This window comes from Elaeis guineensis, chromosome 1, assembly GCF_000442705.2.
Source record: "Elaeis guineensis isolate ETL-2024a chromosome 1, EG11, whole genome shotgun sequence".
Lineage (NCBI taxonomy): Eukaryota > Viridiplantae > Streptophyta > Magnoliopsida > Arecales > Arecaceae > Elaeis > Elaeis guineensis.
In genome coordinates this window covers 168,564,270-168,636,358 of record NC_025993.2, presented here as the reverse complement: position 1 = coordinate 168,636,358, position 72,089 = coordinate 168,564,270, and the positions used below count along the sequence as shown (strand labels likewise).

General features: G+C 38.6%; 1 protein-coding gene across 1 annotated transcript; it reads left to right on the top strand.

The window, feature by feature from the left end:
- The first annotated feature begins 18,102 nt into the window (after positions 1-18,102).
- LOC105060208 (CHD3-type chromatin-remodeling factor PICKLE) lies at positions 18,103-53,032 on the top strand. Its single transcript, XM_010943817.4, has 31 exons — positions 18,103-18,647; positions 19,671-19,808; positions 19,902-20,056; positions 20,328-20,489; positions 22,839-23,086; positions 23,195-23,290; positions 23,393-23,529; positions 23,629-23,844; positions 23,930-24,037; positions 24,951-25,001; positions 25,518-25,617; positions 26,735-26,877; positions 26,955-27,064; positions 30,043-30,181; positions 30,269-30,438; positions 30,550-30,616; positions 30,745-30,867; positions 32,474-32,583; positions 32,669-32,747; positions 35,387-35,590; positions 37,975-38,131; positions 38,230-38,332; positions 38,793-38,867; positions 40,709-40,770; positions 40,868-40,944; positions 42,917-43,044; positions 45,205-45,355; positions 45,442-45,588; positions 47,937-48,066; positions 52,392-52,456; positions 52,537-53,032. Exons 1-31 carry the CDS (start codon positions 18,495-18,497, stop codon positions 52,918-52,920), a joined length of 4,188 nt encoding a protein of 1,395 aa, XP_010942119.1. The 5' UTR covers positions 18,103-18,494; the 3' UTR covers positions 52,921-53,032.
- The last annotated feature ends 19,057 nt before the right edge of the window (positions 53,033-72,089 follow it).

Below are 72,089 nucleotides of genomic sequence, written 5' to 3'. Positions count from 1 at the left end.
CGCCATCAATAAAGCTTTTTATTTTGAATAATAAACAAGGCTCTGATTTAATATAATTTTTTTATCAAAATATTAAAATATAATATAAGTATTAAATAGAGAACTTTTTATCGGTACTAATAAATTAATGTAGAGATTAATGATATTATTAATAATCATATTTTCTTAATATATGCTGATATTAATAAAATATTTTTCATCAGTATTGTACCGCATCCAAATACTACATAGGATATCAAATCACACTAATATTTCATTAACTTTTATTATATTTTTATGATAATGATTTATCGTAAAAGTGAAAATACAACTACTAATGATCTTGATATATTATATTTAAATATCTTCTAGATATAATACATCTTTATTTTTTATTATATGCAAGTTGGAACATGTTGTTATAATTTTATAATAGCATATTATTTTACTATATCAAGATGCACATATACTATTAAATATGTCTAGCGATAGTGTATCATAATATTAATATCAAAAAGTTATTTTAAAAATAATTAGATAATATGTGTTGTTATCAATTCTATTATATTTATTCTATACTACATTTTAAAAATAATTGAAAAAAAAAGTTGCATCTCGTGTGTATTTACACTAGTATATAATGAAAATAGAGGCTCAGCTTGTATCGAGCTCTTCATTCATCACGCACGCACACACATATATACCTATATTAATTATTTCATCAATACGATTCTCTCCTAAATATAGGTTCAACTTGTATATTATTCCCATTTATTATATGGATATACATATCAATGCCAATATTAATGTTCAAAATTTATTGCTTAATATGTAACAAATATTAATGACGATGATATTAATATATTCGGTAATTATTAAAATTTTTTGCTTAATATGCAATAGAAATTTGACTATTGTAATATTTTATTTATTATAGTTTATTAAATTATTATATTGTATTTCAAAAATAGTTAAAAAAAGAAAGAAAAAAAATATTTCATGTCTATATGCAAAGCATGTTAATGACGTTAGTATTAATGTCAAGAGTCTTTATTTGGCAATCATTAAAATTTATTACTTACTATATAATAAAAATTTGATTATTAAAATTTTTATTTATTAAAATTTATTATATCACTAAATATTATTTTAAAAATAATTTAAAAAATTACTTTCAACTCAATCGATCATGAAACATAACGAGATCCCCTACATTATCCCTTCGAGGACTTGTTGCTCCCAAGGTTTTGAATAACACATTGCAACAGCTCTTAGTACCTCTGGAACTATATTTTAATAAATTTTTAATTAATTTTCTATATTAGATATTAGATTGCTTTACCATGTCTAGGTTATTTACGAGTTTAAAATATGAAAATAATCTCTCCGCATGCGAGAGCAAATCTACATAGATATGATCCTCCTTGTCTCTTATAATAGTAGGAGACTTGGGTACTAGAATACTCGTGGAACAACAGATCTCATCTCGTTGATATTTTATGATAATGGTATATAAAATGAGAATAATAAATATTTCCTGCATGCAAAGATGAGAACAATAATTTTGTTTAACGAGCACATAATGATGTTAGGTTCTGGTTATTATCATTTATGTTTGGTTAATATAGCAAATAATAATAGATTTAATAATATTATTTCATCACAAATTGGATTGCAAAAATATAAACAATAATATTTGATGGGATCTGTTGTGGCCAATCCCCCGTCACTCGATCGCCGATGTCGCACACCTGTAAGAAAAGTCCTCACAGACCGAAGATGCCTCCGGCAGGGACCCTCCGATGGTCAAGTCAGAGAGGAGATTAGGCAACAGTGGAAAATCAGGGGCTCAGCTTGAGAGGGCTTGAGGAGGCTTAGAAAAGCTTACCAGGACTATTGCCTTACCCCTTTTTATAGTAGAATGCGGTATGGTCCCGCCATTAATGGTGCAGACAACTGGAGAGTTGTCAAATCATCGGGAGCTGTCAAATCGCCGCGGGTTGTCAGAATTAACCCATGTCCTTGGGAGGACAATGCCCCAAGGCGGTCACACAGCATGTCCTTGACAGGACAGCAGCCCATATGTGTCGTACGGTGTTCGGACGGGCTGGCCGATTGTACGTCGGTACTCGACTGTCGGGGCGTCGGATGATGACCCGAAGACACCGTCAGCTGGTCTGGCGCCTTGCTGAAGTGGGAGGTCAGCTGCCACCCTCGACAGTGAGTCGGTGATTCGGGCTCGGTCGGAAACGGTACAGGTCGGTTCGACCGACATACCTTCGGCCGTATTTTTGTCAGCGACCGCTGTCGGAGCTGTTGGTCAGTCCGGTCGGTAGAGTCGGACGTCGGGGGGGGTCGGTCAGTATATCCCAACAGTTGCCCCCCCCCACTCCTAAGTTGGATGTCGTGTCGCCCAGCGTTCCCATGTGGGCGACGGCTTCGGGCGAAAGGAGTGGCTATCCATCACATCATGCTCTGACTCTGACGATCGTACCAATGAACGATTTGGTGTCAGACGTCCCATTGGGAACAAGAACCACCATCTCCTTGGGAACACGAACCGTCGTCTCCTTGGGAACACGAACCACCGTCGGTTGATGAATCCCGAGATATGATTTTTTCGACCACGTGGCAGGGGGCTATTGGGCCGGATCCGTTCATGCGGATGGAGGCGACGTGGCTCGATCTGGCGGTAGGTGCGTCGAATCGTCGGACCGAAGAAGGGCCCAGACGCTGCCACGTGTCGGCATCCGAGAAGCCTTCATCCGACGTGCTTTCATCTCGACCGTTGAAGGGCCTTATATATACGCGGCCACTTATATCCAAAATTTCACTTTTGCTACAAATCTGCTCCTGGTGCTGAGGCTTTGTCGAGTTGTCCCCCAGTCCCAGGTAGTTGTCTCCGTCCTCTCCCTTCGAAAGCTCTTCTTGAAGTTTTTCTTGTCTGCTCTTGTCTTCTTGCTCCCTTCCTCCTTTGTCATTTTCTTTTTATTCTCCTTTTTGGGGCTAGCGTCATGGCTAGGATCTCTCCTCGAGGAAGTCAGTTGGGGAATCCGACCGATGATTCTCGATCGATCCCGGAGGTGGAGGTTTCTTCACTTTCGACGGCAAATATCGAACGGCTCAGGGAGCAGTACAGTTTCTCGAAGCAGTTCGAGCTCTTCGCTCCTGGGGCCAAGGGTCGGGTTAACAATCCACCTCCGGGCCAGGTGGCCTTCTATGTCGAGGACCTTCAGGTTGGTCTTCGCTTTTCGATTTTGGAGTTCGTCCAGAACGTTTTAGATTATTACGGACTTTGTCCGGCGCAACTGGCGCCAAACTCAGTCTGGCTGATAATCAGTTTCGCACTGTTGTGTTGGTTTTTGCTGACCTATCCTCGTATTTCTCTCTTCCGGGCATTCTTCATCCTCCGACCCCACCCGAAAGCCCGAGGGTGGTGGTTCTTCAGTCTTTAGAAGGGTCTTTCATTCATCACCGGTCTTCCATCGTCGATCCACAGATGGAAGAACCAATTCTTCTTTGCTTCCACTTCATTTCCTTGGGGGTTTCCTTCCCACTGGGGCGACCCTCGGACTCAACCGAACGAAAACAGTCGGGTGGAGGATGGAGATCGAGAGGACTTTCACCGACTGAAGGATGTGTCGGTGTCGAGGCAAAGGGAGCTCGTCACCGAGCAAGCTCTGTACGACGTCGGTCTGAGTTCGGTTCCTCGCCTAGGTATATCTTGGTCCGTCGGTCGTCCTTTATCTTTTCTATCCGTCTTTAGACTTGTTCTGACCCTTTGTTGAAATTACAGGGATGCCGCCGAGAGTGAGACTGACCGACGCCGACATTCGACAACATGCAGCGAGGAAGAGACCGACGCCCGGGGCCGGACCATCGCAGCCTCTCAAGAGGCCTCAGATAGCATCGCCAACCGACCTTGCGGCGGCGGGAGCGCAGCCCGACCTTGCAGCGGTGGGAGCGCAGCCCGATGCCGAACGTGCATCGGGCTACGAGCCGATCATCGCTCTGTCAGCTCCGACGGTGCCACCTGAGGCACCATCCGAGGAAGGGCCGACCGAGGGGGCAGTCGAAGGAGCGTCGGCTCTCCCACCCTCGGAAGAGGTTCGGGTCGAAGTACGTGAGCCCGAACGACCTGCAATGACGGCCGTCGCAGCCTCGGGAGGGACCCGTCGAGCTCAAGCTTTCCGTCCCTCTCTGATTTTCAGGCCTGGGCGACCGGACGAGGGAAGGCTCCGATGGTGCCGGGCGACGACATAAGGTCGGCCGGCCGAGCCGTATCATCCGGCATCTATCTTCCCGAAAGAGCGTCGGCCCTGGCCAATCATGATTTGGCCAAGAGGTTGTGCCAAGCAACCATTCTCCCGACCGACCGGGAGATCATGAAGAGTCGGCCAGTGTCCGACATGCTTTCCTCTTTTTACCCGACTATGATCCAGGTGAGGTCCTACTCTTCTTTTCTCTTCTTCATTATTGTTCTCTATCAATTCAATTTTCTGATAGCTGGCATTCCGCCTGCAGCTGATCTACAATATATCCGAGCTGGAGGCCGGGTACCGGAGGTTCGACGACGTCCGGACAGCCTGGAAGAAGAAGGTCGAGATCGTCGAGGCTGAGAAGGTGACACTGGTCGACCAGCTGAAGTCGTCGGTCGATCGTGAGGCTAGGCTCGAGGAGGAGATCTCCCGACTCACCGACGGCCTAGCCACCTCGGAGGTCGAACTTCAGTCGGCCCATGAGCAGGTTCGGTGCAAGACCCGCTCCGTTCACCGACTGAGGCACGAGCGGGACGACTGCGTTAGGGAACTCGAGGCCGAGTGCGAACAGCTTCGCGTTAGCCTGGAGAACCTGGCCAAGGTTGAGGAGAACTTGTCCTCCGCCCACGCCGACGCCGACATACTGAAGGCAAAGGCGGAGTCAGCCAGGGAGGCGCTGGGTCGGGCGATGGAGGACTTTCATGGTTCGGAGGAGTACCGGGAGGATCTCCTCGAGAGTGGCTTTGCCTCCTACAGGGTGGGGTACGAGGATGCCCGAGAAGCGATCCAGAATCTGCACCTGGAGCTCGACCTGAGCAGGATCGTCCCTTCAGGGTCGGAGGACCAAGCCGCAGAGGAAGAGGCCGACCCATTGCCGATGGAATGTGTCACTGAGGATGAGGTGGCTCCAACCCCTGCTCCTTCACCGACCTGAGCGGGCATGTCGGTTGCTCCCAAACTCTACCTGATGGAAGAAGCCGACTCCGACGAATAGTCGGAGTATCCGCTCCGTTATCTTTGTACTTTTTTATTTTCCATTTAGTCTTTGATATCTGTAATCGGACTTCGTCCCAATTTTGTAATCGGACTTCATCCCAATTTTATAATCAGACTTCGTCCCAATTTTGACTCGGTAAAATCAAAGACTTCTCACACTTTTTCCCATGTGTTGTTGAATGTGTTTGATTATCCGAACCATCCCTGAATGCATAGGTCGTAGTCCCGACATATCCCATTGGGACGTTCGGTAGGGTCCAGCATAGTCGATCAAAATGATCAGTGGCGTGCACCCTGCTAAGGGTAGGACAAGCCCTGATCACAGGTTGGCATCCCGACTGTCGTGCAAGCTGCTTAGGATCCGATGGTTGAGAGCCATCCAGATCGTAGGTTGAGCGTCTGTCGCCCGGACCTTGGCCGGGTGTGCACACGGGGTCGGGTGTCAGCCAATCTCCGAACGTGGCTTGTTGACACGATCATCCCGTAGAGTCTGATAGTCGAGTAGCGTCCGACGTATTCGGATAGGATAATGATGGCAAGTCGAATATCCATTATTCAGCCCTTAGTCGGGCGTGCACGTTGGGACGTATGATAAACGATGGCAAGCTGAATATCCTTCGACCGATCGTGGCCAAGTCAGTTTGTCGTAAGTCGAATATCCGTGGCCCAGACCTTGGTCGGGTGGGTACATCGCGGTCGTCTTGGCATTTTGCCCTTCTTAGTCAAAGCTAAGTGGGCAAGTTAGCCAGCCGCGTTAGTCGAAGCCCTTTGCCTTTAGAGGCGAAGGCCGTTGGTTCGACGATCGAGCCGTAGACTCGATGATTCGACATCACAGATTCAGCGTGAAGTCGTAGATTCCCAACGAGACGTTAGGACCAAGTCAGCATCATACTTCTGACATGGGCCGACCTTCGGTGAGGGGCCAAACTTTGTAGACACTGGAGTTTTAAAATTGTACTGTATTCCGAGCAAGGAGGGTATACAGAGTTCATTGGTAATACAACTTCAGGTTGTCAGCATTCCAAGTCTGGAGAATGGCTGTCCCTTCTAGGTTTCAAGTCGGTAGGCGCCCGACCTGCAGGTGTTTACAATATTATAGGGTCCTTCCTAATTCGGGGATAGTTTTCTTTGATTCTGAGGCTTTGAGACTTCCGCCTTCCTCAAAACCAGATCTCCGGGCCTGAAAGATTTCGACCTGACTCTAGCATTGTAGTATCGGGCAACTCTCTGTCGGTAGGAAGCCATGCGGAGTTGTGCCTCATGTCGGAGCTCGAGTAGGAGGTCCAAGTCAGCTCTCCGGCACTCAGAGTTGCTTGATTCACAGTATTGCTCAACTCTAGTTGATGGCAGTCCGATCTCTAGTGGGATCATTGCCTCTGTCCCATAGGCCAAATTAAAAGGACATTCTTCGATCGGGGCCTGGGGTGTCGTTCGGTATGCCCACAGGATCGAATGTAACTCTTCGACCCAGAGGCCTCTGGCTTCATTCAGTCGAGTCTTCAACTCGTGCAAAATGGTTCGGTTGGTCACTTCGATTTTTCCGTTGGACTGTGGATGGCCGACCGAGGCCAGTCTGTGCGTGATATGAAATCTCGAACAAAACTCTCTGAACTCATTGTTGTCAAACTGTCATCCGTTGTCGGTGATGATGGTGTACGACAGCCTGAACCTAAAGATGATGGACTTCTGGATGAAGTCTTCCATCTTACGCTCGATAATTTGCACCAGATGTTCGGCCTCCACCCACTTGATGAAGTAGTCGATTGTGACAATTATAAACTTTCTTTGGCCAGACGCTGGAGGGAAAGGGTCGAGTATATCGATCCCCCATTGGGCAAAGGGCCATGGGGCGACAATGGTAGTCAGTTGGCTGGCGGGGCGATGTTGCAAATTGGCGTGCTTTTGACTTGGCTCGCACCTCTGAATCAAGTCAGCCGCATCTTTCTTCATGGTGGGCCAGTAGTATCCTTGCCAAAGAACTTTGTAGGCCAAGGATTTGCCCCCCAGGTGACTCTCGCAGATCCCTTTATGCACCTTTCTGAGTGCATAGTCTGCATCCGCCGGTCCGAGGTACCGTAGTAAGGGAAGTGAGAATGACCTTTTGTAGAGTCGCCCGTCCATCATTACGTACTGGGAGGCCGTCCAGCGGAGTCATTTGGCTTCCACGGGATCTTCGGGGCTGGTTCCGTCAGTCAGGTACAGAACGATCGGGTCCATCCAGCTTGGCTCGGTCATCAGTTGCAGTATCTCCTCAGTCCTGTCGATGCTCGGTTGCTCGAGACTCTCCACAAGTATCCGGTCCAAAGTATCATAGGCTGATATCGCAAGCCTAGAGAGTGCGTCGGCCTGAGCGTTCTCCGATCTGGAGATGTGGGAGATCTCGAGATACTTGAGGTGTGCCACGAGATCTCTCATCTTCTGGAGATATTTCACCATGGTCGGGTCCCGTGCTTCGAATTTGCCTTTGACTTGCCCCACAATCAGCTGAAAGTCGGAGAAGACTCTGAGGCTGTCGATCCCAAGCTCCTTCACCACTCTCAAGCCGATGAGAAGCGCTTCATACTCTGCTTGATTATTGAAAGCTTTGAAGTTGAATCGAAGGGCGTACTCGATAATCACTCCCTCCGAGTTGGTGAGCAGGAACCCGGCCCCGCTCCTCTGGGCATTGAAAGGTCCATCTATGTGTAACACCCAGGTTGACCCAGGGTCACATTCAGAGGTCGTAACTTCTTTGGAGCTTCCATCTTCCGATATTTGGTCGGCTGTCGGGCATTCCACAATAAAGTCGATCAGGACTTGGGCTTTCAAAGCAGGTTACGGTCGGTACTGGATGTCGAACTCGCTCAATCTCACCGTCCATTTAGCCAGTCATCCTGATGTGTCGGGGTGGTGGAGGATCGCCCTCAGGAGCTGGTCGGTAAGGACCACGATGGTGTGTGCTTGGAAATACGGATGGAGTCATTGCACAGATATGAGCAGGGCAAATATCATCTTCTCCACCCTCGAGTATCGAGTTTCGGGCCCGTGGAGCACTTTGCTGGTATGGTATATGGGCTGGTGAATTCAGCTCTCGTTCTCCCGGACGAGTACCGAACTAACAGCCTCTGGAGTGATGGCCAAATAAAGGTATAATATTTCTCTGACCTCCGGCTTTACGAGCAAGGGTGGAGAGGCCAGGTACTTCTTCAGATCTTTAAAGGCTTGTCGGCACTCGTTCAGTCAAGAGAAGTCCTTCGTCTGCCTCAGGGTTTTGAAGAACGGAAGGCATCTCTCAACCGACCGAGAGATGAATCGGCTGAGCGCGATGATCTTCCCATTGAGCTGCTGTACTTCTTTTTTGGTGTTCGGATGCCGCATGTCGATGATCGTCTTTATTTTCTCGGGGTTGGCCTCGATTCTGCACTGAAAAATGAGCAACCCGAGAAACTTTCCTGAAGCTATCCCAAAGGCACACTTAGTCAGATTTAGCTTCATCCGATGTCGTCGAAGAGTGCAGAAGGTTTCTTCCAGATCCTGGACATAATTTGAAGCCTGCATACTTTTCACCAGCATATCGTCCACGTACACCTCCATGTTGTGCCCAATTTGATCTTTGAAGACCTTGTTGATGAGGTGTTGGTAGGTGGCCCTGGCGTTCTTCAGACCGAAGGGCATCACTTTGTAGCAGTAGAGGCCCTTGGCGGTCATGAAGGCCGTATGCTCTTCGTCCTCGGGTGCCATCTAGATCTGGTTATACCCGATGAAGGCATCTATGAAGCTGAGCAGTCGATAATCGGATGTCGCATCTACCAGTTGGTCGATCTTCGACAGTGGGAAGCTGTCCTTCGGGCAGGCCCGATTCAAGTCGGTGTAGTCGATGCAGATCCTCCACTTTTCATTGGCTTTCTTCACCATTATGATATTTGCGAGCCAGTCGGGATACGTGATTTTTCTGATGAAGCCCACCTCGAGTAGCTTGTCCACTTCTTCATCGATGGCCTTCTGTCTTTTGGGGGCAAAAGCTCGTTTCTTCTGTCTCACCGACTTTGCGCCAGGGGCGATGTTGAGTCGGTGAGTCATTATCTCAGGAGGTATGCCAGACATATTCACTGCCGACCAAGCGAATACATCGGCATTAGCTTTCAATAGATCCATCAGCTACCGTCGCTCCGGGTCAGACAACTGTGACCCGACCCAGACGACCTGTTCAGTGTTCTCGATCATCGGGAAGGGAATCAACTGATCGATCGGTTCACCCCGCTCCTCCCCTTCCCATTGGTCCAGCTTGTCGACCGTCAGGGAGTTCTTTGATTCAGTGCTTGGAGCAGAGATCTGGAAGCATTGCCGAGCGAGCTGTTGATCCCCGCGCATTTCTCTGGCTCCATTTTTAGTCGGAAAATGAACCAGTAAGTGGTATGTCGAGATGATCGCTCTGAGGGCATTTAGTCCGGGCCTTCCAAGTATGGCGTTGTAGGTCGAAGGTACTTGGACGACCGTGAATATCATGTGGACAGTGCTTTGCCGTGGTTCGGTCTCAGCTATCACAGGAAGAGTAATTTCTCCTTCCACCGCGATGGCTTCCCCGGCGAAGCCCACCAGGGGCGTGGAGACTCTCCTGAGTCGGTCGGTCGACAGTCGCATTCGAGAAAAGACCGAGTAAAACAAAACATTAGTGGAGCTTCCATTATCAACAAAAATTTATTTTACATCATAGTTCGCTATGGTTGCCGAGACAACAACAGCATCATCATGGGGAGTTTGGATTCTCCGAGCATCCTCATCTGTGAAGATAATTATATTATCCCGGTGCAGCCTCTTCGTCAACTCTTCTTCGACAGTCGTCTCCCGATCCAGTCGTCTGGAGATCATGTTGATGACTCCAACAGTAGGCTGGTTATTCAGTGCCTCTCCGGTCGGTCGGGGTCATTGGTCGTTAAGGGGCCGAGCCGACAGGTCCCTTCGGTACTTCCCGAGATAGCCTCACCGTATGAGGTCTTCAATTTCATCCTTGAGTTGGATGTATTGCTCGGTATTGTGACCGTGGCTCCGATAAAACTGGCAATATTTTCTCCGATCGAGGCCTTTTGCCTTCAGAGGCGGGGGCCATCGTAGGTATTCAGCTCCTTCGATCTCCATCAGGATCTGCGTACGAGGAGCAGAGAGAGGAGTGTAGGAGTCATACCTGTGATGCACCGGTCTCGAACTCCACCGTCGGGGCGATCTCGGACTCCATCATCGGGGCGAGGCCCGTTTGTCGGTCGGGGGCCTGCTGGGCTCGGCAGGGGTTCGACCTTCCTTTCGCTTCTCTCTCTAGCCCGTGCCTTCAGTTAGGCGCCGGTCGGAAGCTCCCTCATCGGCGCGCATGTATTTGTATGCACGCTCCAACAATTCGGCGTATGTCTGGGAGAGGGTCTTGTCCAAAGAATATGTGAACCGAAACTCCCTTAGCCCCCTCTTCATGGCCGAGATAGCCATATCTTCATTGAGGTTTCGGACCTCAAGAGTGGCCGCATTGAATCGGGCCACAAAATGTCAGAGCATCTCATTTTCTCCCTGTTTGAGGGAGAAGAGATTGTCCGAAGTCCATGGCAGCTTCCGACTGATGCTAAAATGGGCCACGAAAGAATGTTCGAGCTGTCTGAAGGAGTGGATACTTTCCGAGCGGAGGTCGGAGTACCAGGCCTTGGCAGCTTTGCGGAGTGTGGCGGGGAAGCCGATGCAAAGAAGGACATCGGTTGCCCCCTAGATCGTCATGAGAGCCTTGTAGCTCTCCAGATGGTCAATCGGGTCAATGGAGCCGTCATAAGGCTCCACATGAGGTATCTTGAACCGACTAGGAATCGGTTCGTCGAGGACAAATCGGGAGAGAGGTTGGGTGGTCCGGAAGTCGACGTCGTTCGAAGACTTCTGACCATCCATCTGGAGTTGGGCAAACTGTCGGTCGATTTCTTCGAACTTGCGCTCGTAGTCGTCTAACCGTCGGCGTTGAGAAACTCCAGGGTTGATCCTCCCGACAAATTTGAGAGTGAGGCAGAAGGTGTCCGCGGTCGCTTCTCCTTCCTCGCTCACTCCAGCTGGGAAGGAGAGGGACGTCGAGACCGACGGGTATCATGCTGTGGCCGCCCCCCTTTCCCGGTGGGAGTGCAGAGATGGCTGTTCTTGAGGAGGAGATGGAAGTGGGTGCGAGCGTCGGCGGCTACTTCTGGATGGCATGGGATGCGCCGCTGGTTGTTCTGCCGGCGGTTGCGACAGCTGAGTCAGTTGCTGTTGGAGGTTTTTGATCGCGTCCGTCAGAACGGTCATTTATCGTACGATCACCGCGATCTGTGCCTCTGTGGTCACCACCGGGTGCGGAGAGTTGGGCTCCGCCATAGAGGGTCAAGGAGAGGCCTTTTCCCAACGGGAAGAATGCCTCGCTGACCCGGTAGCTCTCGATCGCTGAGCTCTGATTTTCATCATTTCGAGAGGTTTTTTCAAGTTCTGTGGAGCTCGCTGGCTTACCTCTATCGATGCCCCTGCCTGGCGCGCCAAATCTATTGCGGCCAATCCCCCGTCACCCAATCGCCGATGTCGCGCACCTGCAAGGAAAGTCCTCACAGACTGGAGATGCCTATGGTGGGGATTCTCCGATGGTCAAGTCAGAGAGAAGACTAGGCAACAGTGAAAAATCAGGGGCTCAGCTTGAGAGGGCTTGAGGAGGCTTAGAAAAGCTTACCAGGACTGTTGCCTTACCCCTTTTTATAGTAGAATGCGGTATGGTCCCGCCATTAATGGTGCAGATAACTGGAGAGTTGTCAAATCGTCGGGAGCTGTCAAATCACCGCGGGTTGTCAGAATTAACCCTTGTCCCTGGGAGGACAATGCCCCAGGATGGTCGCATTGCATGTCCTTGACAGGACAGCAGCCCATATGTGTCGTATGGCGTTCGAACGGGCTTGCCGATTGTACGTCGGTACTCGGCTGCGGGGGCGTCGGGTGATGACCCGAAGACACCGTCGGCTGGTCTGGTGCCTTGCTGAAGTGGGAGATCGGCTGCCACCCCCGACAGTGAGTCGGTGATTCGAACTCGATCGCTCGGTCGATCGGGAATGGTACAGATCGGTTCGGCCGACATACCTTCGGCCGCATTTTTGTCAGCGGCCGCTGCCGGAGCCGTTGGTCGGTCCGGTCGGTAGAGTCGGACGTCGGGTGGGGGTCGGTCGATATATCCCAATAGGATCCATTATATATCTACGAATATTACTCAATATAAAATAGATATTATTGTATAATGAGAATTGCCGGTACTTTCTCTTTTTTTTTTTTTGACTGGGCTGTACAATTGTTGAATTCAATTACATGTCATGAACAAATAATAATGTTAGCATTGGATCATATATATGATTGTGAAATGGTTGCTCAAAAAAATATGTTAGTAAAAATGAAGAACCCTTTTTTAATTGATATAGAAACTGAAATTTAATAACATAAATTCAGCAAGGCAAGAACAAATAAAGAGGCATGTAATAATAATTTCTGTTAAATAATAAGCATTATCATGTGATAATGGTGCTAATTTGAACGATAATTAATAATAAAATGGGCCTAAAAACTACGTCAATGGCTGTTACAACGGCCATTAACGTTAAATTAAGGCTTCTCGAGGAAGTGGGAGGCATTCCACTCTAATCTATAACTAGGTCCACGGGCCACTGCAAGAAAAAACCCTGTAATAAAACAACACAAGACTGCAAGGGGAAAGAGGAGAAACAGAAAAGGGCAGTAGCAGGATGTGTGCCGATTGCTTGCTCTCCAATTCAAAATTGGGGAAGATTTCAGTGAAAATCTGGTCGGACCTTGCTTTCCAAGTGGTCGGATATTACATTTCTGCGGAGCTGAAAAACTTGGTCTAACCAATAATTTCTCTCTGTAGAGAATCCAAACATTAGAAAGTAAAAGAGAACTAAACCAACACCGATCCAACCCAACCTCCACCTCCTCTTCCTCTTCTTCTTCTACTCAATCTTTCTGTGTCTCCCAGACTCCTTCAATCATCATTTCTTTATTGCTACTGTGGTTGTGTCATCATGTGACAAAATGGATAGAGGTTGTATCTTTCGGGTGAAAGAAGATTCATCTTCTTTTGCATGAATTCATTGGTTGCTTTGAGATATGTGTAAGTGGATGAACAAATTTTGAAGTACTTGGAGATCTATGCAAGATATGTTCCAATGATCAACGTTAGAAGGTCAATCATTATTTCACATGAAAGAATATCTTGAACCTGCTCAAAATAGAACTTTAGACTCATGACCTAAGTCGGGTTATAACTAACCCAAAGCCCATTTATAGTCTGAGACTACAATTTGATACAATACGTAGTCTAAACTAAAAAACTTGAACAGAACTTTGCCCGAATATTGTTCAAACAAGTCATGTCTTCGAGTATGGTCAACTTTTACCACGAGGTACTTTTTGTGTGTGTGATACAGAGTTCCCCTAGCATTACTCATGCAGGAATTATTGTTGCTCACACAAAACCCTCAAGCAAAATAGTCAAGCAAAGAAATTGCAATTTCTCTCTTACTGGCAATTTACACAACATGATGTATTGGCGATCAAAATTGGAGCAATTAGAGAATTTTATATAACTGTGTAAAGCTTTTGTGCTGGTATTCTAGGTCACCCAAGCATTTCTCTCTAGAAACACAAGTGGCATACCATGGCATATTTTGTCTTGGTATAATATCTTGAATTAACCTGATACACTGGTTGAACTCTTGATAAAATGCTATCAAAAAATCTATCAGAAAGAAATTATTCATCATAAGTTAAAGATAGGGTTGCCAATTGGGTCTCATTGGACTAGATATGTATAGATTAAAAATCAGGAAACTCAAGCCCAACCTATTAAAAATCAGGAAACTGGCCAAATATTTTATTAAATAGATAATCTAATCTAATTTACAACAAGTTGAAACAAGTTAAATGTTTAAGCATTCCCGGCCCTGGTTAAAGATGAGTCAACTTGGAATTCAATTTAATGAGTTTTTGCTTTGTACTAAATGAGCTTGATCATGGTTGTTCTCTTTTTTTTTTTTTTGTACGTCAGATAAATTAAATACAAGTATACATACATCCATAAAAATCATTAAACAAATATTCAAAAACTGAGGTAAAAGACATGTCTAAAAATCTCCAAGTATAGTCCTAGTGTGATTGGCTATATAGTTCACTATCTAGTCTGCAACACTATTAGCTTTTTTATAAATATATGAAATCTTAACAGAAAGTAGGGCACGTGTGTAGGAGTGGATGGATTATGGTATCAGCAAGATGTGGATTTGAAAGTCACCTGATAATTGTCAAGCAATCTCCCTCCAAATAGATGCAAGAAACATTCAACCTCTATGTGGTATAAGCCAGTCTTTTCTATGCAGCTCATGATTCCACTATTAGTATAGCAATACTAAATAACTTAATACCTCAGGCAGCTAAAAGGGTTCCATTAGCATCCCTTATTATAAAATTTGCTCTATCAAAAGCACCTCTCTTTTATACATTGCTATCAAAATTAAACTTGGAAAAGTAGAAGGGTATAGTTTCCGAGAGAAATAACATATATATGGAGATGTAGAAAAAAAATCATAGATCGATTTTCCCTCCTATCAAAAGTCACTTGGATTTGACACCTAGGCAAACTCTTTTGCTAAGTTGAATGCTTTTAGTAAAATCAATTGTGCACTCAACCTCATATCCTGAAAATACGGTCATTTCTAGATAGTCAGATCCAATAGACAATATAGTATATCAAATTTGCTTCAAATCTTCCATCTTTGTTAGAGGTTTCTATTTTCCTTTATTTTTGTTTTTACTCAACCAAGATTTGTACTATTATTTTACTAGATATAAAACTTCCTAAAATAGACCATATAATTAGTTATGATTTTCTTTATTTATAGGTATAGTGCTTCGAGATACTCAAAAAAAATTAATTTATATATTGAATTAAATTTTAGAATATCGATGACAAGTGTGAAACATTTATAGAACCGACAAATTTCTCACTTTGACAAAAGTCTGTGTGCGTTACATATTCATTGCTTTAAAACAGCTTATGAAACCTCTTTGCACCAATATATACAAGGATAGATGGTCTTACTTACAGAAACACTAAAGAATAGTATAGAAAAATTCCAGGGCAAGATGGAAGGATTGCGGAGTAGGCCAAAGATGTGTGTGCAAAGAAACCCATGGCTTAAAGTTTTCATTTCTACTTCAAAGGTTAGTTTCATGAGACAAAAGATTTTCTAATCTTCTATTATCAACTGAATCATTTTATTCATACATGTGTTTTATGTTTTTGTTTAAATATCTTGTGCCATCTCTTTTTTTTTTTTTAAAAAAAAAAGATGTTTGGAGGAGCTAATTTCTACCATCTACCCTTAATCGCGGCCAACTTTATCTCCATCCCCTCCCAAACCCTAAGGGTGATCAGGAATCAAACCTTCTGTCTCTTAAGAGGTGGTACTATCCAAATTAAAGTTCAATAGTTAGGGTCATGTTATCATATATTTTCTAAAGATTCTATTTATGTATCTTCAAAGCATTTTGATAATATATATGGAAGTTGTATGCAAAAATTGCCACAATCTAGCAGAATAGATCTTTCTTTTTTTGTTGGTAATGGGACTAGATCCCAATTTTTGTATTTTTATGGATAATTTTATAAAAATCTAGACCACTTTGAGTGGACAAGATAGAAAGAAATCAGTAAAAATAATTTATAATTAGAGAACGATAGTGCTTATTGGGAAAAAAATCAATGCTACACGAGGAACCCTTAGTTAATATTGATGAGGAGATAGAATACTATATTTCAAGAAAATAATATTGATTTATTTATATATGTTATTGGATGATTTTTTTATTGTTATAATCATTTTTATTTTGATATTTTTATCTTCCTTTTTTTGTTTCCAAATCACCCAAAGTTTTGGTTTCATACGGATTTAGAATTTTTTTTTATAGTATTATTTTATCTGTACAGCAAGTTGTTATATAATTTTGTTATGCGATCGCTGAAAGTAACATGCATGCGGAGAACATCATGAATCAATCTCTACTTTTTTTATTTTTAATAATTTTTATTTAAATAAATTTTGTATTCCAAATACCGATTGTAGACACCAATTATTTGTTGTAGATATCATTATTTTACATATGATTTTAAAGAACTCACCACGGTGTCTACATTTGCAGTTTGATTCTTCACATGCCATGCATTTACTACTTTTTTTATTTTTAAAAGATTGGCAATTATCAAAATTCTCAATAGGTACATCAGACTCACAATCGATGTCGGACTAAACCCCCACAATAGTAGCCCCCTCCAGTTGGAGGGGCTCTGTCTTATTGGAAGACCCTTCCTCCAGGGCTATTTACTATGGTCAAAGAACTCCGAGGCTCATACTATAGCTTATATGCTTCTGGCCCTTAGGCTATAGATGGTACGCTTGCGGTCAGATCTTACGGCTTTGTCCCCTGAGCTTTGGCTAAAAAGCGTCTCTTGAGAGAGAAAGAATTTTCTATCTCATATAAAGCAGAGTACACCTGACTCACAATCGATGTGGGATTAAATTCCTCACAACAGAAGATAATATGAGTATATATTATAATTGTGCCAATCTTGTCTTGGCATTTTAATATCATGGTCCTCCCATATCTTAGATCTAATAAGGTATTATTCATTTGAATCAAAGTATTAGGAATCAAAGAAATAAAGGATATTATTCATGCCTATTAATCGCCATATATGGATTTTGCTATAGCTGCCAGGTTCCAACTTCATGCATCATGGAGTTTTTATCCAAACACTTTTCGATGACCTTGGGCTTAAGACTGTTTTTGCCAACCCATGTGCAATGCAACAACAAATTAAAGTTCAGTTTTAGTTTTCCTTGGGCAGGAGTTTCTAGGATTTTCAAAGGGAGACAAAAAATTATCTTGGATCATATGCAACTGGCAAAGGATCTCTCGGCCAGCTTAGTTGACGAAGTCACTAAACGTTATCACACCGATACTAGTGGCTTTAGTTTGAATCTTGTGGTTATTTGGTCTAACTTTCTCTTATCGCGGTTCTCCCTTAAAAAGGATATGACAAAAAGGGAGATTTGCAAAATTATCAAATTATGGATGGTTATAATACAAAAACAAGTTAGGTGTCATAATGATTAGTCATTATAAAATATAATATAATACTAAAAGAATTGTTTTTAGGAAGCAGCCCATTCTAAAATTTGTTTAGATAATACCTGCATTTATGGTTTGTCATCTCGATATCGATATAATATTATACAATCGATATACGATATAGTACGAGATGATGAAGCATATTATTTATGATATGATATGAGAATATGTATCGATTCGATACTGATAAGGTATGATACCGATCGATGCAACGAATCTTATTTGTACCAATTAACAAGGTTCAATCTATCATTTTTTAAAAAAAATCCACTAAAATTCAATCACAGATGCGGTGACATCAAATCACATTGATCAAATGACTTCAATCTTACACACAAATGTCTACCATGATCCATTCTAAAATAGCTTTAATACGCTTGCTATTGTGTAGCTTGTACACACACAGAATATCCACATCAGGCACCAATCAAAAAGGCATATACGAATTATTTGCTTCTGTTATCTTCACCAACAAAATAGCAGATCCTGTGACGTTACAAAAATAAAGGCTGTAAATAATCATGTTTCACTAAATCCTGGAGATACACTGACAGATACGGCCTGTACATATCCACCCCCATCAAGGTTTGGGCTCACTGCCTTTAAATATGCACCACCAGCAGGACTTGGGCTCTGTGAGCCCATTGTATCAGTCCGAGACAAATCGATACCTGGGCGTATCGCTTCGTGTAACGGTCGCCCAAGGTTTCCAGGTTTCGAAGGCATTCCCTCCGCTTCCATCTGTCGGGGCACCGGGTGCATGCACCTCTAATACAAGTGTCCTCGTCTCGTCTCACCGCCAAACCAGCGGCGGTGGTGGTCGGTGAAGCCTAGCTTTCCCCCTTTCGTCCCCCAGATAAATCAGTCTTTCTCCCTCTCGGCCTCCCTACCCACCGCCGCCACCTTCTTCTCGGAGAATTCTTGAACCCAAACCCTAATTTCTTGCTGCCATTGCGAGGAAAGGGAGTTTTTGGGTTCAAGAAGAGGGGAAGGGAGAACACTAGATCCGGTTCTTGAGAGGAATTCTAGGGTTTTACAGGGTCGGTGGAAATGAGTAGCTTGGTGGAGCGGCTTCGTGTCAGATCGGAGAGGAGGCCTCTCTATACCGATGACGATTCGGATGATGATCTTTATGTCGCCCGGGGTGGCTCCGAGAGCAAGCAGGAGGAGAGGCCACCTGAGAGGATAGTGAGGGATGATGCGGTAAGAGTGTTTTTATGGGGTTTCTACTGGTATTTCAGATGCTATTTTAGCTTAGTATTTTTGCTTGTTATGGTTTTGCGGCTAATTGAGCAAGGGAAATAAGTTGTTGGGATCACATTGTCTCTGTTTCTTGATGATAGTTGACGGATGTGACTGTTGGTCATGCACTGAACAGTTCTTGATGACGGAATTATATCTCATTTTCTTGATAATAGTTGATGCGTGCGTCTGATCTTGTTATCTTTTGAACAACTTCTTGTTGCCTATATTTGTGGAAAAGATTGATTAAGGTTTAATATATATATATATATATATATATATATATATATATATCATAATAATTTTCTGTCTTTTGAACATTGGTCGCATTATTCCATGGTGTGGGTGTGAATATCCTTGTTAGATCGGTCATTGCCACAAAATTTTGGTTCTAGTATGTTGTGATATTCGGCATGGTTGATTAGTGGAAATAAGAATATGATAAGGGGCTGGAACAAGAGAAACTTGGCTAGTTAGCATCATCAAACAACAAAATGAAGCACCGTTTGTTTTAGTGGTTTCTGACTTGGTTATTCTATTTCATGAAATCTCATTCATCTGTGAGAGTTTGATCTTTTATCTTGTTAGAACTTTTCTTTTTGGTTGCCTTACATCACTTTATTCAAGAATAACCCAATATATTTTCCATGATACCCAATTTCTTTATTCCGCCTTCTCCTAAATTAAAAATTCAACATGTATCTGATTCTGATGCATATTTAATTCATGAAAAATTGGTTATAGAGTTGTTTGATTTTGTTCCTTCCTGCTAGGTCGCTCATATTGGTGGGTTTAGAAGAAGAGAGATCTCATTGAAACTTTAGACATAGGGGTTGCAGTTTTTTTTTTGGAACTTATAATTGCTTATGTTTAAATTATGGTGCTGGACCTTTGGTGGCTGATTTGCTGAAGAACCATTACTATATAAAGAACTCTTCAATCTCGAATTTATTGCTCTGACAATAATTATTTTCTATTTTGTAGAAAAATGATACATGCAAAACCTGCGGAAAGAGTGGGAATCTTATTGCCTGTGGAACATGCACATACGTTTTTCACCGGAATTGCTTGCCTCCACCTTTGAAAGTCATTCCTGGTGATGGTCGGAGCTGCCCTCACTGCGTATGCCTTTTTAAGACTCACCCATCTTTTATCTTCCTCCAATTTCGAATGGTTAAATGTCATGGTTGATCACTGAAGCCTCTGCTTTTTCAGGTAACTCCCCTGACTGATGTCGAGAGGATTTTAGATTGTGAAATGCGCCCAACTGTTTCAGAAGAAGTTGTTGCTTCAAAGCCTGGTTTGAAGCAAACATACGTCAAACAATATCTCGTTAAATGGAAGGGCTTTTCATACCTCCACTGTACTTGGTAGTTTCTAGTCTGCTGGCAATTTCTTCAGTTAATCACTTTTTGGTAGTTTCTAGTCTACTGGCAATTTCTTCAGTTAATTACTTTTCTTCTTTAAGCAAATATATGTTTTTAAGATAATTAATTCCACATATCTCATTTGTGAGCTATTCATTGTCTTGTGTTCATAGATCTTTGTATCATTAAATAACCAGTTTGTTTTAGTGGTACTATGTATATTTCTATTATCTGTGCTGATGTACTTACCCCTGTTACCTCCTATTCTGATCAGGATTCCAGAAAAGGATTTTTTAAAAGCTTCCAAGACACATCCTCGACTGAAAACTAGATTAAACAACTTCCATAAACAAATGGAATCCATGGACAACTCTGAGGATGACTGGGTTGCGATTCGACCTGAATGGACCACTGTCGACAGAATCCTTGCAAGCAGGTTTCTTATTTAACTGTTCTCATATTTCTAATTCAGATGTATTTTTGAGGTTTTTTTCCTGTTAATAGCAATAGAATTGGAAATTCTTCAATTTGTACAGCTGCTTTGACCTATAATGTTGTAAGTTATAATATTATAAACCATCAATTGATTGGAAATTAGGTAATTCTAGTATTTTTCATCTAGATTCTTCATTGTAATTGTGCTATTATGATAATTCTATGGTTGCACTGGCACTGAATGTTATGCCATTATAAATCATCAATCAAATGTGGAATTAGTTGAATTCTATCATATTTCATCAAATATTGATAATTCTACTGGTCCACTTAAAATAACAATGCATAACATCATATAATTCTGCACCATTTGACTGATTCCCTGCACAGAGTACAATATGCCAGATTCTCAGTAGTAGTTACTGCTTGTCTCTTTCCCTATGTTTCATGGCGGTAGTGCTTAAACATTTTTATTATGTGGCCTGTTTCTTATAATTTGAAGATATGAACTCCCTGATACAATTATTTGATCAGAATTGCCATGCTTTTGTGGATTATCCTACCTTTCAAGTCAGAATGTATGTTCAATGTCAAAATGAGGACATCTGATTCTCATATTAAATTGAACATAGATCAACTCATTTGTTCCAAAACATAAATTGGGTTCACTGAAGATCTCTGTATGATGTCATACATTCTACATTTTTAGGCTTGTAAATCTGCTTCTGAAAAAAACCATGTGTTTTAGAAAATGTTTATGTTCAGATGCTTGGAAAGGGACATGCAACTACTTAGATAATCATGTCAAGTATTTCTTATCTTCCACTCATATAAAATGTAGTTCTTTTCTCCATATATATTGGTAAAACAACCATGTGATCGGTTTAATCCTTTATGTTGTTGCAGGGTTGGAAATGGACATTTTAGTTTTAGTATAACTAAATCAATGCTGGAGTTAGGGTTGGAACCGTTCGGGCTTGGGTTGGTCCAGCCTTAGGCTGATCTCGCCCCAAATTGTACATGGTGTGCCAAGAACCAGCTTGAGTATGAATTTAGGTTTTCAGGTCAGGTGTCAGCCTGAGCTGAAGCATATTGAGCAGTAGATTATGGGAAGGGAGGAGGGGAGAGAGAAGAGAGGATTGGAGAGGCAGGGAGGGTGGAGAAAAGGTGTAGAAGTGGAGAGGGGACTTTGAGGAGAAGTGATCAAGGATGACAAGGCTGAAAAGAGAGGTTTGGTTTGGGTATTCATTTAGTATAAGAGAAGGACTTTGAGGAGAAGTGATCAAGGATGACAAGGCTGAAAAGAGAGGTTTGGTTTGGGTATTCATTTAGTATAAGAGAAAAGATATCTGTATGTCTGTATATACATCTATGCAAATGCATGTGTTGCACTTGTGCATGTGTATATAATGCAGTTATAATATATACATAATGCAAAGAAAGGACCCTACACCCACAACAAAAATCAGTGAGACACATTGCAAAATGAAAAACTAAACTGTTAATTGTGATCTACAAAGTCCCCATGCCTATTCATGGAGGCACCCCAAAATCAACACTCTGCACCATGTCATTAGAACTATGTATTTGGGAGGACTTGATGTATAGGCTAGGGGCTTGAAGAACATTTGTTTTTTTACATGGACATTTGTCCTTCTAGATCACATCTGCCAGTCCAGATTTTCTTTTTGCAACGTGTATCACTGAATATTGTATTGGTGTAAAGTCCTCCCTTTACACCTAACCACATCCATAATATTATTTGTTTTACTTTGCATATAAGTTGGTTGCTGCCCTTGGAGTTGGCCAAGGTGGCAAATACTTTGCCTGAAACTACTTTGGTTTGGAAAACCTAATCTGGTCGTATCTCTTAGTCAGCCAGCTGAGTTTCCCACCTTAGCAGGAGCTAGAGATTTTGTTATTGGTTGTAAGCATTATCCTCTGCAAGTTGGTTGAGGAGCATGCTTGTACAATCTCAGGTAGGCTGTGTTTTAAGTGATTCGATCATAAGGTAAATACAGCTTGCATCTCAAGTTACAGGTCACAAACAGAATAATATCTGCAGATCGCATAAAAATTCGATCTTAGCATCATCTTCATTTGTGATGATTGTGGATTTTAATTCATTATTACTTATTGACGCATACTATAGACAGCAGTTTTCGGTATTTAATGTTTGAGCCACCCAATTTATGCTTATTTTTTTAATGTTTCATAAGAGGCTCTGGTTCATTCTGCTTCTGGCATGATTGCTTGCTGCTAATGCATCTGTTTGCTTCTTATTATTTAATCAGATGCCTTTCTTGAGGGTGTTGATTGGTATAACTAACCATTAATGAATTTCTGATAGGAGTAATGATGATGGGCGTCAGTATTATGTAAAATGGAAAGAACTTCCTTATGATGAATGCACCTGGGAAGCTGAGTTGGATATTTCTGCTTTCCAACCTCAAATTGAAAGATTTGAGATGATTCAATCTAGAGGACGCAAGAAATCATCTACTAAGAATAAGAATACCAGTCATGATTCGAAGGAACTGAAGCACAGGCAAAAAGAATTCCAACAGTATGAGCATAGCCCGGAATTTATTTCTGGTGGTATGTTTACATCCACAGGATGATGATATCATATTTATTATTTTTTTCTGTTTCATTTAGATGTCTTGTTTAAATTTCACATTTGGATGCTCATTGCTTCTTCAAAAGGCACATTACACCCATACCAGCTTGAGGGCTTAAATTTTTTGCGCTTTTCATGGTCCAAAAATACACATGTGATCCTTGCGGATGAGATGGGTCTTGGTAAGAACATTTTACAGTAAGAAACTTCAATTATAACATTTTGTTTCTTCAAGGTGTCATCATTGTGGTTCTTAAATGTTGAGTATCACCTATTAACTGCAGGTAAAACTATACAGAGTATCGCTTTTCTTGCTTCTCTTTCTGAGGAGAAATTGTTCCCTCATTTGGTAGTTGCACCTCTTTCAACATTACGCAACTGGGAACGTGAGTTTGCAACCTGGGCACCTCAATTGAACATTGTAAGTGATGAATTTCAATTCAGATGAAATATTGAACACCACTTGGATTGAATTCTTTTCTAATGAACATGGTCTTAACTTGAATCGAATTTGTTGTAGGTAATGTATTTTGGATCTGCCCAGGCTCGAGAGATCATCAGGCAATATGAATTCTACTTTCCGAAAGAGAAAACAAAGAAGAACAAAAAAAAGAAAAATGTTCAAGGTAGCCATCAAAACAAGCAGGCAAGGATAAAATTTGATGTGCTTTTAACATCATATGAAATGATTAACATGGATTCAGGAATTCTGAAACCAATACAATGGGAATGCATGGTAATTTTTCTTATAATTTTATGCCCCTTTAACTAATACTCTCATTTTGTATGACTCTGCTCTGACTTATTTATTTTTCGTATAGATTGTAGACGAGGGCCATCGCCTCAAAAACAAAGATTCCAAATTATTTCTTCAACTCAAACTTTTTTCAACCAAGCACCGTGTGCTTTTAACTGGAACTCCACTACAGGTTGCTATTCTATCCTATATGTTTAGGGGTTATGTTTCATATCTTTGTTTTCCCTCTGTATATACTCATATCTTACAGCGACAAATGTAAATTTAAATGAAATTTCATTGTTCTGAAGCTTTTGTACATGACTTGAAGATGCTTGAGCCCTTCTAGATTTTTGTTTCAACCTGTGAGATTAGAATGCTTGCTGATATTGATGATGGAGTAGTACCATCAATTTCCTGGTCTCTGTTTGAATGTGACTGAGATATGCATCCATGTTATAATACCAATTTTGTGCACATTTATTATCCTGTTAAATAAGAAATTTAGTCAGGAGATATGGTAATAGCTAAGCTTCATGGAATTTGTCATGATTCTAAATTGAGACACCACCACTGTTTCTTCTGAGATTTTAAGGAATCCAAACTGAGCTAATTGAAAAGGCCTGCCTATGGCATTTTCCCATTTGGACTTTCTTCATTGACAACCCACTGTGGTGCTGGTCCACAAATACTTTTGACAATGGACCATCAGTTGGTTTGATTACTTCGTCTACTTGTTTCCTGAAGAAAACTTTTGAGGTTATCAAATAAAACCTGCAGTTTTTACTTATGGACCCATTGGAACTGCTAACATTTAAGGACAGATATACAGTTAAAATATAGTAACATGAAATTCATAAATTAATGCCTACTTGGGGTTACCAGTATTGCTCATTCTTTATAATGTATGTTGTCTTTGAGAAAAATATATGTGACTAAATGTTTTACTAGCCTTTTTGTGTGCCTTTAATGTCTGCGACTGTTGAAGTTACTTCTCTAATTTCTCTCTTTTTCTAAAACAAGTTGACATATGATCTTTAAACTGATGGTCATACTATTTGAGTTTCAAATTACTTGGGGTCTGCTCATTTTTTTTTTTCTTGCAGAACAACCTGGATGAGCTATTCATGCTTATGCACTTCCTCGATGCTGGAAAGGTGTGTACTGCTGTTATTTTCATTCCTTTAACATTTTCCAGCATTTAAGGTAAGGCTATGAAACACTTAAATACATGATTAAGATCTCATAATTTTTTTTGAGTGCAATTTTATTCTGGATTCGTGGTTGCACACCATATACAGAAAGGTTGTCATATGTGAACTGCCTTGTAATTCCGCAGATTGACCATCTTTGCCCTTCAAAAATTTCAGATGTTTATTTTTTAATGGTTGACATTCTTTGTGCGCGTGTGCTCGCTTTGCCACATGAACCAAAACTTAGCATTTTCATCAATTTGGTTGATGAAACATTTGTCAATGCTATGCATTTCTGTGCTAAACTTGACCTTATCTTAGGTAGCACAGATGAAAGATGCATGATAAAATGTTGGACATTCAATTCTTAGTTTGATGCATGGCTCTGCAATTAATAAGAGATAAGCCTTCGAACAGAAGGTGATAAATATTATATATCTTTTCTCTATTAATATTGTTTCATCTCTATTCTGTTTCTAGTTTGCAAGTATAGAGGATTTCCAGAAGGAATTCAAGGATATCAACCAGGAGGAGCAAGTTGCTAGGCTTCATAAAATGCTTGCCCCGCACCTTCTTCGAAGTATGCTTTTGCCTTTTTCTTGATTACATGTGGGACCATCTTCAGTATATTATCTCACATCTTTGTTTTCGAGAGTACTGAGTTATTAAGAGTTCTGCATAGTTTCCAAAAAAGGGGTGTTCTGCATATCAGCTAATATCAAATTAATTACATGCTAGCCCTTTTTTAGTTGCTCTTTAAACTAATCTGAAGACTGGTATGTGGTATTCCATGCAAATGGCGTATGAAAAATATAACACATCACATCCATTTCCATGTGAGGTTGAATTTATGAAATATGAGTTAGTTCTACAATTCCTTCTGTTCACTTCAGTTAATTTCTACAGAGTCGTAATTAGCACACTGCACACATTCTTTTGGTGGTAATATAGAAGGGGCATAAGTTGAAGAATGACCCGGTGGATCTTCCGGAAACTCAAGTAACCAACTCATGTATTTCCGGTGGGATGAGTCAACTGGTTGTACAGCTGAGATCATTTCCTTAAAGTTGTTAACAAATAGTACAGATGCTGCTGTTTTGGCCTACAAACTAAAACCAGACCAACAACTGCTAATCTTCTTTGATATGTGGATTGTCACTGGATGAGATCAATAGCTTATGTTCTTCAAAATCAGTAATCAGATGTAGTGAACTGTCTCCCTCTTCGATTCATGCATCAGTGGGTATTGTTACAACTTCCATATAGATTATTTTGTGCATGTACATTACATTCATTTGTTCTTCATGGATGACACTGAAGATTTCACTTTCATATTTTCTTCTCTTACTAATAAACTTTTGATCAAGATGTCTTGCCTCCCATGTTTGGGCTTTTGCTTGAATTGGAATCCTTACATGTTCGTAGGCTTTCGACCATGATGGTTTCATTCCCTGCATAAATTCATGCAGCATTTTTTGATGCCGGAAGAATATAATGATCTGTGACGAATGGTTTCATTCATGAACTATATGCAATGGTTTGTTCAATGGTTGTTTGTGTTTCATTTTGATTATTATATGAAAGAATAAACTTCTGTGCTTTTGACATTAGTAACGAGTTGGTTTCACAAGAAGTGATTTAACTGAATTTAGTATTACCATTAATGCCTGTTGATTAAAATAAGAATAAACATGTAGGAGTTAAGAAGGACGTCATGAAGGAACTTCCACCAAAGAAGGAATTAATTTTGCGGGTTGAATTAAGCAGCAAGCAAAAAGAGTATTACAAGGCTATTCTTACTCGTAATTACCAGATACTAGCTCGTCGGGGTGGCGCACAGGTAAGATTTTGCATCTGAAATCAGACTTTATTGCCTTGCTGTCTATGTAGATAACAAATGCAACTTCTTTGATCTAGATATCCCTCATCAATGTTGTTATGGAACTCCGCAAGCTCTGCTGTCATGCATATATGTTGGAAGGAGTGGAACCTGATAAAGAGCCAAATGATGCCAATGAAGGTCTAAGGTATACATTTTATTGCATGATCATTTTTTAATGTGTAGTTTGTATATTTTATGCTGTTGTTTTGTGTTCCTCGGGGTGGCAATCCGATTGGATCGAGTTTGGTCAGGTCGGTAACTAGAGGTGGCAATCAGATCGGATCGGTCATAAACGGGTCGGGTCAGAAAACATCAAAACTGAACCTGATCTGTTTATTAAATAGGTCAGATTTTCAAATCTGAATTTGACCCATTTAATAAACAGGTCATCCGATCCGATCCGTTTAACCTGTTTATTAAACAGTTAATCTGTTTAACTGACCCGACCCAATCCGTTTAACCTGTTTATCATTTAATCTATTTATTAGATAAATAACCTGTTTAACCGACCCGACCTAACCCGTTTAACCTGTTTATTATTGGATGCTATGATTTCTATTGGAAAAAACAAAGATTAAGATGAATTCAATTTTCTGAGAATAACCAAGGTGAACTAAATGATATGACAAATAGCTACCACAACCAGTTTCACTTGTGTGATTGCAATTTGCCTAACCTTATCTCAGAACTGAATTATATATCAAAATGTTCTCCAAAACTTGGATTTAAGACAGTAATCAAAGAAATTGTCAATCCTGTACAATGAATGGTGGTAAAAGTAAAACTGTCTTTTATCAATCATAAATCCTGATAAATTAGCTGCGGTTTCCACTTGAGGCTGAAATTTAGCTTTTCAAGTTCTGACCCCTCAAGAAAGAAACTATCTGCTGACTCTTCTTCAACTATAACTCTCATTAGTGTAATAATACATCTCTCGATCAAATCCTAAAATGATAGACAAGATGGTCAATATGATTGCTTAGGAACAAAATGTTCTGCCTAAATTATGTGAATTGGGTAACAGGTTTTGGCTCTATCCAAACCAAGATGTTGAGCAACAGAGCTCTCTAGTACAGGTTATACTCATAATTCTATTAATTGCTGTAACATATCAAATCCTAACCAAGTTACTGAAACTACTAATGCATCAACAAGATCAAGAAGAAATACCTTTCTCTGCATGTCATGATCCCAAACTTCCAAAATAAGCAAATCATGTAGCCCATCTTCCACAAGAAAGTCAAAAGTCTCATCCCAGATAGAGTTCAAGCTTTCTTTCACAACCTGCGCTAGCCCACGTTATTTTGAAATTCAAAAGGATAACAAGCAGCAGGAACTTATGTGGATCACATGTTTACCCTTGTTTTGTTCCTCATTTCAATTTTCAAAAGGATGCTGCACCTGAAAATCATCAGAATAGCAAAGAATGGAAAGGGAAGATCCATGCATATCTAGAAGAGGAAGATGAGGCTCATATCTAATAATTAATCCACACCTAAATCAAAACGACTACAATTGGTTGCTTATAAAAAAAAGGCCATCCAAGATTGTTGCCACTCGAAATAGTTGAGTCATCAAACATATATCCAAAAATCATCATAGCCTCCACATACAAACCTCAAAACAATCTCAAAATTACTTAAAATCCAAACAAGTACCTAAAATTCCAAACAAAGACAATATAATAACATCTATTGTTCTTAGTCAAACAAAAATCAAAAAGAAGTTTCAAACAAAACACAACATAACAAGCTTATATATCCAAAAAACATGAATCACACCATAGATCTGCCTGGGTATTAACTCTTTCCCACATCCTAGTAACTGAAGCACAGTATACATACATCTAACCTTCACATATAAAGCAAGCCGATCGAATTTTCAAAGCATAATCATTGCACGTGTTGATAATCACGAAAAAAATAAACATGAAAATTCAAAAATCCTAGATTAAAGATTAAGAAAAGTATACCTTGAGTAAGATTAAGGAAGCATGGAAGGAGGAAAAGGTCAAAAGAAAAAAAAAATCCTAGATCTCAAGCGGCCAACCTCCCTCAACGACGGTTGTTGGGGAAGAAAGCAGCAACCAGGCAACCACTGAAAGAGAAAAAAGAGAAAAACCCTAGATGGCTAGATCTTGAGCGGCCAAGCCGCCAAGGTGCCAAGCAGTACAAGCCCTCAAGGACTGGCGACGAAGGAGGACCGTCACCGAAGGAGGAAACCAGAGGAAACCGTGGTAGGGGAGGGGTTTTACAGTTCGTCTGGCCGCCATTGGGAAGGAAGCTGCAAGCACTGGCCATTGAAGGAGGAGTGGAGGAGTCCCAGCCACTGTTGGGAGGAAGCACTGGCCGAAGGAGTGGAGGAGCGAAGGAGGAAACCCTAGATCTAGAAGTCGAGGATGGGAGGGAAGATGAAAGACCGGACAACAGAGAGGCAGAGCCGCAAAGCGAACGAGTGAATGTCGAAGGGTTTCAATTTTTCTTAGGGTTTTAGCTTTTATATTTAGCGAGCAATAGGTTCACGGGTTACAACCCGACCTGATCCGACCCAACCCATTTATTAAACGGGTCAGCTGTCTGAAATCTGAATCTGACCTGATTATTAAACGGGTTAAACAGGTCGATCCGTTTATGATCCGAATTCGTTTAATCCAAACCCGAACTTGTTTAAGATGGATCGAATGCGGTCGGGTTGGCGGGTTGGGTCGAGTTTTGCCACCCTTATTAGTAACCCGACCTATTTATTTAATGGGTCAAAAATCCAAAATCGAACCCAACCTTTTTATCAAACAAGTAACCCGACTTGACCTGCATAACTTATTTAATAAACAGGTCAAATCAAGTTAAACAGGTTAAATAGATTAAGCAGGTTTTAAACATCTTAAACAGGTTAATTGGATCAAAGGTATAAACCAAAACTTAAAGTGGGTCAGATCTTAAATTATCACCCCCCAGACTTCCTCCTCATTTGGGTTCTTATTGAACCCTTTTTTTCTGCAGGGCAGCTTAACTTTTTTCCAGTGTTTTGTTGTAAAATGACATGCTATTAAAATTCTCAAACTTTTAAGTGTTAATCTGTTTCTATTATAACAACATCTTTTGGATTCCTTCCTTTGAATTCCAGACAACTTTTAGATGCTTCTGGGAAATCACAGCTGTTAGATAAGATGATGGTGAAGCTCAAGGAGCAAGGTCACAGGGTTCTTATATATTCACAGTTTCAGCATATGTTGGACTTACTGGAAGATTACTTAAGTTACAAGGTATTTGAAGCAATGTCTGTCATTCTTTTAGACAACTAATTCTTATGCACTAGTAGCTCATTAGATTTTATTGCACCTATTTGGAAGAAATGGAATTATGAACGTATAGATGGGAGGATCAGTGGGGCTGAAAGGCAAATACGTATAGACCGTTTCAATGCCAAGAATTCCACAAGATTTTGTTTTCTTCTATCCACAAGAGCTGGTGGACTGGGAATAAATCTTGCAACTGCAGATACAGTAATAATATATGATAGGTAAAAGTCTTGGCTTTGTTGGTTTACACAGCTTAAAGCATCGCTATATGATATTTTTCCAGCTCAAATATGACTTATATAACTTTCTCTCTACCAAACTATGATTTCCAGTGACTGGAATCCACATGCAGATTTACAAGCAATGGCCAGGGCTCATCGATTAGGGCAGACTAATAAGGTTTAACTGTTTCCTGCTATACCTCTTTGACAAGAATAATTTGCTTAATAGCTGACTCTGACACTGAAATGTGAGAATTATTTTGCTGCTATGTGTTAGTTTTTCCTGATTCATGGCTTTTTTTGCAGGTCATGATATATAGGCTCATTACTCGGGGAACCATTGAAGAACGGATGATGCAGTTGACTAAGAAGAAGATGATACTAGAGCATCTTGTTGTGGGCCGGCTAAAGGCGCAGACAGTTAATCAGGTAAATTCATTTTTCACCTGAATCTTGTTTCGTAAAGTGAAAGGACATTGCTATTGTTTTTACATGGCATCATGTGAAAATAGGATTTTCTTGATTTCACGTGAAATTGAGTGTCAAAGATTAGTCTACAGAATTTCTAAAACCTTGCATGAGGTTCTGTTTGATCTGAATTATGAAAAAAAAAAAAAAGAAAAGAAAAATCTTGGAGGTTGCTGCTTGTAGACCTCTCCTTCTGTGTGTGTGTGTGTGGTGAAGCAGGCATACATATGGGAGAAGACAGCCCGTAGAATCAGCATACATTAAATCAAGCAGCTCATGCGGAAAAGGTTCCTGCCAAACCTCTTGAGAAATATTGTTTTGAAGGCAAACTTAATGTTCATCCAATTGGGGGGGTTGACTATGGACAACCATGATAATTAAGGCAATATTTGTTACCTTTGCTGTTGAGGTGAACATTTCATTGTTATGAGGAGATGGGTTTTCACACTTAGAATTGCCTACCAGAATTTAGAACATCAGATATCTAAAGTTTCTTCTAAACTTTTCTCCCCCTTTCAGTTTTGTTGTGTGATTGTGTCTTTTGCCCTTGAAGTTAGTATATATGGCTTCTTGCCTTCTTGGGCTGTGTCTGTTTAGATGCTAGTAACATGTTGTGATAGTTTTTTTTGTAAACTAGGATCGGGTCTTTGACCCGAGAGTATATATTATTTGGTGTCATGGATTGAGTCTATTAATATCAGAAATTGAGAAAGCAGAAACTAGCCATCTCAAGCTACAAACTAATGAATTATGAAGATAATAAACATAATATTTAAATAGTGACATGTAGAGCATATAGGTTAATTACTGGCATCTGATTGGATAATTATATTCTAGAAAGTGTCTTGTATAAGGATCCTAGACATGTTTGTCGGTTAACTTGGGTATCATTAACCAAACCAGAAAAGTAGAATGTGATTAAAAACTTTACTGTAATTTTTTGATGCAAAGTGCATAGTTTTGGTACCCAGTGTTATCAAATATAAACAAGCCAAATTTGTAGAGGTCTCCATATATCATGGCTTAGGAACTTTCTCTTTTTAACTTTTTAAATTGCTTTCACTTTTACAACAAGCATAGCATGGTGAAGTTTTTATATTGAACTCAATCATAGGAGGTGGCTTTCTTTTTTCTATTAATTTGTGAACCACATGTTGTGTTCAACTATAACCATGAGAGACAAGTCTTATCCCAACTATTTGGGTGGTGTTTGCATAACTAAGTTATTTATTTTCAATATCTATGTGTTCAAGAACACATTTTAGGGTTCTATATGTGCAGTAAGGATGGCTATTCTTATGGAGGTAAGGATAAGCAGCAAGGTTTGCCATCTCGGTGCCCGACCCCATACCTGTGCCATCCTATTATAGTGTTGGTACATGGTTTGGTGTGTTTCGGTATGCCCGGTACGGCAAACTTTGATAAGCAACATTATGAGTGGGTACAAAATTACGAACTCTATGCTTGATCATGCACAAAACTTTTTTTTGGTATCAATTTATTCAAAACTTTGTGCTTTTAATTAATAATTGCTATGCTGATAAAACATTAATTACCTATTTTTTAGGAGGAATTAGATGACATCATAAGGTATGGCTCAAAGGAGTTATTTGCTGATGAAAGTGATGAAGCTGGAAAAGCTCGCCAAATTCACTATGATGATGCTGCAATTGATAGGTTCATTTTGCACTATGTTTTATGTTTCTATTTTAACATAACAAATTTACTCAGAGTCCTTAGTTATTGCTTTATTTTTTGGTAGATTACTTAATCGTGACCAAATTGGTGGCGAAGAGTCTTCAATTGATGAAGAGGAGGATGACTTTTTGAAAGCTTTTAAGGTACAATTCTCATTTCTAAATTTTACAATTTTTCTAGTTAGTTTTACTTGTTTTACGTGCATCGAATCTTTGTACTTTCTAAAGATTGAGTATTAATTTGTCCAGTACATGAACGCATTAATTTTTTTAGAGCATAGAGAACAGAAAGAAATTAGGATTTCAACTTCGTTGATTCTCTCTACCAAATTCGACTAAGCCAAAAGGAGCTCACAGTATGCTTGCCCTGCCTGGCCCCAAGTTGGTCTAGTCTTGGGTAACATCGATTTACCCCTCTTATAATTGTATGTGACTAAATTGGGTAGATTACTATACATTATTTATTTCCTGCAGCCGTAGATAGCCTCCTAAATAACCACCACTCGTTCATCCATCTTTCTCCTGCAAGACAAATACTGCTATTTTGATTATTCAAAACATTTAATATATGCATTCAAAATGTCAGCAAACATTTTGCTGAAAAATGTCTAGATGAGAATGAATGATACCATATTTGTTCTATCTTCCATTTGGCTGAATGCAAAGTGTCTTTTGGTTGTGTTGTGAACTCTTAATTCTATTTCAGTTTTATAAAGCTAAGGGTATGCTATATAATTTATATTGGAGTTTTGCACATTACGGTGAAAGATTGTTGTATCCTTGTGCTTTTTTCTAATAAAGAAGAAAGATCCTAGCCATTAAATGTGTACAGTGATTATTGATACCTTTTCTTTAATGCAGTAGCTAAGTGATCAAAGCACCCTTTGGCTCTTTCAGCTCTATTTAAATAAGCTAAATGGTGTATTTGTTCATTTGTTTCAGTTTGTTTCCAAAACATCCTATTTTTATATATTACTTTTCTGGATTCATCTGTGTGCACCAAGTGACCAGCTTTCCTGTTGATTCTTACCACTCCATGTGAGTAACCAAAGGCTTTATTGTTCATTTCGCTGTTATATGTAAACTGTCTTGTTACAACCACACACATGCCTCATGTCTAGCATATGGAGAACACAGATCTATTTCCATATATATATATATATATATATATAATGTGTTATTTACATGTGTGTATGTACCTTTTATCTCATGTATGTATGTATGTATCTGCAAACATAGATATGCATTTGTTTGTGCTTGATGCGTAACTAGTGGAATTATGATCTGATAGCAGCATGCATAGTGGGTCATCTAAATGGTTAATCCATGTAGTTCCGCAATAATCTGTAAAAATTATGATCTGTTTATAGCAGTATTGAATCACTTGGGAATTTTCCAACTATGGTTTCAAATAAGTTGCTTGTCTAGTGTTTGGAAAAGCTTTTATATGAGAAGGTTTCTTCATGCATCAAGAAGACCTTACAAAACTATTGCAGCATACTTTTAGGAACTTTGTACAATTTTTATGTGATGAATGCCATACGATCAACATGTTATTTATGAACGAGAGCATAGTTTTGTTTGTTATGTCCTGTGAATGTTGAAGCCATCCCCAATATATTATAGTGTTCCTACTCTCAGAAAAGATCAGAGGCTATGACACCTCAGCTAACCCTGCTCAACCTATATTGCTTTCATTTCTGGAAACCAATTAATTCAGATGTCGGGCGACCATTTCAAACTCGGGCTTAGATTGGCCCTCAATTTGACTTAGCTGTTCTTATCAGGGTCCATATCAGGAGATCTATGTATGTGTTAAGCAAAGCTGAATACAAGTGAAATTCGGATAATCAGATTCTGAAGTTGCTAGCTTGTGGTCAAATCAGTCTTTTGAATTTATGATTCTTGAATTTATAAAGTTCAATTAGAAAAAAAAATGTATAGAGTATATTTGTTCTATATATTTGCAAAGGGCCTGAAACAGGATCATGAAACTGTGCATACACACATTTTTCTGTATTAGTGAAGAAAATTCTCTGTAACTTTTGCCTTCATATGTTATAACAATCCAACTCACCCAAAATCTGATTTAAAACTGACATCTGTAGTGTTTTTCTCCTTTTCGTTAACTTGGATAAAAGAGGTTCCACAAAATAATTCATAACCCTAAGGGGCCCTGTAATTTTCTTATTTTATGAAAATGTAATAACACAAATCCTATGTGCAAAAATGTGTTTTTTTTGCATTCATAGGACTTGTTTTGAAGAAATTGATATATCCTTAACTTGAAAATGACTTGCAGTGTTTCATGAAAAAAAAGTCCTGCTCTGTTTATTGTAGAAATTGCATTTGTTTTCTATTTTTACTGAAACTAAGGTGCAACCAAAAGAGTTGCATCCAAATACTCCTCGCTGTTGAGAGCGAGGGACTGAGGGGTGCTATGAGTCAATGGTTTCTTTAAGAACAAATGTTAGGTGGGTGCATCATAATGTGATAAATTCTGTTAACAACCACACTTGTGGCTAAATGATCCTCATTAGGAATGAAGGTCAACATCCCTGGTGGAGGGCTCCCCTATGGTTAGAATTGTCACTGTAACAAGGTGGATCTTAACAATGGGGATTTTTTAAGTTGTGTAGGCATTGCTCTTATTTATAGATCCTTTCAAGTGTATCTTTTGTTATTTGAATGACCAATTTATGATACTGTCATCTCCTGCATGCATGCTTTCTGCATCACTTGATCATTTCAGTGATAATTAACCTGAACACATGATATGTTAGGTTGCAAATTTCGAGTATATAGATGAAGTTGAAGCAGCTGCAGCAAAAGAAGAGGAAGCAAGGAAGCGATCTATGACTGACAGAGCTTCTAGCTCCAATTCTGAAAGGGCAAATTACTGGGATGAGCTACTGAGGGACAGATATGAAGTTCAACAAATTGAAGAGCTTACTACTATGGGAAAGGGAAAGAGAAGTCGTAAACAAGTAATGCCTCTCTCTCCAATACACTTCTCACACCTAAATCAGCCTCTGTACATTTAACCAGTTTGAGCTAAGCTGCTGCCATTTTTTTCTTCTGTTCTTGTGAGACCATGAGAAGCTAATCCCCACCTACTACTATATATCCAACCCTCCCCATCTAGGCTGGAGCCTAGGCCCCTGGGTAGGCTGAGCCATTACTAGTACAACCGGGGGAATTAATTAATCAGGGGTCGAAAGGGGAACCTGAGGCCATGGGGAATCAAACTTCTGCCCTCTTGCTTAGGGGCAAGATGCAGTACCATCCAAGCTATGATTCTTTGGTACCTAAACTGCTATTTGATTTTGTGAAGATATATTCTTGCTTCTGCTAAACTTTTCCCTTATTGCATCCAATTCCATTGGTCTTTTTAATTCATTTGTGAATAAGTTGAGGGGTTTCATGGATAGGTTGGGGCCTATATCCCCTTTCACTTGGTTTTGAAATGATATTGTTAGTATTGTTACCCTCCTCACCTCCATGATTAGCTCCTTGATGTGTGTAAATGGATAAAGGCTTGATGCATTTTTTCCATCTATGTGAGTAGCCTATTGTAGTTGCTGGTTTCCTTGTCTCTACACAACTTCTCACCTTCTGTCATGCTTCAATAATCTCAGTGTTATTCTTTTATCTACCTCTTTTGCCTCATAACCCACTAAATCGCTAATTAATGTACTCGATTATTTTCTCTTTTGAAGTTGAGGAAAACCAAGTGTGGGTTCTCTCCTCTGTTTATCTCTGACCATCACATGATTCCGTATGAAAATAACCTCGATGATTCATCTTCATGGCATAAGTTGTTTTTTCTCTTAGAAGATTCTTATCAATTGTCTCAATACTTGTTCCATCACTCTTCTTAGTAAGCTCATATTGTAGCTAAGATATTTAACCATTTGATAGCTCAGGTACTTCTGTTTAGCACTTCCATACTTGTAGCAAGGTTATTCAGCGTCCATTCACATTCATATTTTCATTGATAAAGCTTGTTGACCAGCCTTGTTTCTCTTATATTCATTGTTCTTCTGTATATATTCCATCTAGCCCTTATTTGTGAGTTAGGTGGGTTGATTACAAGCAAACACAGGCTTGATGAATGCATTTTTGCTTCGCCCTTACTCCCAAATTCAGACCATTCATTTCATGAGGTGTTTTGTGACTTGTCAAACTCAAGAACTCTAGTTTAATTGAATGTGCTACTGCCTAATCATTTACCTACTTCTATCTAAGCATCATTCTATAGATGTTTATGTACCTCATGCTAACAATTCAATTCTTCTTGTATTCTTCCTCCTTGGTATTGTGGTTATTATTTCTCGTGATTCAAAAGTTACCATCAGACTGAAAATTTTCTTTTGATGGTTCAGACTTTTTTGAGTTATTTATTGTGCCTAAGACACAGTTTTATTTTACAAGGCAATGCTTACAAATTCATCTCCTTTTTCAGTTGACCCACTCTGAAATATTGGATTACTGGATTTTCCACTCATTACTTTGTTTGAATTTCAAGAAATCTATTATCCTTGTGGATAAAAACTATAGGTTCACACTCCTTTTACTGTGAATTGCCAAATGGTACCTGCTCAATATGAAGTAAATAGAAAATGGTTTAGATATGAGAATTTGAAAGACCATCAACATGACCTTCAGATGTCCTTGCTGAACATAGTATCTCAGTACCCATGAGTGTGATGGGGATTTGAAAGAAAAAGATCATCACCTCCTGAATTTCTCCAAGTTTTCAGTAAATGTGAATGCAAACTTTTCTAATTGGAGGTTAACATGCGATCTTTCTAAATTATCAGTTGATACATATCCATATTCTTGATGCTTCCTCATTTCTTAACTGTTAATCCTGATAGCAAGTTATTCCCCATGTGGCTCGTATCTTTGGTTAGGTATGCTATGAAGGTGGGATCCTAGTGCCAAGTTGTTCATTTCATCTGTATTTGCGCTGACATTTCTTGCTTACATAAAGGATATGTGCCATGCTAGTCCTTTCCCTAGTATCATGCCAATTCCTTTTAAGATCTCTGCAGCCTCCCTCATTAATGTCTTTACCATGACAACTATTAATCTCTAATCTCATACTATGTCTCTTGTTGGTGCTCTATGCCAGCTTTTCGGTATGTTCTGGTGTTCACATTTGAGATGAACTGTGAGTGGATTAAAAAAATCATGAAGAGAACCCTTTTCTATACATCCTGTAATTTGTTAGTAATATAATTATTATTGTGTGGAAGATAAGCATTATTATTATTTTTTTGCTTTTTCATTATAGATATTATTCTCGACAATGCCAACCTTCATTAGCGTATTCCACAACTTATTTATTTTATTAAATTTCATTTAGATGGTAGCTGCTGAGGAAGATGACTTTGCTGGTTTGCAAGATGTCAGTAGTGAAGATGAGGATTACTGTTATGAAGATGACCTGTCAGATGTTGAAACAAATTTACCTGGAAATATGCCAGGGAGAAGAGGCCAGCTTTCAAAGAAGAAATCACGTGGCATGTTATTCAAAAACTATAATTTCATGATAATTTGTTTCCAAGGATTTCACATATAAGGCATGTTACTTATTAACTACAGCAATACAATCACACAGATTATATGGAACCACTTCCTCTGATGGAAGGTGAGGGAAGGTCTTTCAGAGTTCTTGGATTCAATCAAAATCAAAGGGCTGCATTTGTGCAAACACTAATGAGGTTTGTTAGTAATTGTTCAATTCTTTGTATGATGTCGTAGTTTGTTGAATATCTTAATCTGACCAGATCCTATTGATCAGCCCCCTTCCCTTCTTCCTCTCTGCTTTTACACTCTTTATCACACTTGCAACATTTGTGCTTTTCCAAAAATAAAAAATAAAGTAATTTTAATAATAAGTTTTGCTAATCTTATCTTCCAATGTTGGTTATTCTAGGCACGTGCTAAAGGCATATTATTGATATGTATAACCAAGCATCTAAAAAATTCCTGTGTTCTCTAATCTTGTTATATTTCGGCTCCAATTTTATTAACCATGTTCTCATCTCAGCAGATTGATGATAGGTAGCTGTTAAGTCTTCTTGTTGTTATTTGATTACAATAATCGATTCTATGTCCTTATTATCAGGATGACCTTTGCTTTACTATTATAGTACCTCTTATTCTTGTATTGTTTTGTAGGTTCGGCTTCCAGGATTATAACTGGAAGGAGTTTCTTCCTCGACTGAAGGGGAAAAGCCCACAGGAAATTCAAGAGTATGTTGCATACAAACCATCTGAATAAATTATAAGCTCACATGATGCTATGTTTAGATAAAAAACATCTGAATATATTATAAACTTTTAATAAAATATTCAGATCATGTTTCAAAATACGATGCGCACCTCTTATTCATTTTAAATTAATGAATTTTAAATCGATAGTATCAAACATGAATTCCAATGATCCAGGTTTCAGTAAAAGAGGTACAATTTTTAATGAGGGTAATAAATTGTCTGATTTCTGGTCAGACTGATCTTGGTATGCCTGTAACAGATGAGTTCCAAAGGTAAGAAAGTACATGCTTTGGTGATCGGACATATATGGAATTGATTGCTTTTGCTTATGATATGATGTAATGTATTTATCCAATATCCAAGTTAATCCTATTGTGTCAGCTCGGATGGATGAACATCAATCCCAAACCCTCTAACATTTGTTATATGTTGGCTCTTTAGGGCATCTTTGGCAACTTCTTGCCAGGTACAGTGGGATCTGGCAGATGTGCCAGAGATTGGGAAGGGAGAGAACATGAGAGGGAAAGAGAGAGAACATTGAGGCTGCAGGTCCCGCTCCCCTCTGGAAGAAGAAAAAGACCTCAAGAAGTCCTTTTTTTTTAATAAGAAAACCCCTCATGGGGACTGTGAACCCTGCATTCACCCTCTCCTGCTCTCCCACTCCCCCCTGTTCAGCCATTCCTGCCAGATCTGGCAGGAAGTTTCCAACCATGCACTTAATGATATTCAGAAATCTTTTTATGACTAATTATTATTTTTTTTTTCCTCCCCTTAGATGATCATTGCTTTATGAAGCTCAATAATTTGTTAAAAAAAATGAAGATTCTGAATTTGAAAGACTTCATCAAAGTGTGACGACATTGGGGGAAAAAAATCTCAAGTAGCTATTTTATGGACAAAGTGGAGTAATCTGAGCTGCTGGGTAGCAAATATTCTGATTATAAATGAAGAACCCATCTTATAAATGATGAGGGCAGAAGAATGGAAGAATTAATAATGTCTAAAATTATAAATGAGGGGAATGATAATTTTCTTTCTGATTGAAGATGAAATATGAATGCATCAGCATCAACTATTGCAACACTTCAGTTAGACGAGTTAAAGATTGTTTGGAAATAAAAAAGCATGTTATATTTTGCACTGAGATGATATATTTGGGCAACATGAGTTGCAGATTGGATGATAATAATTTAAAGCCAAGAAGGCAAGAACTACCCGAAGAGGTGGCTGATTTGTTGAAAGAGATTTTGGTAAACAAAAAATTTGCAGTTGTTTTGCATTTGAACATGAAACTAATTGTCTTCCCAAAGCAGTAATTGCAGATATATGTGACCTTGTGAAGGTGAATTAGTTCCATTAACTCTTCTATGAAGTGAACCTTGGCATAGTTCCATTCAATACCATGATTCCTATAATTCCTTTTTCTTTTCCTCTTTATAATCTCTTCCACTTGAGGGAAAGAACCTATGCCATTTATTCCAAGTAAGATGAGCTGAAATTTTGTCATAAATTTCTATGAAATTATGATAGAACAACTACTTACTTTCAGTCCAATGCAGTTGAAAAATATCTTTCTGCATGCTAGAAATTTTCTGTATGGACATAGACTTAAGTTGTGGACAGTTAATATCCTTTTTTTAGATATTAGTTTCAATATACAATGCGTTCATTTGCTAGGAGAAAGCTTGCTTGTTTTCAGGTCTTTCAGTTTATTTATTCATATATTCTTTTGGAAATTTATTTCACTTGCAAAATATTGAGGGCTTCATTCTTTTTTAGATAGTATAATAACTGTGATGTGTCCATCCTTGTTTTTACAGCTATGCACAACTTTTCATGAATCACCTTCTTGAAGGTGTAACAGACTCGCCAACCTTTTCAGGTGATCGTAGTGTAAATTTTGCCTTTTTGTGCTACTTCTGTTTAAGTTCGCCTTTCTTCCTCTCTCTCATTTTTGGGATTTTGTGTTATAACTGTAGATGGTGTTCCAAAAGAAGGATTACGAGTGGATGATGTAATGGTTAGGCTTGGACGTATTCAGAATATAGAAGAGAAGGTACATTGCATAATATGTTTATCAAATCATGGTTATCTTATTTATGAAGTCAATCCTGATTTAAATTCTTTGAGCGGGCACCAACTAAATGAATGCAACGTTGTAAGCACATGATTTTCTTCATTTAACATTATATTGTTAGTTGTTATGCTAACCATACACTAGTGTTCAAGGATATGAGCATCACTTTTGCCGTCTTTACATGAATACGGATCTGACATTTTCTACAACTTTTTCTGTTTTTTGCATAATTCTTGCCTCATAGTTTATGGTGTAATAGTATACAAGATTTTGATGGTAGGATTTCCTTTATCTAGTTCATATTATATAGAGATTTACGGAATGAAGTATGGAAAATGCAACATTGTGTTCCAAAAAGGGATGGTGGAAGCAAGTACATAAATACTTATCTGCCAGCAAAGATTTCCCATAATGTTTTCTAACCTAGATTGTCTTACATTGCATCATAAAGATCAATGAATATGTTTAAAGATACATGACTTTTTCGCATACGCTAATCCTCTCGAGGGATCATTTTTGACCTCCTTAGATAGGTGAAGACTGCACTCTACTGACAAATTAAAAATGCAAACTAGCATCAATTTATGATCACCAAGGAAAGATATTAGTGCAAAGAAAAGGTACATACTCCGATCTAGATTCAAGCTATGGATCCTCTATTTTTCTCATCTAGATTTTGATCAAACTTGCTTGCTTTGATGCACGCGACTAGTCATTGCTGTGTATCATATTGAAGCTGTTAATGTGCTATCATGGAGCAGTGCTTATACAATCTTGACACTGGCTGGTAAGCTTTCATCTTAGACATGCTGCTTTATGACAAGTCAGGAAGTTCAAAATCTGTACATACCGCCAGTATGTCACACCATTCCTACCAGTCCTACAAACATTAAAATGATGGGTATTTTACTTCGCTACTTGCAAAATTTTAAATTGCCAGAATGTTATAGACATTCGGAGTGTTAGGAAACACTACAAAACAAACTCTTCAATAGACCATATTGTCAAACCATGATGGCATCATCTTTGCATGTCTATCCTTTGTATTTCTGCCAAAAGGTTCTCCAGAATAGTTTTTACAAAACGTGAGGATCTTCTTACTAATACATTAAGTGATGGCCTTGTTAATACTATCAAGTTGTGGAGCAAGATATGAAATTAGAGGGTTCTACATGGAGCCAGTCTGAGATCGGTTGTGGAAGGATATAGATCGAGTACAATTGTCACAAGGCTTTCTACTGCAGTCTAGTTATTTTAAGTATTCCAAGTGAGGACAGTAAATCTGAAGTATGAAACTAGTTAGATGTTAGGGTTACTAATATTCTAGAGCGCATAATTTTATGTAACAATGTGGGAATTGATAATGGCAAAATGGAGATATTATATTCATTGTTCATGCTGAGTGCTTTTTGGAGTTATAAATAAAGTTCTTTATCCTTGCATGCCTCTTGCTTATTGGTAACTCATTAGAGTTAACGTAGTTGAAACTGAAAGGACCTTTCATTAAAAAAAATGCAAAGAAAGGTGATTATCCAACTAACTTCTTTGGCAGCATTAATGCATCTTGAAGTTATTCTCGACATATTGTTCCAAAGTGCTTCGGCTGAACTCAAAATAATCATAACAAATTCTAGAAAATATTCCATTTAAGCATGCCTGTGGATATTTTTGTGCTCCTTGTTACATGGCAAATTTTGGATGCATCAATGAAGGATCTCATCTTGAAAAGATTTTTTTGTTTTAAATGCCATTATTTTTTTTTTATAACTTAGTTTGGATTAGTCACTTGTAATATGTAAACTTATTTCAGTTATTATACATTTGTTTCTCGTAGTGGATTACTGTAATAGTTATCTTATGGCGCTCAGCCAAAATTTATCTCTGTTAAGTAAGTAGCTTCATAATGAAAATATATGACATTTATTACAACTTTTATTCTTTAAATTTGCAGGCCAAGTTTATGTCGAAAAATCCTGGGGCTAGCCTCTTTTCAGAAGATATATTATTGCTCTTCCCTGGCTTGACTGGGAGAAATTGGAAAGCTGAGCATGATTTACTGTTACTGAAATCTATATTAAAGTATGGACTTATTTAATTTTGGTCTTTATGTTATAGCTATAGTAGTCCTTTGGTTATAAAATGAAGAAAACATGCCATGAGTATGTAAAAAATGTAGCAAGTAATATGACACATAGAAAATGTAGTAAATACTAAATAAAGCACATGCTTAACTGGTGAAGAAAACAAACGTGTCACAAGTATTATTCTATAGCTTCATGTATGTCCTACTATAAGTCTATAACTATAAGAATCCTACTTAATTATTATTACCTATAAAAGTTCAAGTCCTTAAATTGTGAAGTATCTTCAAATTGCTTGTCACAACTATTCAAGTCAATTCTTTTGTAGTTCCCCACTACCTAAGTCATATACTTAGTGTACCCTCATTTGGGCTGTCTCTAGAGTTGCTATTGGGCCAGTTTACAGATAGAAGTAAAGCTTCCCCTAGCCATATGTCTTAACAGTGTTGGTACATTATTATCAGCGTTAAACTTATCAAGTGGTTAGTTCATGTGGTCACTCCCATATCTGTCTTTACATTGTCTATGCCTTATCATGAGCTTGTCTAGTAAACATAATGAATCTTGCGCATTTCTCTTTTATCTGAAAAAATAGCCTTATAAAATTGTCTCAATGATTGACCTTGTTAAAGTACTGTTCATTCGACTGCTCATTGGTATCTTCACTGTTTGTGAATTAGTAAGTTAGCACTTCTGAGCTTTTGTCCCATTTTGTTGAGATTCACCGGGTCTTTAGTACGTCATAACATAAATTTGTTAATCAAATTCAAGCTAACGGGATGTTCTTCATTATTTTACTAGACCAATAAATATTGCATTTGGTATCGAAGCCTTATCTTTGTTTTTTCTTTCCAAGCTGGCTCTATGTATCCTAGAATTGCCTATATTTTTATAAAGTGCTGGTAAAAATATTAGTTACTAATCTTGAGGAATTTTGTAATTGGAGGATTTTATTGTTTTATGTATGAAGATTGCCAAGTTGGGCATGCTGATTATAGTGTTTGCCAGATTTGCTTGTATTAATTTATGCATTACTTGTAGTGGGCTGCAACCTATACAAGCTTTTTGAATGAGCAAGATTATCCAAACATCAATTTTATCACCTATCTTGTTTTAATAGTTTAGGATAATAATGACAACTTCTGTCACATTTTTTTCCCTGGCCAACAACAAAATGAGACGTAGAATTGTCATTTTGGACATCTGTTATTTGAATTATTGCCACTTTTTGAGGTGACTCCCTAAAAGCTTATTGACACCCCACATGTGTTAGTTTGTTACATAATATGAGCTATTTGTTAAACAATTCAAGTGTTGAACTACGAAATCATGATATGCTCTTGGTATCTACCATCTCTTAAACATGATTGGGCCTGTAGATTTGGATGGTTTGACAGCTGCATTTTTCTTCCTTTCTTTTTATCCCATTTTGTAATATATAACTTATGAGAATGGTCATTAGTTACTGATATGTGCGAATATCATGGTATAGTTCTCTTGCTGCTTATGCTTGTTTTTTCATGGACACAAACAAGAGTCAAATTCAGACATACATGATGTATTCAAGTGCATGACATAGCAAGAGGAGGGAAGAAAGACATACAGGGACGTATAGGAAAACAAAAACCAAGTCATATATGGTTCCAATAAAAATGTTATTTTTTGCGATTTTCCATATGTATGTTTCTCATCCAAAATTCCCAATCAGCTTAATATACAAGAAAATGACATCTTGGAAAATTAGTTTACTACCTGCTTCCTTTACTGATCTCTAGAAAGAACAAAGGCTCACTTCTGACATTATTAGTATGGGTGGAAACTTCAAAGTAGGTATCCATTTGTCTGGTATATATCCAACATAGATTCTTGGATTTGGACAAGTATCCAGGTAACAATTTATGCTTGTTTCATGAATGAGTAGTTTTTTCTGTAAAAATAATTATTGAAACTTAAAGTTTCAATGAGTAAATAGCAAAAATGATATTGATTATGTTCTTACATCTCCTATTTATCTGTTTTGTGCTTATCAATTGCGATACAATCTGCATGTAATTTATAGTTCATTTTGCTTGCTGCTTTGATGTTTAATTACTTCATTTTTCTTCAAAAAAATTACTTCATTCCTTTTTGGTATCTAATTGCATATTTTGCATTAAAGGCATGGCTATGCAAGATGGCAAGCTATAGTAGAGGATAAAGATGTTGGGCTTGCTGATGTTGTTCGCCAAGAATTAAACCTTCCTGTTATAAATGGATCCTTTACTGAAGGTGTTCAAATGAATGAGGATGCAAATTCTGGTCCTGCCAGTGTCAGTATTCCCTTGAATATCAAATAGTTAGTACTCAAACTAGCATTGGGAATAGTTCTGAGTTTCTTGCTGTTACTGTATTGCAGGGTGCTTCAGAAGTTGCAAAGGGAAGCCAATCATATCCGGACTACTCTTCAATGTATCAATTCAGAGAAGTGCAAAGAAGAATGGTGGAGTTTATAAGAAAGAGATATTTTCTGTTGGAAAAAGCTCTGGATCTAGAATGTGCTAAGGTACAAGTTGTAGGTTATATGCTTGCCAACTTCCCTAAGTACCTCTATAACTGATTGTTGAGTCCCTCTCTGGAAAAGATGGCCTGTATGTGCATTGAAATATTAATATCGAGATACTTGCTTAGTGCTGTCATTCTGGTTCTCCTTATCTCATATTGTACTCTCTATTTTTTCAAAAGTCAGATATTTTTTACATAATTTCCTTGGTGGTCTGTGATGTAGTTTAGATGGCATTTTGCATAACAGGACACTGGCTTCCCCAAATCAATCAAAGAAAAGTAATAATCGAATCCCTTCTCCTTGCTTCCATTTGCTTCCCTTTCCTTCCTTTCTTTCTGACCCTTTTTTTCCTTCATTCAAGACACTTTTCTGAGATGCTGCTTCTAGCGTTTGGTTGCTCATGGCAAACATAGTCAATGCTCCAATGCTCCTTACTTTGTTCATGCTTGTATTCTCTTCCCTTTCCAGTTTTACCACTCTTTGACCCCGACATCCCCATAGTTACTAGGCTCATGATATGAAATGTTTTGTATCATCTTACCCATTTTAGCATTGAAGGATGGTCTGCTTACTGCCAAAAGAAAATAAGGATGGTCCCATAGCCACCTGATTAAAAAAAAAAAAATCCCTTCATAATTAATGTGCACTTTCTGTTCACAATCTTCACTCACTAATTCATAATCTTCACTTTCAGAGAATGATTGTTGAAATGATAAAGAATAATCTGAAAATCCATTCTCAAAATAACTAGGGAAAGATCTGTTTCTTAAGGTTGTGATTATTAAATCCACATACACATAACATGCCATGCCTCTGGTACTTCCATCTAGGCATTCAGGTTGTACACTGAACAATCTGTGCTGTAATAAGGATTAATAGAATTTTTTTTTGAAAATATGGTAGTTTTCACTATTGACTATTTTTTTAAGATCGATTAGTAGAGATGATTAGGATACTCTTCATGCTGTTAATAAATTGTTTTGCTTGCTCAAGTCATTTAGTTTAGATTTAGTCAAGGACGTAACACTGACCCAATGTGCTCCTGTTATGGACAAGATTTTGTGTTTCTCAGGCAGAAATAGTCATGAAATGTATTCCTGAAAATGAGGGAATGTATCACCAAATTGCTACATGCATAGTTCCACTTAATATAAAAATTCAGAAATTTGTTTTCCTCATCATCGATTTCATAAGATGCATGTGCACATGTGCTTTCATAGAGCTGCTCTCATATTTATGTTTGTATATGTACAGTTGGAAACAAAAGTTGTCATGCAGAGCTGTAGTCAGTGAACCAAAATAACCTCTTATCTCGCTTGTTTTAAAACACTTAATTAATTTATTGCTCACAATAAGATAACTTTTGTGATAGTATTCATACGTCTGTCATACTGGGAACCTAGGGTGAATGGTATTCAGTTACAGCTACAGCACAATGCATTTGAGCTTTGTCTCTTACGTATGGCATCCATTGGACACCCTGTATGTTTAAACCTGCATATGAACATTCATCCTGAGAATTATATTTTTTTAGTTTGTAGCTCAAGAGAATTACGAGTTATGAAAAATGATTTAGAAAAGTTGGTCATCTTGACAAACAAAGAACCCCAAGGCTGGGCCAAAGTAATTTGGAGAGGTCTTGAGGGTTTGAGTTTAGTTCCATTTGTCGCATGTGGATGCAAATATATGGAATTTCTTGTGAAGCCTAAATGTTTGATGTATTGTAGGAGGTCCTCCGCAATTTTTCTTGCTTTCTACAACTATGACCTCAAACTGAACTTTAGCTGAGAGGTTTCTGGTTGTCAGTCTTGATTTCTTTCGATTTGAACATGATAAGAACTTAAAATACCTACATTATCTTTTATGGATATTGAACATGCAAGAGTTCATGGAAGTTCTCCAGCTGAATCAACAAGAATAGTTGAGAACTGGGTTGGGACCTGGTTTTGATTTTTTCTGATTGCACTCAGTTGAGTGCATTCTATGCTCTTCATCATTAACACTATAAAAAAAAATGCCTCTCTCTCTCTCTCTCTCTCTCTCTCTCTCTCTCTCTCTCCTCTCTATCTAATCTGATAGATTAATATGAACAATGCAAAACCACAATCCCTTGTTTTGTCATTTTTAACTGTATAAACTTATTGAATGTTTATTTATTTGATATATGCAACTTCTCTTATACTTAAATAATAAGCTGCATATGATAATCCTGAAGGATAATGTATATGATTATTTATACTATTCTTTTTCCTGAGTTTTTTTTTATTTGTATTAATTTTTCATGTACTGGCACTATATTAGCATGGTGTTTTAGATTCATTGCTCCCATTTTGTCTGACAATAAGCAGAGTACGATCAAACCATGCGAGCCTGAAAATCAAGAATCGGAGGTTGAGCCGAAGGTTCCAGAAGCACAAAGTCTGAACCCTTTGGATACCAATTCATTGTTGAAAGAACTACCCATTCTGGAGCCCATTGGTTAGTAGTTTCTTTTAATCTATCTGGTTGGTTCAATTCTTTGGTTAATGAGCTTGTTGATCTATCCAAATGATTAAGGCACCTGCTGCCTGAATGGTTCTTCTATTACTTAAATTATATACTTGTTAATTGTGCTTTTGAATACATTCTCACTTTATTATATGACTTGCTTTGTTCAAGCAGCTGCACAGTATTTGGCCTAATAACCTTGTCCCCTTCTCTCAAGAAAGTACATTTTGGCTTTCTTCTGTGTTTTGTGTGTACTTGTAGGAGAATAAGAATTCTAAAACATATGCAAGATTTATTTTATGAAAACAATGAGTGACTATATACTGGACATGCATGGTAAGACTCTAGGAATGGATCTATGATGATGTAATTAGAAGATGGACTTCGAATGATATAAAACAGATATGAGATAGCACTAAAAAGAACGAAGCTAAAATGGGTATTTTCGGGTTATTGGCTACAAATTCCTTTTGCAATTGGAGATCAACCATGATGAGTATGACTCTTCATATTGCAAAAGAGCGAATTAACTCTCCACTATGAACAGTGGGAAAGGCTTGGAAGCTGGCTGAGGCTGGCGTTATGCAGCCATCCTCCAAACCATGAAGCCTACATCTGTTTAATTATTATATTCCATTGAAGCTGATGCCTATTGTGTGTCAAAAAAAAAAAAAAATCCCAAGTCTCCCTATGGCTTAACCTACCCCATGATAAGAAGAGGGGGAAAGAATCTCACTTCCTAAGTCAGAAAGCCTTAAGACACTGTGTGCTGGTTTCAAGTGGTGGTGGTTTTTCTTTCTGGAGCCTGTTTCATTCTTATATTTTACATGCATTGAACATGCAGGGTTCTAGCATATAGTAAGCTGACCTTAGTGCACTTTCTACTGTGGCTAGAACATGTTTTCTGTTACAAGAAAGGAAGGCATTTGAAGGTTTTCATGCTGAAGTCATCTTTTGAATGTTGCAATGTAAATTATATTTTGTTGGTGTATATATTTGATGTCCGACTTCATCTAGGAGCCCTTGGATGCTACTAAAGTTGGGCATCTGCTTTTGGACATCTTCAGCAATAAAAAAATTTGTGGGAAGTTGGTGGATGATCTAGATGTCACTATTTCTACACTCTGCCAGCAGCAGCATAAACTAACAACGTCTTAGGATGCAAGTGCTGCCTTTACAACAATGCCAACTTAAGCTGCCTGATTTACATTACTAGAAATTTCCTATGTATGAAACAGAATGGGGCATCTAGTTTTGGTTCAGACAGAGAATGAAGTTGGAATATATTATTAATTTAGCAATTACTTGCACGTATATAGTGCCCTTTCCTAGGTCTTTATCTTCCTTCCATTACATGATTTTGTTTGTTTATGGTTTTTGGCATCATAGGACCATTTTGAACTGTCACCATCGGCTTCCATCAACATTGACTTTATGGGTGATGAATACTTCAACAATTTCTCGAACTATGTATTTTGCATGTTGTCTATTGGAAAAGTACTAGTCTTAAGCTATGACATTTGTGGTATTCCTCTTTGCAGTTTCTAGTCGTATCTATGCTCTATAGGCTATGTGTTTATGGGGTTTTCCTGCTTTATCTAAGTCCATATCATGCCTCAAAAGGTTAACTATTTACCACATCTTCAGGACTGTATCCTTCCAATTTGCAGACAGTGTGCCAAGCCTGTTAATGCTTTTTGTTCAGATGGTGCGCTCAAGTGTCTTTTCTAGCGCTCATGACATTTTTCTCTGCCATAACGCCACTCTTCTGGTCATGTTCCCAAGTACCTTAGTAAAATGGTGTCATTAAGAGCAGTCTGTTAATACCTTGGTTGGACCGGCTGTTTCGATCAAGGTTGAGCAAACCTAGATAATTATACTGGTATAGGCTATGCACAAAGTAAAAGATTCTTAAACATTACATAGTTGGGAAGGTTTGTCTAGGACTTTCTAGGTCCTCTAGCTACCAGAATTACCCATAAATTGTTAAATGTTACACTCGGCGCACAATGTGGGTACATTGAATTATAGTTTTTTCTACCTAATTGGACTCGAAAGAAGTTCATCAAGACTTTACGTCTCGACACTTGGGTATGGTTTCACAAGAAGTTTTTAGAGATCAGAAGGATCCGATACTTAAACATGCACCCACTCCTAGACCCATCTCCATCTACAACCCATGTAGCACAGCATCTATTAATGCAAGTTCTAATCAAAGGCTCATAAAGTCGGATTAGCTTATATCATGATTCTCTTGGAAAGCCCTAAAAAATGAAGTAGCACCCCTTTTTTTCCCCATATAATATGTAATATAGGGGATAGGCTTGTTGTCAATGATTTTTTTTCTCCATTCTAATCTCTGGAATTGGGACCTAAGAGAATGTAACACGGAAGATTGATGTCTCAAATTTTCGACAAAATGGTGAAGACATTTCTTTATATCATCCCTTTCTCCCCATATAATAAGTTAAAGCTTTTGACGACATCAACTTTTTTGAAAAAAATAACTATACATTATAGTTTCATGTTTTTGCATCTAACTCATTTTTCTCTCAGAACTTATTTTTCTCCAATATTTCTTTTCTTTAGTTTTTCCCTTTTCTAATTTTGTCGTTATCCATACCAATCCTCAATAGAGAAGAATTGGCAACCTATTGACTGGAATCTAGTCTAATTGACTGAACCTTGGGTATGTTGGGCTGGAATCCAAGGCAGCTACTTTTCTTGTTTGAATACTGGTTCAATTGTGAAAATAATAACTAAGAGAGGACATCATCATGTTCCTGAGAGTACTCATTCTCCTTGTTATTTCATTGTCTGTCTGTTATATGTAAAAGTCATTTCCACAAATGTCAGTCTTATCAATAACAAAAAAACCCTTAGAAATAATAAGTCTGCTCTCTTATAGTGCATTCTCCATAATCATCGATGACTCGCTTGTTATGGGCATTTAACACCTACTGTAGTTGCTTTGTCCTTTAGTTCTGGTACATATATGATGCTCTGTCCTTGGGCCATTCTTGAGCAAAAGTTTATAATTATTATGATTCCTCAATGAAACATTATCAGATGTCGATATATGGTACCTTGTTTCAGTACATCACTATTTTCTCTAGAATTCTTTTAGTTTAATATGCTTCTAAAACCTTTTTCCTTATCTTCTAGCCTTGTGTGTATGTATGCGGAATATTTTTTGTGTTATCTTTCTTTGCTCATGCATGTTCATGTACATCTATTACTTCTGGCTTTCATGTCCCAACTTGTCATGCCTTACAGTTTGAGAGTTCAGCCAGCATTCACTTTTACTCAAGGAAACTCATGATTCTCTGGAAGAGCGTTTAGTAGGATATTAGTTCCTGCTATGGTTCACAATACAAGTTTCCATACCAACACAGTACATCTCTGGTACAGTGTTGGTAGAAGTTAGTTCGTGGTACCGGTACTTGTTCTGCTGTTGCTACCAGTATGGTACAATATATAACTAATATTTGGTGATATGGTCCAGTATGGCAAACCATGGTTCCCACACTCGAGTCAAGGCTCTGTTGACTGATGTTCAAAATGACTAGAAGTTTATTGGCCTCTGAACCTTCACCTTAAGTATTTAATTGTATAAAAAATAGTGTGCATACATCTGCATCTTTCACCCATGCATTGCACAGATTGTGTATGAGCTATGGCTTATTCACCTGTGGTACACCTCAAGTAGTGCATACATCTGCGTCTTTCATCCATGCATTGCATAGATTGTGTATGAGCTATGGCTTATTCACCGGTGATACACCTCAAGTTGCAGTGATACTTAATATGGTCTACTTCTAGGAGATTGGCAGGTCAGTCTAACAACCTCATTAGATTCTTTGGCAATTTGTATGGGCTTTTCTAGCAGGACAGTTTTGGTTGGCCTGAGGCATTTATCTTATTGCAGGATAGATACCCATCCTTGATGACTTTTTTTTTCTTTATATATCATTTTGGAAAAAAAAAAAAGATTTTTTTTCTTTGTAGTGTAAAATCACTAATTTGCATCGAGAATTCCAGGTGATTGGCTAGATCATTGGTTGACAACAATCTATTTCTAGGTATGAATGAGAGGAGGGTTCACAGTCTTAGCATGATGGTTAACCTGTTACTATTAGCAATATGTGCTGAATCTTATAAGCATATTGTCTAAATAAAAATGAAATGGACGTCAGAGTGTTAATTTTTTAATGATTATATATATATATATATATATATATATATATATATATATATATATATTATGTTTACTATTATCAGAGCATTTCTATTGTTGACTAACATCAAATTTGCAGGTCCAAACGCATCTGCATGTGATAACAAAGGTGACTGCCGGGAAATGCCACGGCTTTATAATGAGGTAAGCCATAAATCATAAGACTCAGTTGATGCATGCTCATTGTTGTTTCAGTAATTAATATTGTTCCTTGTGTCTTGCAGATTTGTAGGGTAGTAGAAGACAATGCTGTTGACTCGGTCCAGGCATACTTGGATGACAGATCCGCAGGTTCTAGGTTAAGGAAGAAGCTCCGCCCTCTTGAAATAATATGTGAAGACGTACAGCGAATCCTCACCGGGACATGTCAGAGTGATGCTGCTGCTGAAGGATCAAATAATGTACATGCTGTGGGAGATGATGTTCTGCCTGGAGGCAGCATAGGTGGTGATAACAATACTGGAAGTGCGGTAGAATCTTCACAATCGGTGCATGCATCACAACCAGATGTGAAGGTTACAGATTGTGCATCGGGCAAGGTAAATGATGTCAAAACTCCTGAGGGCACTAATCAAACAACTGACAAGGTCATTGTGTTAGATGAGTAACAAGAATATCACATTCCATAAGATGACAATGCTGTAGGCCAAATGGGATATTTAAGCTGTAACTTACTGTGTGACTGAGGTACAATAAAGCTTCTTACCATAGTTTGTGCCATTATACTGGAGCAACAGTTAATTATTATACTGGAGCAACAGTTAATTATTATACTGGAGAAAGCCACGGCCCTTTTATCTAGAATCTAGCAATGCTGTGATACGAGCATTTGTGGTTCAAATTTAAGCATGCAAAATTTGTTTTCCACGTCTTGCTCGAAGACCATGGTTGCCTGTTTACCAAAAAAAAAATAAAAAAACAAGAAAAAAGGACCGTGGTTGCCTGCCAGCATTGCGCTTGACATGTACGTTGTCACGGTTGCTCATCGGCCGTTGCAGATGTGCTCATGTTCCATAAATTATGGGGATACAGCAAGAGCTGGTCTGAAAAGAAAAGAAATAACTTCTTCATGTAGCTGCAGTAAAGTTTCTGCCCCTTGACTACGGAAAGTGCCAGACTGCTGTCCATGTTCTGTAATTTTTCAACAATCAGTAGGGGGCTCCTCCATGTGCCATCTTTTTCTGGAAATGCTATTTTTCACCAAAGATGACAGATATTGATATATTTTATATGGTGAGAGCATGGAACCAAGCATCTTCTCGGGCAGACAAAGGTCATGGAATGTATGCATTCTTGTTGGCTGGCCAAATCAGTATAGCATTTCTAAACCCATGCTCTTCTCGTGGCTGTGTTTTACGGCCCGATGAAACGTATATGATGACAGATATAACGAGTCTCGTATACAAATTCCAACAATTCCTTACTTCTGTGGATCTATAACCCATTTGTCTCCATGTATGCACATCATTATATATGCTAATAGACTATTTTATAATAGCATAATATTGTTACGTTACGAATTTATTATCGAGCCTCCAATACTTACGAGGATCTCGGTCGAGTTCCAGAATCAGCTCAACGCAGCGGATTTTTAACTTTTGAGTATTTGAAATTTTGAACTAAAACCTACACATCAGATAAAAGATACGCGTAGGGTGGGACTTTTTGCTGCCATCCTCTCTGATCATGGATTCCCACTTCCAGGCTCCACTTGGCGGAGTATCACATTCCATAAGAAATATTATATTTATAACTTACACTAGCGGGCTCTCCACTTGAAAGCAAATTTTCTGACGCAAGATTTTAGCTCAGGATGGTGTTCCATGTCATTGAATTCACCCGTCCATGGATTAGATTAGAAAGGTGTTCAGAGCGAGACCACAGTGCTGGTCCTGTCACTCCCAATCTTCCGTAACGCTGTTAAGTCTACGACTTTCCTCCAAAACTGTTGAACTGTTTTAAATAAGAAATAATAGCCATTTTAATTTTCCTTTTGACATTCTAACTTTGACTGAAAAATAGCTCTGATGACAGCATTCATGGATCATTACAAGGAGAAACAATTGGCAATAGTAGCAAAATTTTGGGATCCTTTTCAAGTATTAGATGGAATCACCTTCAAAAATGCTACATACGAAAAGAAAAAAAAGAGTACCTCTAGTAAAATCAAACACAAGTAGAATAACTTGCTTGCATCATAATTTACAGAATTAAATATCATTTTACCAATTGATATAGAAACTAAAATTCAAAAACCTTTTTAAGTTGATGAACATAGAGGACAATAAATAATAGTCATTATTCTTATTGCATAATCACTATTATAATAGGATAATAATTAGATAATACTGTTACATACCAATTGGATGAGTAGTGCTAGCAATTATATTACCATTGGAGTTAGTGCAAAATAACAAGATTGATAGCCATCATAAGATAATAATGCTATTTGCATACCGATTGGATGACTACTCTCAACAACCATATCATAGTTAGAATTAGTGCAAGACAACAAGATAGGTAACCGTTGGGACAATCGGACCTACTCTCTCTGATTCACGATCGACCTTTTGACTATGTATCGGTATCTGGTGGTAGACCATCAAAGCCAGACCGCCGAACGAGTTTTGGTCCAACTACAGCATCTATAAGACTCATCGTCCGATTTTCAGTTGGCGCCATGGATATGGACATCCAACTATCAGTCGGTACACCAACAATCAGCTGGTAATTTTCAATCGGCTCAGTGATGGATCCAAGTCAACCATGATGACTCAATTGACTACATAACCGATGGCCAGTCGGTATATCAGAGTCATTGATCGATGGTCAATCGGTATATCAAAAGCACCGACATACAGTCGGTATACCAAGATGACCAACACGTAGTCGGTATGTCAGATTCTATAGTTATAATACCACAATCATGAATAAAACTACTACACACTATGACTGTTAGCACGCATAAACTGCCCATTAACTCCATAATAATGGTTCGATAGTGGAGGTTAACTATCCTTTCGTACCACAATAAGCGGGACTCCACATGTTCGACGGTTACATCCAAATTATTTATATAAAAAGAAGGTAAGAGGACAGCAAGGATAAGACATACTAGGCTATTACTCTGTCAAAATCTATTTTCTACTATCATGTTTACCACTCTCCACTGACTTAAGCATCGAAGGATCTCCACCGGACACAACTTCGGTTAGTGTGGACTTGTTTTGCAGGTCGCTCATCACTGGACTTAGACTTACTCGAAGATTGGCCGCAATAGATTGGCACCCTAGGAAGAGAGGAGAATGAATTCAGTCATGGCAAAGATAAGAGCCCATAACAACTCTACTGGTTCCATCGGACAGTCTTCCCATCGAGAAGATCTCCCACCTCTACCTCCAATGGCAGAGCCCAGTTCTTTGTGTCCGACCATTACTATGGACGTCCAACAACTCACTGCTTTAATACAGCAGATGAAAGTATTGATAGAGGTAGTGTATAGCCTTCAACAACATCAAACACAGCAGCACTAGTAGCAGTCGGTGGTGGATGAGTTGGTGCCACGTATAGTGTCGTCTAAGCACAGTCGCTGCACCCCATGATGGTCTCCTTCTCTATCTTCGAAATGACGATCGGCTCGATACTCTCATCATATCGAGCCACTACCTTCTCGGCACTCCCACCATGCCTCTCATCATCAGCGATAGTCTCCTTCTCCTTCTCGCTGCCATAGTATCAAGAAGGGGAGGAGGCTGCACTTACCTTCAACTTCTCCCTCCTCAAGTTCTTCAGGAGATTCTATCCCTGCATTCTCACATCAATGGCGACTCGACGGTTATGAGCGCAAGTTTAGAGAAATTGATCATCGACTCGCCCAACTCCAGGTGGATGGCTGAGGGTCCTCCAATGATCTTGGCATCCACACTACTCCACCTTTCTCCTGATGCATCTTGAACGAGCCGATCCTGACTCGGTTCAAGATGCCACAAATGGAGCTTTATGATGGCTCCACCGATCCTGTCAATTACTTGGAGAGCTATAAAGCTCTTATGATGATCCAGAAGGCAACCGACGTTCTTTTATACCTTGACTTTCCGGCCATTATTTGGAAAGCTGCTCGGGCCTAGTATTTTGAGCTCCAGTCGAAAAGCATCCATTTTTTCGAGCAGCCAGAACAATCATTCGTGGCTCACTTCAGCACCAGCAAAAGAATACCACAAATATCCGATAGGCTCTTCTCCATCAAACAAAATGAAGAAGAGACTCTGAGGAGCTTCATGGCGTATTTCAATACCACCACACTTGAAGTCCGAGACCTTAACGAGGACATGGCCATCTCAGCCATGAAGAGGGGTCTAACAGGTTTCAGGTTTACTTATTCTCTCGATGAGACCCTCCCTCAGACATATACCAAACTTTTTGAGCATGCATATAAAGTATATTTGCATGGACAAAGACACTACTGATCAACGTCAATTAGAAGAAAAAGGTCAGAAGAAAAAGAAGCAAAAGAGTGGAGCTCCGACCGAACCAAGTCGGAAATCAAACAACAAAGGAGCTTCACCCCACCGACAGAGTCCAAAATCGAATAACTTCAGTTTCAAGTATGACTCCTACACTCCTCTCTCTGTCCCTCGTGTATAGATTTTAATGAAGATTGAGGAAGAAAAATACCTCCGTCACCCCCCACTAATGAAAGCATCACCGAAGAGCCATGATAAGAGAAAGTACTATTAGTTCTATCATGATCATGATCATGATATCGAATAGTGTATTCAATTCAGAGATGAAATAGAAATCCTGATTCGACGAGACTATCTCAAAAAATTTCGATGCGATCATCCGACTCAAACTCCTACTGACCGACAACCTGAGCACTAACTTGAGAAAGTAAACAACAATCGACCAACGATGGAGGTCATCAATATGATCTTCGGATGATCGAGAGATTGGAGGGTAAACTCTGAAGAGGAGTCATTAAAAAGCAACGATATGATAATGTAATCTCTTTTTCAGATGATGATGTTTGAGGAGTACAAACTTCTCATGATGATACTGTCGTTGTCTTGATGATGATAGCAAACTTTGATGTAAAAAAAATTCTGATGGATAATAAAAGTTCGATTGATGTCTTGTTCTACTTCACTTTCTCACAAATGTGACTACCGATTGATCGACTCAGAAGAGTCTTTACACTCTTGATTGATTTCACTAAAGATGTAGTCAGTGTGGAGGGCAAAATTACTCTCCCTCTGACTACAGAAACCAAACCACGATAAAGCACTGCCCTCTTGACATTCACGATTGTACGAGTTTCTTCGGCTTACAATGCCATACTCGGATGATCGGGACTTAACATGTTGAGAGCGGTAGTTTCGATTTACCATCTCCTTATCCGATTCCAACAAGGGACGGGGTCGAAGAGATGCGAGAGGATCAGTAACTAATCCGACGCTGCTTCATGGTTTCTGCTGAAAGTAGTAAGCCTGAAGACCCTCTGTCGGTTGATAAACTAGATTAGAGGGATAATAAAAAAAGAGACGAGCCGGTTGAAGAACTGGTTTCGATCCCATTAAGAGAAAAAGATCTGACTAAAACTGTTCAAATTGGATCGCTATTGTCATGCCCCAAATTTGAAACATAACACAATCATGCTATCGAGGGATGGGACCCATGATAACACGAAGCCAATCAATCATAATCAGCTAAAATTCAACAAATAAAAGATTCAGTTCCATTATTCATTAAATAAATAAATCAATATTGGTTCAGAGCATCTAAATTCAAAATCAAATATAAATCTATATCTCAAAATTCATAAATTATTTACTATAAGTTCGTGATCATTAAATAACTAAACTTCAGCTACAAAATTTTCAAACATACTTCATAGATCCCCAAGCCTAAATTTTCTTTGCCAGTCCTAACTTTATTCCTCTGTACAAGAAAAAAAATAAGAAAAATATGAGCTATACTAGTCCAGTAAGTAGAACTTGCACTTCCTTATCGGATCAAGCATAAATTTTTTATGATAATATATTATTTAAAAAATAATAAATAATATAAAATAAAATATTTCATAGAACATATAATAAAACAAGTCATAAACCAATCATGCATGCATAAATCATGAACATTTCATAAACATATTTCGTAAATCATTCTTATCATATATTTGTATCATATTTTAAAATATTATTCATAAATATTCGTGCTAAGATCATTATTATATCTGTGACATGGTCATATTTTTTAATCGATAAAGTTCTTATTTTGTGTGTCAACTTTATATCCATTGATGGGGCCATGTTTTATGTAGATGCTAGCTCCGGATGTCGACTTTTTCGAAGAAATTCTTTCATAGCTATCTGAGAGCCTTTAAAATCTTTATATCTTTTTCTTAAAATATACATATACATAGATAAAAAAATAATAAAATTCATACTTCATAATTATGCTATTTTCATAAGATATATTCATAAAATCAATGCTCATAACAAAACATGCTTTTTCATATCACATATGCTGATTCTTATTTTATAAAAAATATGATTTCATCAATAAAAGATCATATACATGAAAATCATGGAGATTTAAAAATAAATAAGAAGTATAAGATCCACTTATCTCGTTCATCTTAGATCTTCAGACTTCGTTAGAAGAATCAGCTAATTCTATTTAAAATATCAAATCATTATCAATTTTTATTCGATGAATATAATAAAATTAAATTATAAGAAAAGAAGACCATTGATTAGACGTGTCAGACCATCTAGACACCAGGACAATTCAGGATCTTCGAGCTGAGGGTCAGATTTAAGTGACTTGATCAAAGAATTATGAAGCACAGATCGAATTAAGGTCAAGATCAATTAATAGGATTCATTAATAATAGATTTGAAAGATACTTGATATGGCCAAATGAGGTTGACATACAGTACGGATATCAAAGCAGCTTCGGATCATCTTTTTAGAGTCAATGAGTCCCTAAAAGATGAAAATATGACTCGATACAGGATTCATAGACCTTCTTAGAGAGAGAAAATCGATCATGAGAGAGAAAATAGAGAGAAAAAATGAAGAGAATCTTCGTGTCCTTCAAAAATGACAATCATGATTGAGATCATCAGAGGTCATATCAAGGTGACTCAATATGGATTAATTATGATCAAATATTATAAATTTTGAATAAAGATCAGGTTGGGATCCAACCTACTGCATGACTTTCAAAATAATTTTAGATCATCTTATTTTCATCTTAAATTTATCTTAGGATCCGTGATGCAATTAGAGAGAGAGTAGGAGAGAGAAATTCTAGAGAGAGAAAGAGAAAAAAATTTAGAGAGAGAAAGAGAGAGAAAAGAGAGGAAAAGAGGGAGAAAGAGGGGGAGAGAAGAGAGAGAAAATACTCTCTCTTTTTTTTTCTTTTTCTTTTCTTTTCTTCTTCTTCTTTCTTTTCTTTTCTTCTCTCTTCCTGGCCGAATAGAGGAGGGATACGAGGGGGGACTTGGTGGCTCGTGCTCCAACAAGGTGTGGTGGCATGACCGGAGGTTTGGTAGTGACGGCTGATAGTGAGGGGCAAGAGATCGCCGGCGATGAGGCTCGGCCGGCTGGGGAAATTTAGAAAAAAATTTTGAAAAAATAGGAGACCTGCCCCTTTTCTTTTATTTTTCGATCATTAGCTGGTCACTGACAGCCAAGACCTTCGAAAAAGAGAGATAAAGAAATGGAGGTCATGCTATAATGGAGTGGCACCACGAGCGGTGGTGTTGGTGACCAGAAAGGAGGAAGAAAGGCTCGATCGAACAGGGGAAGAATAGGGCCACCCCTTTTCATGAGTTTTCCATCGATCTCGATGGCCGACAAGGGTGTGCAAGGCCATGGAAAGAAGGAAAAAGAAGAAGAAGAAGAGCTTACCTCAAGCTTCAGCAGCATCGTCGGCTTCAATTTCTGACGAGCATGATTACGGAGAGGCCACAGCTTTAACGGCCAAAATCGAGGAGAAGGTGAGGGAGGAAGGCCGGTGGAGGTTCTTAGGGAGGGGGGAGAACTATTTATAGATAGCCCTAAGACCTCCGGTGGTCCTAGGTCTCTCGACCCAAACGGGATTCACCAGAGAAGAAGACTCCTATCATGAGTCTTCTTCCCATTTTTTTTTGGTTTTGTTTTGGGCTTAGTGGGCCAATCGAGTGGGCTTGATTTTCTTAGGAACAGGGTATCACATTCTACCCTCCTAAAAAAAAGTTTCGTCCTCGAAACTTAGCATACTTAAGATTTCGAACATTAAAATACATAACCCTCGTATTATCCTAAAGTTTTCAAATTATTTACATCTCAAAGTACTTGTTCCATGAGTTTTCAACATAAACAATTATACGGTATTTCGAAACTAGATTATTTTTAGTTGCAAGATAATGAATTTTTTTGATCTCTTAATCTTAGATTGACATTTCATAATTTTGTATCAATAAAATTATTTACTTTTGATTAATTTAATATGAGAATCATAATTGATCCTATCTATTCTTCATAAACATAGAAAAGTCTAAAGCATTAGATGTTCAAAATTTTTTTAACCACTGCTATATTAAAAGAATCAATTATCGAAGACAATATTGTAACATCTAAATAAGCCAAAAAATCAATAATTTTGTCCATTCATTTATTAATGATGGTCTCATTTATAAAAATTAAATTTTTGTTTATATCTTTTACTGCATTAGTATTTCTAACTAATTTTAGTATAATTCAACCACTATACTTTTACTATGCACTTTGATATGAACCCCTCGAATTCTCTAAGTCTATCGAATGATCCTAGCAAAAGATCTAATCTTTTTTTTTTGATAGGACTAGAACAAAGCTTTAAGTTTCTTTATCTTTACTATTCCTCGATCATGCCACATTAAAATTAAATCTTGATCCACTTTCTATATTTAAAATTATTGCATAAGCTTTCATCACTAATTTAGAATTCAATATATCTAGAATTAATTTGGAGTAAGTTAACTCTAGATTTCCTGACAATTGAGATAATTCCAAACTAACCTTTTTTTATAAAATGATTAACCCAAACCTCCAACAAATTAGAAGGTCTCAAGTCAATACCATTGTAAGTAGAATCAATTTGGTTATCTTTTATAGATAGCTTCTTTCATCATGACTCTTACATCAATAAATAAATCGATATGAAATCTTATCATTTATTTATTAAAAACTCATATAAGTCTTTCAAAAATTTGATAATAGCAAGATATCTTAGATCACCTCCAAAATCTAAATTTTGACTTGAAATAATCAATGTACTCCATTATCTTCAACAAACTTAAGAAAGATCAAGTAATCTAACATAAAAGAGGCAATACAAATTATTAAAGATTTCACTAATATGTACATATCATCCAATCCATAAATAAATAAAAAAATATATATATTTTATTTTTTTATAAATTTTATACATGATCCTCTTATAGGTTCAATATTCGAAAAATATTTATTTCTTATATGAGGTATATATATATATTTAGCCATATTCTAAATAAGTTTATTCTAATAAATTAAAAATTATAATGATCAAATAATTAATATCAAAATTTGAAAAGCCATCATGATCTTCATCCATTTCAAGTTTAAAACTCTAGAATCATTTAAATAATAATTGAATAAGTATACTCAATACAATATATCAATATATCCTATTTTATTCTAGAGTCAACATCTCTCGTACATAAGTCAAGCCTTATTTATTGAAATCCAAAGTATAACTCATCCAATTCTTTAATACACTTTGTATACCACTTTACGTAAAAATTTTATTATAATACCTATTGATCCAAAATTCAAACTTTGAATTCTTTCTGTTACTTCTATCATATTTTTTATGATCATAATCTTTATACTTAAATCTCACTTAAGTCACAGTCTCTATTGATCATAACCTAAGCTATGATATTACTTATATCATGCCCTAGTCACTTAATCTACAGTCTCAAATAATCATAACCTAGGCTCTGATACTATAAAATTCAAGTCCTAAATCTGAGACATAACACGGCCATACTATCGAGGGATGGGGCTCATGATAACACGAAGCCAATCAATCATAATCAGCTAAAATCTAATAAATAAAAGATTCAGTTTCATTATTCATCAAATAAATAAATCAATATTGGTTCAGAGCATCTAAATTCAAAATCAAATATAAATTTATATCTCAAAATTCATAAATTATTTACTATAAATTTATGATCATCAAATAACTAAACTTCAGCTACAAAATTTTTAAACTTGCTTCATAGATCCCCAAGCTTGAATTTTCTTTGTCGGTCCTAATCTTATTTTTCTGTACAAAAAAAAAGAAAATAAAAAGAATATGAGCTATACTAGCCCAGTAAGTAGAACTTGTGCTTCTTTATCGCATCAAGTATAAGTTTTTTATGATAATATATTATTTAAAAAATAACAGATAATACAAAATAAAGTATTTCATAGAACATATAATAAAACAAGTCATAAACCAATCATGCATGCATAAATCATGAATATTTCATAAACATATTTTATAAATCATTCTTCTCATGTATTCATATTATGTTTTAAAATATTGCTCATAGATATTCATGCTAAAGTCACTATTATATCCGTGAATGGGTCATATTTCTTAATCGATAGAGTTTTTATTTCATGTGCCAACTTTATATCCGTTGATGGAGCCATATTTCGTATAGATGCTAGCTCCGCATGTCGATCTTCCTGAAGAAATTCGTTCATTGCTATCTGAGAGCCTTTAAAATTTTTATATCTTTTTCTTAAAATATACATATACATAGATGAAAAAATAATAAAATTTATACTTCATAATCATCCTATTTTTATAAGATATATTCATGAAATCAATACTTATAATAAAATATATTTTTTCATATCACATATACTGATCTTTATTTTATGAAAAATATGATTTCATCAATAAAAGGTCATATGCATGAAAATCATAAAGATTTAAAAATAAATAAGGAGCATAAGATCCACTTATTTTATTTATCTTAGATCTTCAGACTCCGTTAGAAGAATCAGCTAATTCTATTTAAAATATCAAATCATCATCAATTTTTATTCGATGAGTATAATAAGATTAAATTATAAGAAAAGAGGATCGTTGACCAGACGTGTCAGACCATCCAGACACCAGGGCAATTTAGGGTCTCCGAGCTGAGGGTCAGATTTAAGTGACTTGATTAAAGAATTGTGAAGCACAGATCGAATTAAGATCAAGAATAATTAATAAGATTCATTAATAATAGATTTGAAAGATACTTGATGTGGCCAAATGAGGTTGACATACAGCACGGATATCAAAGCAGCTTCGGGTCATCTTGTTAGAGTCAATATGAGTCCTTAGAAGATGAAAACATGACTCGATATAGGATTCATAGATCTTCTTAGAGAGAGAAAGTCGATCATGAGAGAGAAGTAGAGAAAAAAGTGAAGAGAGAATCTTTGTGTCCTTCAAAAGTGGCAATCATGATTGAGATCATCAGAGGTCATATCAAAGTGACTCAATATAGATTAACTATGATCAGATGCTATAAATTTTGAATAAGGATCGGGCTGGGATCTAACCTACTGCACGACTTTCGAAGCGATTACAGATCATCTTATTTTCATCTTAAATTTATCCTAAGATCCATGATGCAGTTAGAGAGATTAGGAGAGAGGAATTCTAGAGAGAGAAAGAGAGAAATTTTAGAGAGAGAAAGAGAGAGAAAAAAAGAAAAGAGGGAGAAAGAGGGGGAGAGAGGAGAGAGAAAATACTTTGTTTCTTTTTCTTTTCCTTTTCTTCTTCTTTCTTTTCTTTTCTTCTTTCTCTTCATGGCCGAACAGAAGGGGGACATGAGGGGGGACTTGGTGGCTCGTACTCTGACAAGGTGCGATAGTATGGCTGGAGGTTCGGCAGTGGCGGCCGACAGTGGGGGGCAAGAGATCGCCGGCGGCGAGGCTCGGTTGGCGGGGAAAATTTAGAAAAATTTTTGAAAAAATAAGGGACCTGCCCCTTTTCTTTTATTTTTCGATCATTGACCAATCACTGACAGTCAAGACTTTCGAGGAAGAGAGATAAGGAAATGAAGGTCATGCTACAAGGGAGTGGCACCACGAGCGGTGGCACCGATGAACGAAAAGGAGGATGAAAGGCTCGACCGAACAGGGGAAGAATAGGGCCACCCCTTTTTATGAGTTTTTCATCGATCCCGACGGCTGATAAGGGTGTGCAAGGTCATGAAAAGAAGGAAAAGGAAGAGAAGAAGAAGGAAAAGAGCTTATCTCAAGCTTCAGCAGCGTCGTCGGCTCCAATTTTCGACGAGCACGATTACGGGGAGACCACAGTTTTAACGGCCAAAATCGAGGAGAAGGTGAGGGAGGAAGGCTGGTGGAGGTTCTTAGGGAGGGGGGAGAACTATTTATAGAGAGCCCTAGGACCTCCGGTCGTCCTAGGTCTCCCGATCCAAATGGGATTCGTCAGAGAAGAAGACTCCTATTGGGAGTCTTCTTCCCGTTTCTCTTTTTTTTTTTTGGTTTTGTTTTGGGCTTAGTGGGCCAATCGGGTGGGCTTGATTTTCTTAGGAACAGGGTATCACAGCTACTATCTGAGTCAGAACGGAATCAGCTGGTGGATCTACTAAGGAGAAATGCTGATGTCTTTGCTTGGTTGGCAGCTGACATGCCCGAAATTTTATCAGAAGTAATAACTCACCGATTAAACATCGATCTAAAAGTTAAACCGATGAGACAGAAGAAAAGACCTTTTGCTCCAGAGAGGCAGAAGGTCATCGACAAGAAGTAGATAGGCTTCTTGCGGTGGGCTTCATCAGAGAAGCTAATTATCCAGATTGGCTAGCCAACATCATGATGGTGAGAAAAATTAATAGAAAATGAAGGATCTGCATCGACTATACCAATCTGAATGAAGTATATCCAAAGGACAGCTTCTCTCTACAAAAGATTGATTAGTTAGTCGATGCAATATCGAGGTACAGACTCCTGATTTTCATGAATGTCTTCTCAGAATATAATCATATCCGAATAGAGCTCGAGGATGAAGAGAACACAGCCTTCACAACTGACAAAGGCATCTATTGCTACAAAGTGATGTCATTCAGCTTGAAGAAAGCTGGAGTGACCTACCAATGGCTGGTCAACAAAGTGTTCAAGACACAAATCAGACGCAACATGAAAGTTTATATCGATGATATGTTGGTAAAAAGTGCTGAAATCCATGATCATATCCGAGACTTAGAGGAAGCTTTTAGCATGCTTCGACGACATCGAATGAAGCTAAATTTGACTAAGTGTGCATTCGATGTGACAGCTAAAATTTTTTTTGATTTTCTCTCATCATAATGAGGAATCGAGTCTAACCCAGTAAAGATAAAGGTCATTATCGACATGAAGCATTCCAGCTCCAAGAAGGAGATACAGCAACTTAATGGGAGGATTGCCGCACTTAGGTGATTCATCTCAAAGTCGGCAGAAAGGTATCTACCTTTCTTCAAGACTTTGCAGCAAACAAACAACCTTTCATGGTCGGATGAGTGCTGACAGACCTTTGAAGATTTGAAAAAGTACTTGATGTCTCCCTCACTACTACAAAACTGAAGGAGGGAGAGATGCTATATCTCTATTTGGCTATATCATCGGAAGCAGTCAGCTGAGTCTTTATCGAAAAAGATAAAAATCAAATTCAATGGCCTATTTACTATAATAGTAAAGTACTCCATAATATTTAGACAAGATACTCGAGGGTGGAGAAGATGATCTATGCTCTGATTATATTAACTCAATGACTTCGATCGTACTTCTAAGCACACTCGATAGTTATCCTGGCAGATCAGCCTTTGAAGGTGATCTTACATCGACCAGACACCTCCAATCGGATGGAAAAATGGATAATCAAACTCATCAAATTCGACATACAATATTGCCCATGACCATCAATGAAGGCTCAAGTCTTAGCCAACTTTATTGTTGAGTGCACTATACCCGATGATAGATCTGATCACAAATCCGATGACAAGTCCGAGGAAGTTGAGAATTCAGAGGCCGAACCAAAATCTGTTTGGGTGTTACATATTGATGGAGCATCTAATGCTCAAGAGAGTGGAGTTGGTCTTATCCTCACTAATTCTGAAGGGACAGTGACTGAATATGCCATTCGATTTATTTTCAAAGCTTCGAATAACCAAGCCAAATATGAAGCCCTGCCAGCCGGCTTGAAGATGGCAAAGAAACTCAGTGTGGACAACTTGAAGATCTTCGCTAACTCCCAACTGATCACTGGACAGATCAAAAGAGAATTTGAAGCTCAAGACCCGACCATGATGAGGTACCTTCGAAAAGTGAGAGATCTCATCCAAACCTTCAAATATTTAGAGATCTCTCACATTTCAAGAAGTAAAAATGCACGTGCCGGTGCACTATCTTGACTAGTGACTACTTCCAATCTACTTGATCGAACGTTTGTCGAATATCTCAAATAGCCGAGTATCGACAAGGTCGATGAAGTAGTTGGATGCATCCGATCATTCAGTACTTAACCAATGGTACTCTTCTCAAAAATTTATCTGAAGCCAAATGACTAAGATGGACAGCTTCACAATATGTGTTAATGAACGGACAGCTATACAAGAGGTTATTCTCACTTCCATTGCTTAAGTGCCCGAGACCTATTGAGGCCCACTATACTCTCCAAGAAGTCAAAGAAGGGATTTGCAAAAATTACTTGGGGAACAAATCGCTGGCCTACAAAATTCTACAAATAGGGATACTACTGATCCACCATGAAGAAAGATGTAGCTGAGTTTGTTCGAAGATGCGAGGCATATCAAAAGTATGCCAATCTGCAGTATCAACCGGCCAGTCAGTTGATCTCAATCATTGCACCATGACCATTCGCACAATGAAAAATCGACATACTCGGTTCCTTTCCTCCAGCGACTGATCAGAGAAAGTTTTTGGTTGTTGTGATGGATTATTTCACCAAGTAGATGAAAGTCGAATTCTTGGCACAAATCACTGAAGAAAAAATAAAAGACTTCATTTAAAAGTCCATCATATATTTGTTCGGATAACCACACACTATCATCACCGACAATGATCAATAATTCGATAATCAGAAGTTCAAAGAGTTCTATGCGAAACTTCACATCATATACAAACTCATTTCTATCGGCCATCCATAATCAAATGGTGAAGTGAAAGTGACAAATCGAATAATTCTACATGATCTCAAGATCTGACTGAATGAAGCTAAAGACCTTTGGGTGGAAGAGTTATATCTGATTTTATGGGCTTCTAGGATGACCCCTCGCATCCCAACAGGAGAATCACTGTTCAATCTAGCATATGGAATGGAAGTAGTGATCCCATTGACGATTGAACTGCCATCAATGAGGATCGAATAGTATGTAGAGCTAAGTAATTCTCCAACTGTCGAAGAGCCAACTTGGATTTACTCTCAGAAGTTTGACAGCAATCTCAGATAAGAATGGCTGCATATCAACAAAGAGTGACCTAGTATTATAACGTAAGGGTCAAACCGAAGATCTTCCGCCCTGGAGACTTGATCCTGAGAAAAGTAGAAGTTTTAAAATTTTTAGATAAAAAAAAACTATCTCCAAACTTGAAAGGATCCTATAGGATGATCGAAATACTTCATCCAGATGCATACTGACTAGAGATCCTCGATGGAATGATTGTTCTTCGGACATGCAATGCTAACAACTTTCAAATGTACTATCAATAAAGTTATTCTCATATATAGTATATTCAAAATGACATGATCAATTTTCAACTTGAATATTCGACTATCTATAGATGTGATGTCTGATTGATAATCTATCGATCAAATCTGCATGCCAACTTCGATCGACTGAATCTATATACTGATATAGGTTAGACAACTATATATGCCTACTCAGCTATGGCTGGACGAAATGATATGCCGACTCAACTATGATTGAGCAGAATAATAAGCTGACTGAACTTCGATCGAGCAAAAGATATACCGACTTGACTCCGATCGGTCGAAGGATATTCGGCTAGTCCTCGTATATCAAATATTTGAAAAATTTATGTCCAAGGTTTAGTCGGCTGATACCCGACTAACAGAAAAATTCTACGACTTCAACTACTGATTGATATCCATCTACAATGGCAATAATCATCTATAACAAATGACATATCCAAATTATTCAATATTTGGAAAAAAAGGGTTCTTTCATTTATCTAACAAAAGGTTATAAAATTGGACTAAGGTCCGATTACAGAAAGAAAAGTTGGAATATAGTCCGATTAAAAAAGTAATGACCTATCTATTTCGATTGCTGCTCTGTCTCCTCAGTTGCTACTTGGGTCATCGCCGTAGCTTCGATCTCCCGACCTTCGATAGTAGCCGATTTTGCTTCGACTGACGTCGGTGCGACTTCTTCAGTCGGACCAATTGCTTCGTCGGTCGGCTCTACTTCTGCCATCCTATCTTTGGGGGTCAAGGCAATGACGCTGCTCAGATCTAGATCTAGATAAAGTCTCTCGACAACATCTCTACCATCTTCATACCCGACCCTGTAAGCCACATTGCCATTCTAGAGGATTTCATTCTTGAAGTCTTCAGACTTCTTGTAGTCCTCGATGGCCTGCTCCTGCACCCAACTGAGAGCCTCCTAAGCCAACTTCACCTCCTCTTGGGCGGAGGCTGACTTTGCATCGGCCAGTTGCCAACCGTGCTTCAGTGGCTTTATGTCTCTCCTGCTCTCCCTCCAGTTTTTGGAAGAAGTCATCACGTTCCCTCTGGAGTCAACTGATTATGTGCTTCTTCTTTTTGATCCAGACCTCATGGGACATGACGGATTGCTGAGCCGACCCTAACTCAATTTTCATATGGAAGATCTCCTCCTGATATTTCTCCTCCCATTCTGTTATTGCTTGAAGATGTTCGATGGCAGCGGCTTTGTTAGCATTTGTGGCCGCAATCTTGTCGGCCTATGTCTGATGGAGGTCCACGATCACCCTTACGCTCTCTTTAGTGCTGGCATATCATGCACCAACTAAAAAGAAGAAGAGAAGAGTCAGAAAAAGCAAATATAAGAAAGGCAAATGGAGGACGGAGTACCAACTTACACAGAGGATTGTCAGGTAGTATGATGAGAATATGTCAAACATGGTCCGACTCTTCCTATTCTCCCTATTAGTTGGGAGAAGTACAGTCTCCAAAAATTGCTTAGCCAACTTTGAGTTCGCCAAAGCTGACTCACCAGCAGAAATCCGAACGTCAAAGAGCTCCGTAAAGTCTGTCAAAGCCCCATCGCCAGTCAAAACTTCTGGTGCCTTCCTGCATTCTTGTGTAGATGACTGATCTACAAGAGCTGCCATCCATTCGAGTGTAGGTGGCACCCGAGATACTACCGGCTCCATGTTGGCTGGCTTTGGTTTGAGCATGGGGGGGCACCCGAGATACTGTCGGCCCCTTGCTGGCCGACTCAAGATCGACAACCACGACGATGCCATCATTGCTTGGTTGTCTAATTGATGAGTGAACTTTGACTGGTGGTAGAGCCGTCGGAGTGGATAATGCAACAACAGCTTCAGCGACGGCTTCAGGGATGACTGCCGACGGTGTGTCAGGCCGACCTTTTTTCGAGTCCGAGGGGGACCTGCACTACCAGCGAATTTTTTCTTGGCGATAGCAAATCATCGAATCTCATCTGTCGAAGGTCACACCGAAGGTCGCATAACTGCAAGCAAAAGATAACAACAACTTAGTTACAAATTTGAAATCAGATAAAAAAATAAAAATGAAAGATCGGCTATGTTATACCTACGGTAAGCATCGAACTAAAGTTCGGCATCGTAAAGAGCCTGCTTCATCAATAGCTCCCATTGCAGAGAGATTTTCATGTCCTTCAGTCAGAGAAAGTCTTCTCCATCGACAGCATCGACTCGACTGTTCTCATTCAAACTCATCATCGGATTCCCCTAGGTGGAAGGAAAGCCCTAGGGCAAAGAAGAAGAAACAGAGAAGAATTGAGTTTTTAAATCATGGATGGAAGAAGGAAGGCCGATAATGAAGGATAGAGCCTTCCTTGGACTGAAGAACCACCGGCCCTCGACCTTAGGATAGGGGTGAAGAATGATGAAGGGTCAGAAAAGAAAAACCCAAGGAGTGGTCAGAAGCATATGGCACAATAAGGCAAAACTAATGAGAAGCCGAATGGAATTCGACGCAAATTGGGCTGGGCAGAGTCAGTAATAGTCCAAAACATTCTGAATGAAGTCCGAAATTGAAAAACAAGGGCCAGTCCTAAGGTTCTCTACATAGAAAGCAACTTGATCCGGAGGAGGAGAAATCATCCGACCATCTGGACTAGGTGCGAACAGTCGAAATTGCCTCGAGACACGGTCCTGCTCCCGAAAGCTAATGACGGTGGATTCGATCAGAGAGGAAACCTCTACTATCGGATCCGAAAGGGATTCATCAATCGAGCCAGCTGGTTGACTACCCTGAGAGGGTTCAGGGTTGGATACTATATCTATAGATCTATCTTCTTCTACCCTAGCCTTACCCTTACCTTTCCTACTGCTACTAGCCATCGAAAATTGTAGAAAAAGAAATCAATGAAGGTAAGAAAAGGAAGGAGGGAAAGATAAAGAGGACTAACCTAAAAGCTAAAGGATGCCCTGAAGACCACATAGATGGGGAAGAAGAAGGCGATAGGAAGCTCTTAATGGCCTGAAAGCTCTCGACGGTCGACACCCACGAGAGGAACTCTCAGGTTATCAAAGTTGTAGTAGAAGATCCAAAAGGCAGAAGAAAGCGACCTTATATATATACAGAACCTATCAACGGCAAGGATAAGCTCATTCAAATCAAGATTATCCCAGATTCTGATGCATGGCAATATTTGGACTAACCATCAGTCATATCTTTCGATACACCTACCACCTGATCGAGTCACATCAGCACTATCTGCATGAACACTCAGGAGCCAATAATGGTCAGATGCATGGCGACAGTCGATTGGTTAGAATCAAATCGATCGGATTGTCCGACCGCCTATCGACTTTAACTTTAACAATTGTCTCTTTGACTAGACATGCTAATGATGATTGCACGACCATCAAAATGATAAAATGGCTAGAGATCTTTTGGTTTTTGAGGTGATCATTAATGCCTGTAGTCGAAACGACCATAAAATCGGAGTTCGAAATGACACGTGGTGACTCCTTTTGTCCAACGTGTTAAGCCATGTATCAAGCCACCTTGGACTTGAAAGTGGGGGGCAACTATTGGGACAACCAGACTTGCTCCCCTCGATTCATGATTGACCTCCCGACTATGTGTCGGCATCTAGTGGTAGACCGTCAAAGTCGGACCATCGAATGAGTTTTGATCCAACTACAGCATCTATAAGGCTCATCGCCTGACTTTCAATCAGTGCCGTAGATACGGGCATCCGACTATCAGTCGCTACACCAATAGTCAGTCGATAATTTTCAATCGACTTCTTGATGGATCTAAGTCAATCATAATGACTTAATCGACTACATAATCGATGATTAGTCAGTATATTAGAATCATTGATCGATGGTCAATCGGCATATCAAAAGCACCGACATACAGTCGGTACACCAAGATCATCGACACATAGTCGGTATTTTAGATTCTACAGTTATAACACCGCAATCATGAAAAAAACTACTACACACTATGACTGTTAGTGCATAT

What these genes read in the sequence shown, in the direction of transcription:
- LOC105060208 (XM_010943817.4), top strand. Translation starts at nt 18,495, where the DNA reads ATGAGTAGCTTGGTGGAGCGGCTTCGTGTCAGATCGGAGAGGAGGCCT. An exon ending in CAATACAATGGGAATGCATG is followed by an intron (nt 23,845 to 23,929) that starts GTAATTTTTCTT and finishes TTTTTCGTATAG; the next exon opens with ATTGTAGACGAGGGCCATCG. An exon ending in ACTTTTTGAAAGCTTTTAAG is followed by an intron (nt 32,748 to 35,386) that starts GTACAATTCTCA and finishes ATGATATGTTAG; the next exon opens with GTTGCAAATTTCGAGTATAT.